This window comes from Bidens hawaiensis, unplaced genomic scaffold, assembly GCF_021521415.1.
Source record: "Bidens hawaiensis isolate Kalapana, Puna unplaced genomic scaffold, B.hawaiensis_p1.1 tig00012097_1, whole genome shotgun sequence".
In the NCBI taxonomy this organism is placed as follows: domain Eukaryota; kingdom Viridiplantae; phylum Streptophyta; class Magnoliopsida; order Asterales; family Asteraceae; genus Bidens; species Bidens hawaiensis.
The window spans coordinates 81958-154046 of NW_027491973.1; the positions used below are offsets into that span (position 1 = coordinate 81958).

Genomic DNA, 72089 nt, shown 5'->3' on the forward strand with positions numbered 1-72089 from the left:
AATTTTAAAAGGGTAAAAAAACCAAAACGTTTATTTAGCATTCCGATTTCATTAAAAAAGATTTCGGTTTTGCTAAATTATACATATATGTATATATATTATCAATAATCTTCAGTTATTTAGTATGCACATATGTACATTATCATGTATCTATTATGCATATGTGTATAAAAATAACATGTGTATATATATATACGTATATACATGCTTATAAGTATTATACATATATATGTATAATTTAGCAATATCATGAATTTTTTTAATGAAACTGGGATGCTAGATAAATGTTTTAGTTTTTTACTTTTTTTATTTTCTTATTTGTTTTGGTTTTATAATTTTTTTAAAGAGTTTTTTTGTGGTTATATATATATATATATATATATATATATATATATATATATAGGATGGTTCATGAGAGAAGTCGTTTTATTGTAAGAAGTTAATTATGACCATTGATTATGTTTATCTATGGCCTACATTCAAAATGGCAATCTTGTAATATTGATGTTCCTCTTTATAATATTTTTAGACTATGTGTAATGGTTTTAACTAATTGCTTAGTTATATTGACACCTAGGTGTCATGTAGACAAAAATGAATTCATTAAAATCTCTTTTAAATCAATTGTAGTGGTTTTAACAAATTGTATTTATTACTTTATCATTTTTATTAACTTATATATTTTATTATTTAATAATCATAATAATTTAAATAATAAAACCACAAAAAAAATAAAATACTAGATCATTTTAATAAGATGAAAGTTACAAGCACGTGGGATTAAAAAAAGTTATACTTGAAATAAGAAGGAAAAAAACGAAGGATAATTGAAATATAAAATCAAAAGATACCTGAAATAATAACAAACAAAAGGTACTATAATATTTTTTAAATGTTGTGAAATACCATATATTAGTTGACGAATTGTGGAAGTATCCTTCAATAGGACTAAATCCGAGCTTTTGTCTAGTGTATTCCCTTTATTGGAAATATGGAAACTCGTGCTCTAAACCACCGATAATTCGTAGACATAGTTGACGACTCATACGGAAATAATGTGGGAATGTAACATGATGATACAAAGGTCTTTCAATAAAGTAATATTTCATCAATCGCTTATGAGCCTCCACACAATCTCGTTCAAGTGGTGGTGGTCGTCATCTAAGCGGTTCCAGTCATGATGTTTGGCCGTTCTCAACTAAAAGTTTTACCCTCACTCGAACAACTTTGATTATCGCCGCCTCATTAACCTTCCAAAATGATAAATTGTTGGGTACTTATCCATTGTTTTTGTGAAATATGAGAGAGCTATAGAGTGAGTTATGAAAACATATGATTGAAAATATACATGAAGGCTTTTATATAGGCAAATTATTTTTTTAATGTATTAACTATTGGCTTTTGTGCTTAATAAATTTATATGCTATTCAAAAAGGAGAAAAAAAAATGAAAAAGGAAACAACTAGTGACAGCGCCCGCTAAGGCAATAACGGAAAAATGCTGTAGTCCTCCATTCACTATATTCGTAATGGTTTTAGCTAATATTTGTGAGCCATGTCATCAATTTAGTGCTTCAATAGAGAACCACTACGTCCAGTCTTAATGCCAAAGAGTATATTGGTATTTAATTATTTACAAGACTAGAAGGAAACTTACATATATTTAATTAGATCTTAAATTTGTGGCATAATTATCACTCAAAATCAAATATTCCTAATAAAGAAACAATAATTGGAAATGCGCCGTTACTTTTCAATTATGCTTCATTTGATTTTCGTCTTAACTGGGAAAAAAAAATTATTAGAGAGTAGAAAAAAAAGGTATGGTTAGTTACATATTATTATTTATATTTGTACAAATTATTGGGATTATTCATTCAAAATTTCAGTAACGTGTGTCTAGAAAAATACTATATCACAATGTGATTGAATAATCTGTTTCTTTTGATTTTATTACTTATTTAGTTATTGTATATATATTTGTGATTTCAAGTGTAGGACTTATTTTGACATTGTGTATGAATAATTTTTATCAGATAATTTAGTGTAGGTATATGATGTTGTTGTGTAGGATTTGAATTATAAAGAGCAGGATTGGATATTTAAACCTACACAGTTTGAAAAAAGCCTACACAATTAATAATTATATGTAGGGTTACTATTATGCATGTAGGCTACATGCCGTTCAGTAAAAAAAACATATATGTAGGCTATATACAAAAACCTAAATTGAATGAAAACTGATTATGGAATTCGAATAATTACCATGTCAATCAGCGACTAAAACAGGTTTAGTGAAGACATTATTTGATGATAAATTGTGGTGAATCAAGATGGAGTTCAATACAAACGATCAGAAAATATGTACGGGTCTTAATGTAGGAAGATTATTGTCTTCAAGGGCGCGAGGTTTTGAATTAAAGAATTGATTTTTGTTTTGAATTTGATTATTGATGTGGATAAGGATCTGGGATTTTGTTTCAAGCACGCGAACAGTACGATGGGCAAACTTTGATTTTAAGTTATGTTACATGTCCAAACTTCCACACTCAATGTAAGAGTACCGAGGGCATCCTTACTGCGTAGATACATGTCCAAACTTCCACACTCCGCATATTTATATACAATGATTTTCTCATTTTCCTCGTCGCAATAACCAAGAAGATGGATCAGGTTTGGATGCTTTTGACCGGAGAGCAAGTCAATCTCTGTCAAAAATTCCTTCAACCCTTGTCCATACTTCTCATATAACTGCTTTATTGCGGCTGTGGTAGGTTTTCCAGAGATGATGAATTCTCCTTTGTAGACCATCCCATATCCACCCTTACCTATACAATTAACTTGGAAGTTTTTGGTTGCTTCTTTAATATCTACCAACGGTATTTTCAGGTTTTCCCACTTTTTCAGGTGTGCCATCCAGCTTTTTGATGTATTATCGATCAGTTTGAATTTTGATTAACGAATTTAAAAAGCATCAGCCAATTAACTTCGTCGCCGTTAGATAGTCTGTATCTGTATATATATAATTATTCGATCGTAAGTAATTTTCTTAGTCTCAATCCATATGACATATATGTATCTACAGTCTACTTTTATTTTACTTTTTCTTGGTATAAGCTAGCTTTGCTATGTTAAAATATTGTATTGTGGTAGACCTAAGCCTAATTATATAGGTTGACCAAAGGTATTACTACAGAAACCACAAACTAAGAGAAGATTTCATAAATAATTAAAGTAAACGTCTAGCTGAAATATCCTTGAGAAGAAAACATAAATAATATTATGAATATGAAAGAATTAAATTAAATAATGAGTTGTTTTATTAATAATAAGCCCTGTTCTTCTCTCTTCAATGTTGGCTAGTTACCGAGAGGGGCCCGTATGACCCGGGACTACGTAACTAAATAAGTTATTTTGGTTTTAAGAGGTTTCACTTTACAGGATCAACCAAATTAGAGTTATGTATGAAAGTTACTTTAAAATAGTTTTTTATTTATATTTACGTACAAATTCACAATAAAATTATTTTTATTTTAAATTGTGTGTTTTATAATATCAGTCTTGGAAGTTGAAGTTGAAGTTGAAGTTGAATTGGTATCAGGGCTTGTTCAAGAACAAGATCAATAATAACAAACACACAATTCAAAAGTAAACCTTTATTATTATTTTTTTTATTATTATTGTTATTATTATAATCTATAAAATATATTAAAAAGAAAAACCCTTATACATATCCATGGAAATGAGGCATTTGAAACAATACTAAGAGCATTCTCATCCCATCCTCTATCTCTAGACCAAAAATTATACTAAAACTCACTTTATTTTCTCTCTCCATTTCAATTAAATAATACTTTTTTATACCTTTTATCATTATTTTTTCTCTTTCCTTCATTCACAACCACTTTCAAAATATATTAAAAAATTTTAGGGGATGAACAGTAACTTTTCAAATATACAGAAAAATCACTACTTTTTCTAAAATATAAAAACTCTTCACTCACAACACCCTGAATCACTCTCTAAATTATAAAAACACCCCTCACATTAAATGAGGGGTTGGATGAGAATGCTCTAACACACTATCCACACACCGCTAAATAATGTCTTTTGGATTGAAATACCCATTTTCATAAATGAGTATCGACTTTTACCCAAACTTTTGAAAATATTCCCTAAATACCCACCACAAACAGCTCAGGACGACTTATTTTTGAAAGTCAACGAGTATTTTACAAAATTAGGCGGGATGACTAATTTAGGCTGAGAAATTTGATGAGAAGGGTATTTTGTAGCACTAAATTGGGAACGACTAATTTAGGTAAAAATAGCCGGGACGACTAATTTAGGAAAAAATAGTCGGAACGGGCTTTTTATAATTTTTTTTGTACCTTTATGAATAATGTATTATTACATTTAATTTTACTCGTAATTAGTTTTTCCTTTATAACTTTTAAAATATAAAGTTTTGCGAATACACCATTGAGACGTGTTATTTTTTATCTATGTGCCGATAAAAATTTATTCAAAACCGAATGTCTCAAAAAACTTCGATATAGTTTTTTTTGAATAAAATTTATCATTTATACAACTCGTCTGACTGTAACTTTATCATTTTGATTATGTAATATAATGTAATTAGTAATTTCAATAATAAGAAATGTAAAGTTAACTATAAATTCTATTTTGTTATATTCATCCATCGTAACTTTTCATTTTTCATTATAATTATATATCATATACTAGATTTTATCCCTTGTATTACGGGAGTTGTTTCACATTATTCATTTTTAATATTTATATATGTATATTTGGATTTTAATTTTATTTATTGTAAAAAAGTTAATAGTTAATATACTTAAGGTTTGATGATAAAATGGTTTCATAAATAAATGATATGTTATATAATCCGGTTTAAAAGCTATCAGGGTTTGGTGATACCCATAACTCGTTTATTTTCTTTAATATAAATTTGTTTATTAATTATAAATAATACCTTTTTTTAAATAAAATAGGATATTAATTTTTAGTATATCCCTATTTTATAGGATTTTCATATCAAATATTTTACGAGATTAATTTTTATTAATATAATGAGATGTTATAACCCGTTTAAGAGCTATCTGGGTTTGGTGAGACCTTTACCCATGAATTTGGGTCAAATGCGTGAGAAACCTTCATTTACAAATAAAGCAATTTGATGGCTTGAGAGAATGGTTGTTTTACATTTTTCGTTTTTTAATATTTATTTTTTGGATTTTAATTTTCTTTATTGTAAGAAAGTTAATAATATACTTAGGGTTTGATGATGAAAGGGTTTCATAAATAAATGATATGTTATAACCCGTTTAAAAGCTATCTGTATTTGGTGACCCATGACCCGCTTATGTTTTTTACTATAAAATTGTTTATTAATTATAAATAATATATTTTTCTTTTTAAATTTGATATTTAATTTTAAGATATCCCTATTTTATAGGATTTTAATATCAAATAATTGGTAAGATTAATTTTTAATTTAATGAGATGTTATAACCTGTTTAAGATCTATCTGGTTTTGGTAAGACCTATACCCATTAATTTGGGTTAAATCAATGAGAGACCTCCATTTAAAAATTAAGCAATCTGGTGGCTTTCATAAAAGGGGGGGCGACCACATCGCGACACGTAGGATTTTAAGGGTTTCGTTTATATATATTATAGATATGCAATAATTTGTTATGAGAAATTTTTCTACATTACTAAATATATATTTGGTATTTTTGTATATATCTTTTTTGTAGCTATCGTTTGTTGTGTGTATACTAATTCATATGCCGGGACGACTAATTTAGGTAAAAATAGTCATAAATATTTTTCTTATTAACATTATTATATCATTTATTCAACCCGTATAATCCACGGGTTACTAACATAGTATAGTAGTAAAACAAACACCATGCAACTCTAATTTAGCAATAGATCGATGTTACTCCAAAGTTAAAATATAATAATAATATTCTAAGAAAATACGTTAATGCTAAAAACACAAATTAGTGAAAAGTTTACATGTTATACTAATATTATTATTATTAAGGTTAAATTAAATATCATGCATACATATTTTCAACCTATATCCTATTGATATAATAAAAACTAGCACTTCTAAAAGAAGCGAGCAAACTGAACCAAACCACCAGCCAAAACCGCTATAAGTTCGATATATGATAACAATTCAAAAGGGTCTATGCCTAGCAAAGATAAGAGAACCCACACCGCTAGAAACGCCATTAGCCACAAATGCAGGTGCCCCGAATTTCTGCACATTTACAATATATAGATCAAGCACCTCAATATTTGGTGTATAGCATTCGCCCCAAAGACTAGGAGTCTAGGACCATTTAAAACACACGCTATTGGCTCAAAGTTCACATGAAAAAGAAAATAAAGCTTAAAAAATGGGCTCGTAAAAACCTCATTTGTAAACGAGCCGAGTAGAGCCCGAGCCAGGCTCGGCTCATGGCTCGCTTGTTAACCGGCTCATTATTACTATAATATAAATAAGAAGTTTGGTGCCGCAAGTGGCCTATTACTTGGCAGCACCGCATTAGTCGATGAATTTTGTTTTTTAGTTCAGCTACCATAATAAACGTAATGGAAACTGGTCAAATGTTAATTTTTTTTTGTTTTAGTTATGGTAACATAACAAACTTGAAAGAAACCGACCGAGTTCAAGCAGACTCGCGGCCTTATTTAAAGACATATAAAAAACATATAAAAATAATTATAATAAAAATGAATAAAAATAACTTAATAATATATATTATTTTATACATAAAATTATAATAGAAAAAAACATATAAAAATAATTATAATTATATAAAAAAATTTGATAAATAATAAACGAGCCGAGCTTGAGCTTTGAAAATATAGCTCGAAATGAGCCGAGCTCGAGCTATGTGTAAGTTAAACGAGTCGAGCTCGGGCTCGTCTCGGCTCGGCTCGTTTGCACCTCTATTTTCAACTTCTAACCTTTACACACTTTTCTACATTCAACTTTGGTCGCAACTTATTTTTTCAACAGTACCGTAACACACCAAGCTAAAGCAACTGCAGAGTGAGAGTTTGAATCCTTTCCGGTTTCCGAAAAGATACCTAAAAAACACGCGCGGGCCCTCCAACTTGTCATAGCAAAAATGAAAAACAGAATTTTCCAATTTTGTAAATACAATTGATATTTGATAGTTATAAATATCCGATCCCGTCATGGTCCATAAAGCAACAAATTTCGGTTTTGGTTTTGGCTTTTATTATATATAGATCAAATACGGCCAAACGAATCTGGATCCATTAAAACCCTTCGCACTCGTTCTCTTCAATTCAATCCTGATAACACACACACACATTCGTTAAATAAATATCCCAGGCAGCTTCTTCCAATTCTATCAATTCTTCATTTCTTAACCCCCTTTTTTGACCGATTGAAGCCATTTGATTAGAAATTGAGGTATTATTATAATTATTAGATGGAGATCGATAAAGCCATACGAGATAGCGATGATCGGCGGCTCAAGACCAAGTATCACAACGCCATTTATGTTATTCAACGTGCTCTTGCTCTATACGAGTAACCTACAAGCCTCCCTCCCTAATTCATCTAATTATTATGTTATGTGTTAGTCTTGTGTTTAATTGCTTTATTTTACTAATTAATATCTTTTAAATGAGTTTTTCTTATAACATTTTGTGAATTTCATAGTTTCAGGACATGATTGATTGACTGATTGATAGTAGTTAGTTAGTTAGTTATAATATAGATGCCATTAAGTAATATATGATGCTTGTATTTTTTAGTTATAATTTGATCATCCCCGGTTTTACTACTATGTCCACTTTCACCACAAATGGAACTAGAAATGTAATTGTGGCTTCGTCTCATCGTGATCATTGATCCTGTATCTCTAATCGTTTCTTCATCAGTTATTCATAAATGGTTGAGATTGAGAATAAGTACACGCTTTAGTTACTTACAGCTTGCCTTTAAGCGTTACATGTAATGATTACGCTTTTCCTCCATGGTTCTGTAGAATTCCATACGATATTACGACTGAATTGTTACGTTACATTTGATAATTAGGCAAGTTCTATTGAATTTCCATTGTTAGGAGGATAATTAGGTAAACGTCATTTCCTATATTCTTATGCGATTAACATCAACGTTCATTAAAGTATTTATAAATTTATTACATTTCTATACATTAAGTTGAGGTATGAGACTCACGGTGATCGTCGATGCCATATTTCAAACTGTTTGTTCATCGTTTGCTGATAGATATTCATATACGGTTGCGGTTGAAAATTAGTACACTTTAGTTACTTACAACTTGCCTTTAAAATAAAATTAGAATTCCATATGATATCATTATCACCATTGAATTGTTAGGTTGCATTTGATAGTTAGGCAAATTTGAAGTTCCATTGCATTTCCAGTAATCATGTTGTTAGGAGGATAATTAGGTAAACGTCATTTCTTATATTACACGATTAACATTAACGTTCGTTAAAGTATTAAATTCTTTACGGTTTTTTTACATTAAGTTGAGATACGAATATACGATACTTATGGTTTTTTTTTATCAGTATTGAAGAGGTCGCGTTCAGCTTCAACGGAGGAAAGGATTCAACCGTAAGTAATTATGTTCGTAATGGTAGTTTGCTCTCTCGGTGAATTCTAATGATTAGTCTTTCTTGTAGGTTTTGTTGCACTTGCTTAGAGCAGGATACTTTTTGCATCAAGTGGAACATGGGCATTCGAACGGGGGCGTATCGGATGGTGAATTTGCATTTCCGATAAGGACAATATATTTTGAAACCCCTTCTGTGTTCCCTGAAATCAATTCATTCACTTACGAAACCGCTGCTAGGTAGGAGATTAATTTCTTTCTTATAATGTTTAGCTTATACTACTTTTGCTTGATTTAGCTTTTAATATTATACTAACGAAGAGAATTTAGATATAATTATTAACAATATTATGCCTTTGACGTTTCAGTTATGGTGTGAAGTTAGATATCATTCGGGAAGATTTTAAGTCTGGCTTGGAGGCTCTTTTAAAGGCAAAACCAACCAGAGCTATCTTTCTTGGTGTTCGAATCGGTGACCCCACTGCTGTAAGTGAATTCCCTATTAAAGGATTGTAGAACACCGAGATTCTAATTGTCAGTTATCGTGTGTTTTGTCTTTATCTATCAACAAATGAGTGGTCAAAATTGTCAATTTTTTTCAGGTTGGTCAAGAACAATTCTCTCCAAGCTCGGCCGGATGGCCACCTTTCATGAGAGTGAATCCAATATTGGATTGGTCATACAGGTATGCTTATATGCTTGCTCTTGAGTGACAGACATAAATTTTGACATTAATATTTTCTCTCTTTTGTATTTTATCCAACAGGGATGTGTGGGCTTTTCTTTTGACATGCAAGGTTCAGTACTGTGGTCTTTATGATCAAGGGTAATATTTATTCTGATTCACATTTCTTTCTTTCTTTATTTAGGGTAAATTAGGTATTTTATCAGTTTTGCAATCATTATAACTTTTCCCATCTTTACAGTTACACATCAATTGGAAGCATCAATGACACAGTTCCAAATGCATTACTATCGATTAAAGGTTCCGCAGTTGAAAAACAGAAATTCAGACCTGCATATATGCTTTCTGATGGTAGATTGGAGAGAGCAGGCAGATCAAGAAAGTTATCTTCAGTTGCCGACAGCAATGGCCTGAAATGTGTTGAACCTCATCAGGGCAGCATCCCCACAGCTTCTATTTTAGCAGTCGGTGATGAAATTCTGTAAGTTCTTTGTTCTGGTTTAAATAACTTGTTTAAAAGGCAGTGTTTCGGTCTATATTACATGATTTAATAATATAACACAAGTGAAATTGTACTTGCTTTGCTTTTACTTATGTTGTATTATTTGTTGCATAGCTCAGCTTTGGAACTATTGAGGATCAGTTGGGACCTTCATTGTGCAAAAAGCTTCATTCAATAGGTTGGTTGGTCTCGCAAATGTCTGCTGTACGTAGTGAGGTAATAAACAATGTGTTGCAATAAATATAAAAATGATCAAAATAAAACTACATGATAACATGCACGTGCTAATTGTTATCTACAGAATTTTATTTTCTATTTAAGAAATAAACTTGTTTTTGTTAATTAATCAATGCACGTGACATTTAAAACAAAGAAATTAAAATGTTTATTGACATTGCATTTGTCATCTGGTTATTTATTACAGGTGGATTCTGTTGCTGAAGAAGTCGAAAGGCGAAAGTCCATGAGTGATTTGGTTTGCCATCTTTGATTGTGATTTCAAGACATATTCTGTTTTCAGTGTACTTAGCTAAGAAGGAAACGGGTCAAACGGTTTAAAGGTCAACCAAAATGAATTATAAAATGCACACCCTCCTATATCACTTTTACTTAAAAGAATTAGATTTTTATGGAAATAGTTTATTTTGGCAATCATATCTAAAACATCAATTATTTACCAAACAAGTTAAAATTCCGTAACAAAAAGTGTTAGGTCAACCCAACCCGAATCAGGCCGTTTTGACCCGTAAAAGAAGGAACTACTGTGTACAAAGAGTTCCCTTGTGTACAATGAGTCAATAAGGATCCCTTTTTGTGCTATTCACTTGGGAATTGCCAATACAGGTGTTCATATATGGAGGGGTTGGCCCGTTACATTCAGATGTTACTGTTGCAGGAGTTGCCAAAGCATTTGGCGTTCGTTTGGTATATTTTATGTTTTGCTGCAATGTTTTCTTTGTTCGTTTTCTGTAAATATCACAAATCATGAGGGAATTAAGGTTTATATCCCTAAATTATCAATATATGCTCATAGCAATGTGTAATTACAGGCTCCAGATGAAGAATATGAAGAGTATCTCAGTCGCCTGTTTGGTGATAAGTGCACTGGCAACCGCAACGAGGTAACTGAATGCCAAACTTAGTAACATGCTAACACTACAGAAACTAATGACCAAAATAATCCTGGTTGATTATCAATTTTCAGATGGCCCAGCTGCCTGAAGGCATTACAGAACTGCTGGAACATGAGAAGCTTCCTGTTCCACTGGTATGTCATTTATGTTACTACAGTACAAAATAAAAATAAACATTGATGTACTATCATAAATGCAGTTTTAGTTTTGTTGATGAGTAGTTTCTATAATTGTCACTTTGTTTGATTGTGATTGTAGATCAAGTGTCATAATGTGATTGTGCTCAGTGCAACAAATGTTGATGAGTTAGACCGACAATGGGATGCTTTGATGGATTTAAGGTCTACTAATCTGCTAGCACCAACCGGACCATTTGTATCTAAGCATTTGACGACCTCACTCTCAGATGTATGTATTTGTCTATCTATGTTTATTTGTTTAACCACCTTCTATGAGCTGTCTTAAAGGTGTAATTCCTATTTTACCCTTTAAATTATTGACACTCATTAATTCATGTTGGTTTGACCTAAAAAGTCAAATCTTGCTTCCATTTTGGAATGTTTTCTGATCTCCAATCTTTTTATGTTTCAATTGCACTACAGTTGGAAGTTGCTCAGCCTCTATCCAAGATTTGTATTGAATTCCCTGATATCTACACTGGTATAAATACAATTTACTCAAGTTATATGACAGTTGACCTTTATCTTTAACTCCCGTAACTTTCTTTTCGTGATCTTTTTGTTGATAAAATCAAGGATGTTATCGAAAAACTAGAGTTGGACCTCTCATCATAACCCTCGAAGGGAAAGTAAGTGGTTGTTTGGTATTAAATAGTTTGAAAATATCTAACAGAATTATCTCAAAGTGCTTGCTGAACTGGTTTGCAGGATGAAGAGACAGTCAAAGCAGCCATGGAAGAACTTTCGAAGAAGTTACCATCTGGTGTCAAACAAATATCGATTTGAAGGTTCATAATCTGCTTCATGACTGAACTTTAATTCATGTGTTGAGATGATGAAGAAATTTTTTTCTATATTGAGTTGATAAGGAATTAGAAATTCCATAGGGGATAGTGGAATGGAAAAGGTTTTAGGGACCAATGACTTTTGTTATCAGGATGTATATATAGACACCAAATATATTGGCATCATTGAAGGGCAATTGGCAATTGGAGGGTATTATTACATTTACCTTTTGTTTTCAACTTCATATGTTTGTTATGGTTATGTGCAACTAGAGATGCTGCATCTTTGCTTCCCAGTTAGGACTACAAACTAGAATATAATTAAAAAACCTACGCGAGTTTCCTTAGTTGAAGGAGCAATTGTGAGGCTCAGTTATCATCTATTATGTTGCATCCTTCTGATCAAAGGATGTATATATGGTTTAAAATTACTCCAAAGATATAATCTTTTGATGGACTCTTATGATCACACCATTGAAATATTGAATAGAGAAAACATGCGAGTTGACAACTCTCAGAAAACGGCGTTGTATTCTTGAAGTTAGACTTGCAGATTGTTAGGACAATCCATAGAATCCGAGTCAGCGGATAAAAAACAGAAGCGTGTTTCGTCTCCCATAAATTCTAAAGCTTTTGTGTAGTTGTTGATTGTCACGTAGTTCTGCGTGATTGCGTTTATCTACCAATGACATTATAGACCAATCCTACAGGATCAGATATGTTAAAAGTGTTAATTTGCTTTCTCACCATGTTCCTTGCGAGTTGTGATGGTGATTTTGAATTAAGATGATTTCAAGCTCTAACCAGTGATAAGAATTGCAACTTTCTAAGAGCTAAATTCGCAATATTAGATCTTAAGTGAGTGTTTCGGATTGAAAATTCAATAGTCAAACACAAGTCCTACAATTTGAAGAACTGCAAACAAATTTGAGGAGAGTCATTTGGACATTAGAAAGTATGTTTTCCTCTTCACTGTTTTTATACTACTTGATTACTTAGGTACACACATGTCTAATTGACTTAGAAAGTGTTACAGCTAACAACCTAACTGCTCAACAACTTGTGATTGTATTAATGCATAGCAAGCACTTTTTGTATATTAAACATATTCTGTAATGTGCAACATCATCTAAAAGAAATTATTTCTTATACTAAATGACTTGTAAAATGCATACTACAGCTAGTAACAAACTGATAGCAAATTAATAACTCAAAAACTCAAGTACATAAAATTTTGTTCAAAGAGTACAAATATAACATATAGGCTTCTCCATCAAAATACCGAACAGTAAGAAATTCTAAATGTTTCCAACAATCAAATATAAAAAGAAAGACAAACAAACAAGCGCAACATTTGGACCCAGCAATCGAAAGCATGTAATGGTCCCTACGTATGGTTCTCAAGTGTTGTCCACCTAATGGAGCAAAAGAATTCTCGTGAAACTGTTACATTCAAGCTTTGGGCTTGAGAACCTTAACGGTCTCCCAGGTGAAGTCGGGATCATCACGTCCAAAATGACCATAAGCAGCGGTCTTCTGGTACCTGTAGTTGCCACCCCTCTTGAGGTCAAGATTGATAGCCATCATCCCTGGCCTGAAGTCAAAGTTCTCCTTGATAAGGGCAAGGATATCCTTATCCGGGATAGTTCCAGTCTTGTATGTGTCCACAAACACAGAGAGTGGCTCAGCCACACAAATAGCATAAGACACCTGGACAATGCACCTGCGTGCAAGTCCGGATGCGACGATGCTCTTGGCGGCTTGCCTGACAATGTAAGCACCACTCCTGTCCACTTTAGTTGGATCTTTCCCGGAGAAAGCACCACCACCGTGAGCTCCCCATCCACCGTAGGTGTCAATGATAATCTTCCTTCCGGTCAAACCAGCATCACCGTGTGGGCCACCGATCACAAACCGACCAGATGGGTTCAAGTGGAAGATGGTGTTCTCGTCAAGGTACTGAGCTGGGATCACAGGCTTGATCACGTGCTCCTTAAGATCAGCGGCAATTTGGTCGTTGGTCACGGTTTCATCATGCTGAGTGGAAATGAGAACGGTGTGAACCCTAATAGGGACCATGGCACCGTTGTCGTTACGGTACTCGACGGTCACTTGGGTCTTACCGTCCGGCCTGAGCCATGAGCAAGTGTTGTTCTTTCTAACTTCAGTGAGCTTGGCACCGAGCTTGGTTGCAAGGACGTGGGTCAAAGGCATAAGCTCGGGTGTCTCGTCAGTAGCATAACCAAACATGTGACCTTGGTCACCAGCACCGATCTCCTCCGGCTTCTTAGTGAGATGTCCATGAACACCTTGAGCAATGTCAGGGCTCTGTTGCTCGATGTTGACCAAGACCTTGCAGTGGTCAGCATCAAGTCCCACATCAGCTGATGTGAATCCGATTTCTCTGCAAGTGTCGCGGACTATCTTCTCATAGTCTACGGTAGCCTTGGTGGTGATCTCACCAAAGACCATGACCATGTTGGTCTTGGTGCAGGTTTCACATGCAACCTTGCTGTCTAGATCTTGTTCTAGGCAGGCGTCAAGGATGGCGTCCGAGACTTGGTCACAGAGCTTGTCTGGGTGTCCTTCATTGACTGACTCAGAGGTAAATAGAAAGGTCTCCATCTCTCAACTGAAACAATAAGAGAGTAAATTATAACAGCACACTTAATACTATATTACTATAAAATAAACTGATAAACACACCAACTATGTTACAACAAAATAATAACTTTCTTAAAAAACTGAACAAACATTGGTTTGCAGCTACTTGACTAAAGATTACATGCCGAAAGGCCCGAAAGATTCATATATGATTCAAATCAATCACATCTATATTGTGTTCTTGATGCACCTCAAATAAGTCTAAGAAACAACCGTCACAATACGATTCTCGTTCGATTTATTAAAGATGTGTTTAGTAATGGAAACAGAACATACTACGAATGTGAACGACAACGTTAAAGATACCGCGTGCACACTAAAACGATGGATTCGACAAATTTAAATCCACTAGCAATGAGAATCATATTCACAAATCTAAAAAAGCTTTGTTCCAAAGATTCAGGATAAGGAATATTTTGATTTTACATCTCAATCAAAGAAATATCATTCATATGCTTTACTTTCAATAAAAGTCAAATAATATAACAAACTATCAAAAGCTAGAAAATAAGCAGATCCACCAAGGCCAACTAACAATACTAAAATAATTATCCATACAGTTCTCATTAATGGATTAATCAACTAAAGGAACAACAAATATCTAGCTACTAGTCTACTAGCATAATAAACAATAATAATATAAATAAAATGATGGAACTTGGAAGCCAAACTACAGAGTCTGATAATTAACTACTACTTAACCTTAACTTTAACATAGATTTGGCTTTAACTTGCAAGAAACATAAAGAAACAAGGCATTAACATCAAGATCTATCATCTAGCAGCATAAAGTTTCAATTTTTCCCTTAAATATCTCGAAACCAATGCCGACCCACAACATATCGGACGGCATGACTCAGATCTAACAATAAATTAAGCAGATCGAAAGTAAAAATCAAGAGGTTAAAAGGTAATTAACAGATCTGGGGTGTGTAGAAGAAGAATTAGAAATGGAAATGATGGGTACCTTATTGATAATAATATTAGGGTCAGGATGAAAGATATGAAATCTTGAGATCCAGAAATTGATGTAGAGGGTGAGACGATTTGGTAACGAGTGAAGGGGTGTGTATTTATAGGGAGAAGAGGGGTGCGAGTTGGACTGTACAGCTACAGCTACAGCCAGAGGCCACCAACTCTTTCGATGTGGACCCCTCACCAACCCCTCTTATTGTGGGTCCTGTTCACCAAACCAATCCACCATATCTTAACTTCAATAGTTTAAGAGAGTATTATATAACCTTTACTTACACCGGTTACAGTTAAGTAGAGGTGCACAACAAACCTGTTTAAAACTCAAAAGTCAAAACCGGTTTATGATCGGTTTTAGTCCGGGTTTTAATCAGTTTCTTGACCAGATTATCATCGGTTTCGGTTTGGTTAACCGGTTTGGAACCGGTTTTGGTGGAGAAAATTTCAAACCGGTTCTGAACCTACGGTTTCAATCGGTTCCAAACCGGTTTCTACATAATCGGTTTCAAACCGGTACGGTTTCGGTTTGATTTTCAGGTCGGTTCAATTAACCGGTTTATTTGCCCACCCCTACTGTTAAGTACGTTAATGTGGTGGTGAGTCAAGGAGGTGAGACGGAGGGTTGTGATTATATGTGAAGGGACAAGGGAAAATATTAGTATTTAGATTTGTTTTGAAGCTTAATGGATAAGAGGTTTGTTGGCTGATTTATGGATGTGTTTTTGGTGAACCAAACATGCTTAATGTTGATTGCTTCATAGGTGGTGTTATAATGGAATTAGTAAGAGGCTATCAAACAGCTGCGAAGTTGTATTAGGGATTAAGGACTTAGGATGGGTATTACTAGATTTAAAGAATTTAACGGGTCGAGCTAGAATGGGCTTAAGGAAGGGGTTCATTAGTTAAACCTGTAAATGTTGTAAAACTCCCGAGTAGGCGGCCGAGTTCTCTTGATTACTTCCCGCCTAGATCGACTACTCCCCGCCTCGGCCGAGTACTCCGTAGGTATTTTCTGAGTAATCCCCGACTATTCCTGAGTAGTCGCGACTCCCCAGTCGACCGCCTAGGACCGCCTAACGACTTTTACAACCTTGCCTGTTGAAGAGGTAGGTCCCAGCAGAGCCCAGTTGGACCCGCAAGACACCTTGAAGAGGGACGTCTGCGCAGAAACCAACTGGATCCGCAGGACCAACCATGCTCAGAGACGTGACGTCCTTACGCGCAGTACGCAAGCTGTTCCCGCAGGAAATGCCTCCCAATGGTAAAGGACTCCGCCTGTTCCCGCAGCTTCGGATACAAGCCATCAGGGAAGGCCACCCGCGCAGCCAGGCTACACGCACAAGGCACTTAGCTCTCAATCACTCAGTGTCACCTGAAGGAATGAGCAAAGCCGGGGACAATCCCGCACAAAGGCGGGAGGGGGAATACTCCCGCCCATAAGCCAGTCCGTACGATACGGGAAGATCTTCTGTACTGTACCTGACGAGGTATGGGCAAAAGATCTGACTAAAGATACGACAGCTTATTGACAACAGTATGGCGAGCAGCATGCTCCTGTACTGTATGTCACTATTAGCCGCTGCCTACTCACCAACTCCTGTCATACCACGTGCATAGCCGGCAGTTGGTGGAAAAGGAATAGTACACAGCAGGCCTGGTCACTATCAGCCGCTGCCTACCCACCAACTACCAGCAGGGCACGTGCGTTGGCCACAGTTGGTAGAACAGGAGTACTATTCAGCAGGCCACACCTCCTTGGAAACCTACCTTCGGCTATAAATACCACAAATGGTATAACCATCATATATCATCACATTATCATCATATTATACCTGATATCTGCTCTAGCAATCTCTTAATATACATTTATATTTAAAGAGCAATCTAGTCTGATTCTCACGCCGGAGGGTGGTCACAAGGAGGAACCCCCCCCCCTTCTCAGTGACAAGCTCACGGTGTCTGTTTTGCAGGTTATCAGAAGAACCATCTTTACCGGGTCTAACCCCTCGTGGGAAACATCTATCTAACCCCCAGGTTACCCGTAATCTGCCCGGGGTCCGGTTAGTGTTTCTTCATTGGCGCCATCCGTGCATAAAGCTAGAACTTCATTTTTCTCCAGTTTTTTCAAACTACTAGAAAGATGGTTAAAGAAATTCCGGTAACCACAACCCCAGCTACTGGGGGGAATACCGGCTACACAGTCTTTACAAACACTACCCCGGTTACCCAAGCCGGGGCAAGTGAAGTAAATTTTACGAACACCACCCCAGTTACCCAAGCTGGGGCAAGTGCAGTAAATAATCGCTCACTGGGATTCACCGATACCCAGTTAGAGAAACGAACAAGACTCCCCCGCCAAACACTCGATGAAGTTAAGGCATGGGCGGAGGCACGTCAGAGGGAATTCCAAGCTGAGTTGGACGAACGTTTGCGTTCCGTCCAACAGGCTGACGAATTCGAAGAATACTTGGACGATGACTCGGAGGAATCCGACTCCGACGCGAACCCTCGCCATAGGGCAAAAGGGAAGCGTAAGGAAACGGACTCCCAACCGAGAAGGCATTTTGGAGAAGCCTTCAAACTAAAAAACACAGGTGGAAGTCCACGTGACTTCTCCAAAACATTCAGACCAAACGTTGCAAATGCGGGAACGTCCAAATTTGCAAGGGACATTGCGGAATCAATTGCCCCAAAAAGTGCCAAACAAATGTCCAGCATAGGCACATATGATGGTATATCTGACCCAGATGATCATTTGAACAGATTCATAGCGGGGGCAACCGTCAGTAGTTGGACGGAACCTACGTGGTGTTACATGTTCCAAATGACGCTGGTTGGGGCTGCTAGAGCGTGGTTCGATCGTCTACCGGTCAACCACATCTACGACTGGGCAGACTTCCAACAGAAGTTTAGCCAACACTTCAGCCAGCAAAGAAAGTATACCGAGGAGCAATGGACAATCCTCAAATGCATTCGAGAGGAAGATGAATCTTTGCTAGACTTCATCACTCGCTTCAACTCGAAGAAGCTAAGTCTGGGTAACATTAGCGAAGATCTTGTTCGCGCTGCTTTTATTCAGGGCGCGAACGACCCAGAGCTCATCCGCACCTTAACGGGTAAAGATGGCATGCCATCCACATGGGATGCCATCATGACAGCAGCTAAACGCTTTGCGGAAACGGAGAAGCAACTGGGTAGAGATCTCCCTCAGAGCACAAACCTCTACACCCAGAAAACAAGGGAAGACAACGTCCTTACCGCCCGATTAAACAAAAAGCGAAAGCTAGGCATTTGGCAGTCAAGGGTAAACTTTGACACCTCATCCGGCTTGCAACATCGGTTAGGCGGAAGGGATAACTACGGTCGAACCAGAACTCCAGATGGACGCCGCTCACAAAAAGCGTCACCGAGATATTCGCCACTGAGGAGCTCCCATGGCCAAAGCCTCCAATAATCCGACATCGTCACAATGCTGATCGGAGCAAATACTGTGACTTTCACAGGACAAAAGGCCACAACACCGAAGAATGCATAGACGTAAAGGACATGGTCGAAGCATTTGTCAGAGATGGGACGCTCGCGCACCTCGTGGCGCAATGAAGGCTGAGCAGGCTGATGCGTGTAGAACCCCAGCTGGGGAAAACACGAATAAAATTCCAGCTTCAATGTGGAGACTACATGCTGCGTAAAGAACGAGATCCCGAACCAGGTGCGTATCGGCTCGATGGCACTCCCATCCCAACAACATGGAAGGGAGCTCAATTACACAGTTTGCATGTAGATCAATTCCAAATTTGTAAAGAAAAGGCCAAGAGCCACTTCTAATGGAAATGATTCTCCTTAAAACATCGACGCTGATGATTTTACATTTATACTTTATGAACTATCAACACTGATGTCGGTTTTCACCGCATACATAAATGAGTCGTTGCATGGGGAAGGCGGCAAAACCCGCATAAACCCAAAAAACGACAAACCTTCACGCAGGTCAGTTGAAGGGGAAAAGTTCAGTCATCCCAATAAATGAAAGTGCCGGTCTATCCACATGAATCATAGAGGAAACTGAACACTAACCCATTAACAACCGCGCGTCGAACGGTTAATTTATTCAACACGGATATGCCGGTTTTCACCGCATAATTACGTGGAAAGTCGTTGCGTGGGGAAGGCGGCAAAACCCGCATAAACCCAAAAAACGGCAAACCTACACGCAGGTCAGTTGAAGGGGAAAAGTTCAGTCATCCTACTAAATGAAAGTGCCGGTCTATCCGCATGAATCATGAGAGGAAACTGAACACTAACCTATTGACAACCGCGCGTCGAACAGTTAACTTATTCAAAACAGAATTTCTAAAGGATGAGGAAAACCTACACGCAGGTTAGATATAGGTAAAGTTTAGCCATCCTACTAAGTGCAAGTGACGGTCCTACCAGCACAATCACGAAAGAGGAAGCAAAACTTCAACCTATTATCCACCACGTTCAAAGGTTAACTTATCCTAAACACTTAGAAATTTCAAAAAAGATGAGGAAAACCTCAACGCAGGTCAGATGTAGGTAAAGTTTAACCATCCTACTAAGTGCAAGTGACGGTCCTACCCGCACAATCACGAAAGAGGAAGCAAAACTTCAACCTATTATTTACCACGTTCAAAGGTTAACTTATTCTAAACACTTGGAAATTTGCTAATTTAAACTAAAGTATGCAAGTCATATAACGTTTATAAAGCAAGGAATCCAGAGAAAATAGCGGTCTTACCCGCACAAAGATTTATATTTCACAATGATTCATTACAAGAATGGCCGGGTAACTACCCGCCTACAAGAAAATAAATCTATACAAGCTAAATCTATCCTAGCAGTGGGAAGGGATCTTCAGGATCAGGCTTCAGGGCCACTTCCACTTGGACCAGCACCATCAGTAGAGCGTGGCAGTTCAAGGAAAGCTTTAAGGATAGCTAGCCCATCATCAGCAGCAGCAACTTCGTTTACCTTCTCCACCACCGGATGTGAGAAGGCGGCATATTGATTCACTGCTTGGTCGTATACAGCTTCAGTATCTACATCGAATAAAGGGAAGTTGGAAGGCGGGATGCCTTTCTCAACGAACCCTAGACCAAGCAGGAAGCCGGTCTTTTCCCCATCCTCGTGAGAAGCGTTGAGGGCTGCGCTCATAGCATCGTCATAAGACGTCTCAGTGAAGACTCGATGCACAACCTACAAAAGAAAATATACAAGTGTCAAAACCTTTTTCTATTTACAAAGAAAAGCGTGAAGACATGAAGCTAAACATACCTGAGACAACGCTTCTCGAAGAAGCCATTCCTTGGCAACCAGAGCTTCTTGGAGGGCAGCTTGAGCTTCGTTACGGGCGCGTTCGGCTTCATTCTTGTTGAGGTTGGCAAGCAACACATCTTTAGCCGCAGCCTCTTCGACGCTCTTTAGCTTACGCTCGGTATGGTCAAGCACCCCCCTCTGGTGTGACATCTGCCCAAATCCGACCCGACCCAGGTACCCGTTTTCGGATCCGTTTTAAGTTTTAAAATTTGATTATAATCTTTATATTTATTATATATATATATAATAGTGATAATTCCTTTCCGCCGTCCCGCCCCCTTTTCTCTCTTGTCGCCATCCCGCCCCTTTTCTCTCTTGTCGCCATCCCGCCCCTTTTTCTCTCTTGTTGCCGTCCCGCCCCTTTTTCTCTCTTGTCGCCGTCCCGCCCCTCTGCTTAACCCTTAAGCCTTGAACCCCCTTTTTCTCTTAACTCTTTGCTTGTCCTTTGGTTCTTCCCGCCTAAGGATGTCTGCGCAGCTCGACGCGCCAGACTCCTTACAAGGAAGCCTGCGTGAAGACCAGCTGTTCCTGCGATACGCGAGGCGAACTGTTCCCGCGGCGCGCAAAGGACTGTAGTTCTTCCCGCGGCGCGCTAAGGATTGTAGTCCTTCCCACGGCGTGCTAAGGATTGTAGTCCTTCCCGCGGCGCGCTAAGGATTGTAGTCCTTCCCGCGGCGCGCTAAGGATTGTAGTCCTTCCCGCGGCGCGCTAAGGATTGTAGTCCTTCCCGCGGCGCGCTAAGGATTGTTCTGTCTGCCTTCGCCCTCGCGCACTCAAGCCTTCTCGCGCTAGACACTTAGTCTTTTCTCCAGTTTAAGCCAGCCTGTTTGCTTTTGAAATATCTTATCTTCTGTGCTATACCTGCCAAGGTATGGGCACAGTAGGCCAGATCTGACATCTGTCCGAAAGGTCACTTTCGGCGCAGCTTGCTTACCAACCCTCTTGGTTGTTGGAAAAAGTAACTGGCATAATCTTTTAAAATCTTCTTTTCCATGTCTTGAACAGTACTTTGTCTGACCCCTCCCATGCTATGAACAGTAACCTGTCAGCCTTCCCCATCCCCTGCAGCTGCCACCATATCTTTTGCTTTTGATATCTTTTGCTTTGATTTGATAAGATCTTTTCCCCAATTCTAGGGATGTGTTCCCTAGGGTTTTCCTATAAATAAAACTAATTTCTTGGATAATTAAACACTTAAACACTCCCCAAAATCTTTCTCCCTTACTCTCGGCCGAAGATCCTCAGCGACGCCTCCAACTCCCCTCTTTGCAATCCGTCTTCTCTTCTTCTCTGCCCAGAAATCTCGGTAAATAAATAATATATAATTTTTCTTTTAATAATTTGTTTAAGAGACTTACATATATTCAAGACAAAAACCAATCGTTAAACCAATAACCTCTTATTTATAGGTTAACTTTCGCTTGTTTAAAAGTTGGTTCTTGCATTATCTTTCAACGCACCTTTTGCAAGTGAGTAATCTCGTACCTAATCCCTTTTTATTTTTAATGTTTTGGGATGTTCATGTGTTCGTACAACTTGAGTCTTAAACTTGTTTATGAAATTATGTGCGCAAAACCCATGTGTTATGGACGTTTACTAGTGTTGTATATTTGTATGTGTTGATCATTAACCGCTTTGATCGGCCTATTCCGAAGTTTTCATGGATCCATTAGATGAACACGGGAGACCTATCGTTACGATTTTCTTGGTTTGTTTGCACATACACGAATGATTATTTGTTTTTGCTCGATTTGGAGCACGTTATGAACTATGAGCTATGATCTATTTAGGCTTGATCACAATCTGTTTACACCACTATGTTGAACACCAGTTATACACATGTTGCGCGCAGTGCTTTGTTATTATCTATTTATATCTATTAAACTTGATTTCTCACCGACACGCAAGTGTTGACGTTTTATTTTAACACATGTTCAGGTTTGCTGTAGCTGCTTTTGGAAACTCGAGGACACGTAGGATGTTTTCTTTTACTTTGGACCTAGTTTAAAATATAACAAGACAAATTTATGTATTTGAATATTATGTGTTATGATATGTGATTTATGTTACTTTATGGTGTGTTATGCGCATGCGCAATGAAATGTATTTATTAAATATTGACACCCAAATAGTGTCACGAGTAATGAAACAATTCGTAGCGCCCCGATGTATAATCCGCCATCGGTCGGGGTGTTACATCCGGTCCAGGATTTCTTGAAGCTTCTTAGCGTCCTCCATCGCCAAGGCATCATGAGCCTGCTGGAGAGCCTCTAATTTGGCTTTAAGCTCTTCATTCTCCAGGCGTAGAGGCTCAGCAACAGCTTCAGCCTTGGTGGCCCTTTCAGTCGCGTTCCTTGCAGTTTCCTTAGCCAGCCGAAGCTGTTCATTAACAGCTTGGGCAGCCTTGGAGCGAGCCTCGAGACGGGCCTGAACCTCAACTTCAAGGGCCTTGAACGCCTTCTCCTGAAAGCCTCCTATTCTCCTCCCGGACAGCCCGCGCCTGAACTACTTCCTGAAGGCGAGCTGCTTTTAACTTGTCGTTTTCACGACAAAGCAGCTCGACGCGCGGCTGCATCCGGGCCAGGAGAACCCGAAGCTCATTGGTTAGCCTACCCTCTTGGTAGCTAGCCATGGCTTCCCCCAACGCACCACTAGGAGCAGCGTGACGAGCCCACTCCACGCACTCCACAGGAGTGCGAAGGGTTGTTCCTCGGCGAATGTTCCATCGTGGAACATACACTTCATTGGAATCCGACACTGCAAAAAACAAAGAGCAGTTAGGAAAAGATGATTGAAAAATATAAAATAGGCCAAAAGAACCCTACGCACCTGTAGGGTCAATAACAGGCCGATAGCCGCCGAACCCATCACCTGAACCCAAGGGAAATCCATCCAAGAGGTCAGGCAGATGGGAAGGTGGCAGAGTTTGGCGATACGCCCCATGCATACCTGAAGGATCGGCCGTCGTTGCCGATGACGGAGGAGGCATGGTAGCGGCCGCCGCGGTCGCCGCTGCGGAATCCGCAGCAATAGTAACCGTCGGCTCGGTGAAAGATGCTGTAAAAATAGCACTCACAGCCGGCGGTGACGTCATCAAAGCTGGAACAGTCGGCTAAAAGGAGTGAGCAACTGAACCAGTGGAAGCAGGCGCAGGCGCCTGGGTCGTCGCCTCAGGTAGGCTGACCAAGCCTACCGTCATTGGCGGAGAGGTACTCCTCTGCGCTCCACCCTGGAATGCGTCAACATCCACGCCTACGTAAAAAAGATAAGTGTTAATGATAAAGCTATGAAGTTAAAGATAAAGGAAGTTTGTACTTACGGGTTTTCTTGAGCCTAACGGTACGGAGAGGCGGGGACGAACCCGATGGAGCCGGCCTCTTTGCGCCGATCACCGTCGTCTTCTTGGGCTCTCCGGAGGTGACAATCGCAGCCTCCGGAGCGGTGGTCTTATCACCACCGGGATTCCCCGCCACCTCTTCGCTCTCGGTCTCCGAATCAGACCGAGGCACTGGATCGGCAGTGGAGGCCACCTTCTCCTTCCCCTTCCCGCCGGCAGCTTTCTTCTTCCGCACCAACGGAGGACCATCTGCGGATTCCTCATCAGAACATACGATTAGAGGAATTCCAGCAGAGGTTTCAACATTGAGGGGTCGAGGGTTGAATAGCGCCTTACCTGGCCGCCTGGCGCTCAGGATCTCGTGGCCTAGCGGGTAGACCTCCACGAGTGGAAATGAGAACGGTGTGAACCCTAATAGGGACCATGGCACCGTTGTCGTTACGGTACTCGACGGTCACTTGGGTCTTACCGTCCGGCCTGAGCCATGAGCAAGTGTTGTTCTTTCTAACTTCAGTGAGCTTGGCACCGAGCCTGGTTGCAAGGACGTGGGTCAAAGGCATAAGCTCGGGTGTCTCGTCAGTAGCATAACCAAACATGTGACCTTGGTCACCAGCACCGATCTCCTCTGGCTTCTTAGTGAGATGTCCATGAACACCTTGAGCAATGTCAGGGCTCTGTTGCTCGATGTTGACCAAGACCTTGCAGTGGTCAGCATCAAGTCCCACATCAGCTGATGTGAATCCGATTTCTCTGCAAGTGTCGCGGACTATCTTCTCATAGTCTACGGTAGCCTTGGTGGTGATCTCACCAAAGACCATGACCATGTTGGTCTTGGTGCAGGTTTCACATGCAACCTTGCTGTCGGGATCTTGTTCTAGGCAGGCGTCAAGGATGGCGTCCGAGACTTGGTCACAGAGCTTGTCTGGGTGTCCTTCATTGACTGACTCAGAGGTAAATAGAAAGGTCTCCATCTCTCAACTGAAACAATAAGAGAGTAAATTATAACAGCACACTTAATACTATATTACTATAAAATAAACTGATAAACACACCAACTATGTTACAACAAAATAATAACTTTCTTAAAAAACTGAACAAACATTGGTTTGCAGCTACTTGACTAAAGATTACATGCCGAAAGGCCCGAAAGATTCATATATGATTCAAATCAATCACATCTATATTGTGTTCTTGATGCACCTCAAATAAGTCTAAGAAACAACCGTCACAATACGATTCTCGTTCGATTTATTAAAGATGTGTTTAGTAATGGAAACAGAACATACTACGAATGTGAACGACAACGTTAAAGATACCGCGTGCACACTAAAACGATGGATTCGACAAATTTAAATCCACTAGCAATGAGAATCATATTCACAAATCTAAAAAAGCTTTGTTCCAAAGATTCAGGATAAGGAATATTTTGATTTTACATCTCAATCAAAGAAATATCATTCATATGCTTTACTTTTAATAAAAGTCAAATAATATAACAAACTATCAAAAGCTAGAAAATAAGCAGATCCACCAAGGCCAACTAACAATACTAAAATAATTATCCATACAGTTCTCATTAATGGATTAATCAACTAAAGGAACAACAAATATCTAGCTACTAGTCTACTAGCATAATAAACAATAATAATATAAATAAAATGATGGAACTTGGAAGCCAAACTACAGAGTCTGATAATTAACTACTACTTAACCTTAACTTTAACATAGATTTGGCTTTAACTTGCAAGAAACAAGGCATTAACATCAAGATCTATCATCTAGCAGCATAAAGTTTCAATTTTTCCCTTAAATATCTCGAAACCAATGCCGACCCACAACATATCGGACGGCATGACTCAGATCTAACAATAAATTAAGCAGATCGAAAGTAAAAATCAAGAGGTTAAAAGGTAATTAACAGATCTGGGGTGTGTAGAAGAAGAATTAGAAATGGAAATGATGGGTACCTTATTGATAATAATATTAGGGTCAGGATGAAAGATATGAAATCTTGAGATCCAGAAATTGATGTAGAGGGTGAGACGATTTGGTAACGAGTGAAGGGGTGTGTATTTATAGGGAGAAGAGGGGTGCGAGTTGGACTGTACAGCTACAGCTACAGCCAGAGGCCACCAACTCTTTCGATGTGGACCCCTCACCAACCCCTCTTATTGTGGGTCCTGTTCACCAAACCAATCCACCATATCTTAACTTCAATAGTTTAAGAGAGTATTATATAACCTTTACTTACACCGGTTACAGTTAAGTAGAGGTGCACAACAAACCTGTTTAAAACTCAAAAGTCAAAACCGGTTTATGATCGGTTTTAGTCCGGGTTTTAATCAGTTTCTTGACCAGATTATCATCGGTTTCGGTTTGGTTAACCGGTTTGGAACCGGTTTTGGTGGAGAAAATTTCAAACCGGTTCTGAACCTACGGTTTCAATCGGTTCCAAACCGGTTTCTACATAATCGGTTTCAAACCGGTACGGTTTCGGTTTGATTTTCAGGTCGGTTCAATTAACCGGTTTATTTGCCCACCCCTACTGTTAAGTACGTTAATGTGGTGGTGAGTCAAGGAGGTGAGACGGAGGGTTGTGATTATATGTGAAGGGACAAGGGAAAATATTAGTATTTAGATTTGTTTTGAAGCTTAATGGATAAGAGGTTTGTTGGCTGATTTATGGATGTGTTTTTGGTGAACCAAACATGCTTAATGTTGATTGCTTCATAGGTGGTGTTATAATGGAATTAGTAAGAGGCTATCAAACAGCTGCGAAGTTGTATTAGGGATTAAGGACTTAGGATGGGTATTACTAGATTTAAAGAATTTAACGGGTCGAGCTAGAATGGGCTTAAGGAAGGGGTTCATTAGTTAAACCTGTAAATGTTGTAAAACTCCCGAGTAGGCGGCCGAGTTCTCTTGATTACTTCCCGCCTAGATCGACTACTCCCCGCCTCGGCCGAGTACTCCGTAGGTATTTTCTGAGTAATCCCCGACTATTCCTGAGTAGTCGCGACTCCCCAGTCGACCGCCTAGGACCGCCTAACGACTTTTACAACCTTGCCTGTTGAAGAGGTAGGTCCCAGCAGAGCCCAGTTGGACCCGCAAGACTCACCTTGAAGAGGGACTTCTGCGCAGAAACCAACTGGATCCGCAGGACCAACCATGCTCAGAGACGTGACGTCCTTACGCGCAGTACGCAAGCTGTTCCCGCAGGAAATGCCTCCCAATGGTAAAGGACTCCGCCTGTTCCCGCAGCTTCGGATACAAGCCATCAGGGAAGGCCACCCGCGCAGCCAGGCTACACGCACAAGGCACTTAGCTCTCAATCACTCAGTGTCACCTGAAGGAATGAGCAAAGCCGGGGACAATCCCGCACAAAGGCGGGAGGGGGAATACTCCCGCCCATAAGCCAGTCCGTACGATACGGGAAGATCTTCTGTACTGTACCTGACGAGGTATGGGCAAAAGATCTGACTAAAGATACGACAGCTTATTGACAACAGTATGGCGAGCAGCATGCTCCTGTACTGTATGTCACTATTAGCCGCTGCCTACTCACCAACTCCTGTCATACCACGTGCATAGCCGGCAGTTGGTGGAAAAGGAATAGTACACAGCAGGCCTGGTAACTATCAGCCGCTGCCTACCCACCAACTACCAGCAGGGCACGTGCGTTGGCCACAGTTGGTAGAACAGGAGTACTATTCAGCAGGCCACACCTCCTTGGAAACCTACCTTCGGCTATAAATACCACAAATGGTATGACCATCATATATCATCACATTATCATCATATTATACCTGATATCTGCTCTAGCAATCTCTTAATATACATTTATATTTAAAGAGCAATCTAGTCTGATTCTCACGCCGGAGGGTGGTCACAAGGAGGAACCCCCCCCTTCTCAGTGACAAGCTCACGGTGTCTGTTTTGCAGCTTATCAGAAGAACCATCTTTACCGGGTCTAACCCCTCGTGGGAAACATCTATCTAACCCCCAGGTTACCCGTAATCTGCCCGGGGTCCGGTTAGTGTTTCTTCATTGGCGCCATCCGTGCATAAAGCTAGAACTTCATTTTTCTCCAGTTTTTTCAAACTACTAGAAAGATGGTTAAAGAAATTCCGGTAACCACAACCCCAGCTACTGGGGGGAATACCGGCTACACAGTCTTTACAAACACTACCCCGGTTACCCAAGCCGGGGCAAGTGAAGTAAATTTTACGAACACCACCCCAGTTACCCAAGCTGGGGCAAGTGCAGTAAATAATCGCTCACTGGGATTCACCGATACCCAGTTAGAGAAACGAACAAGACTCCCCCGCCAAACACTCGATGAAGTTAAGGCATGGGCGGAGGCACGTCAGAGGGAATTCCAAGCTGAGTTGGACGAACGTTTGCGTTCCGTCCAACAGGCTGACGAATTCGAAGAATACTTGGACGATGACTCGGAGGAATCCGACTCCGACGCGAACCCTCGCCATAGGGCAAAAGGGAAGCGTAAGGAAACGGACTCCCAACCGAGAAGGCATTTTGGAGAAGCCTTCAAACTAAAAAACACAGGTGGAAGTCCACGTGACTTCTCCAAAACATTCAGACCAAACGTTGCAAATGCGGGAACGTCCAAATTTGCAAGGGACATTGCGGAATCAATTGCCCCAAAAAGTGCCAAACAAATGTCCAGCATAGGCACATATGATGGTATATCTGACCCAGATGATCATTTGAACAGATTCATAGCGGGGGCAACCGTCAGTAGTTGGACGGAACCTACGTGGTGTTACATGTTCCAAATGACGCTGGTTGGGGCTGCTAGAGCGTGGTTCGATCGTCTACCGGTCAACCACATCTACGACTGGGCAGACTTCCAACAGAAGTTTAGCCAACACTTCAGCCAGCAAAGAAAGTATACCGAGGAGCAATGGACAATCCTCAAATGCATTCGAGAGGAAGATGAATCTTTGCTAGACTTCATCACTCGCTTCAACTCGAAGAAGCTAAGTCTGGGTAACATTAGCGAAGATCTTGTTCGCGCTGCTTTTATTCAGGGCGCGAACGACCCAGAGCTCATCCGCACCTTAACGGGTAAAGATGGCATGCCATCCACATGGGATGCCATCATGACAGCAGCTAAACGCTTTGCGGAAACGGAGAAGCAACTGGGTAGAGATCTCCCTCAGAGCACAAACCTCTACACCCAGAAAACAAGGGAAGACAACGTCCTTACCGCCCGATTAAACAAAAAGCGAAAGCTAGGCATTTGGCAGTCAAGGGTAAACTTTGACACCTCATCCGGCTTGCAACATCGGTTAGGCGGAAGGGATAACGTACGGTCGAACCAGAACTCCAGATGGACGCCGCTCACCAAAAGCGTCACCGAGATATTCGCCACTGAGGAGCTCCCATGGCCAAAGCCTCCAATAATCCGACATCGTCACAATGCTGATCGGAGCAAATACTGTGACTTTCACAGGACAAAAGGCCACAACACCGAAGAATGCATAGACGTAAAGGACATGGTCGAAGCATTTGTCAGAGATGGGACGCTCGCGCACCTCGTGGCGCAATGAAGGCTGAGCAGGCTGATGCGTGTAGAACCCCAGCTGGGGAAAACACGAATAAAATTCCAGCTTCAATGTGGAGACTACATGCTGCGTAAAGAACGAGATCCTGAACCAGGTGCGTATCGGCTCGATGGCACTCCCATCCCAACAACATGGAAGGGAGCTCAATTACACAGTTTGCATGTAGATCAATTCCAAATTTGTAAAGAAAAGGCCAAGAGCCACTTCTAATGGAAATGATTCTCCTTAAAACATCGACGCTGATGATTTTACATTTATACTTTATGAACTATCAACACTGATGTCGGTTTTCACCGCATACATAAATGAGTCGTTGCATGGGGAAGGCGGCAAAACCCGCATAAACCCAAAAAACGACAAACCTTCACGCAGGTCAGTTGAAGGGGAAAAGTTCAGTCATCCCAATAAATGAAAGTGCCGGTCTATCCACATGAATCATAGAGGAAACTGAACACTAACCCATTAACAACCGCGCGTCGAACGGTTAATTTATTCAACACGGATATGCCGGTTTTCACCGCATAATTACGTGGAAAGTCGTTGCGTGGGGAAGGCGGCAAAACCCGCATAAACCCAAAAAACGGCAAACCTACACGCAGGTCAGTTGAAGGGGAAAAGTTCAGTCATCCTACTAAATGAAAGTGCCGGTCTATCCGCATGAATCATGAGAGGAAACTGAACACTAACCTATTGACAACCGCGCGTCGAACAGTTAACTTATTCAAAACAGAATTTCTAAAGGATGAGGAAAACCTACACGCAGGTTAGATATAGGTAAAGTTTAGCCATCCTACTAAGTGCAAGTGACGGTCCTACCCGCACAATCACGAAAGAGGAAGCAAAACTTCAACCTATTATCCACCACGTTCAAAGGTTAACTTATCCTAAACACTTAGAAATTTCAAAAAAGATGAGGAAAACCTCCACGCAGGTCAGATGTAGGTAAAGTTTAACCATCCTACTAAGTGCAAGTGACGGTCCTACCCGCACAATCACGAAAGAGGAAGCAAAACTTCAACCTATTATTTACCACGTTCAAAGGTTAACTTATTCTAAACACTTGGAAAATTGCTAATTTAAACTAAAGTATGCAAGTCATATAACGTTTATAAAGCAAGGAATCCAGAGAAAATAGCGGTCTTACCCGCACAAAGATTTATATTTCACAATGATTCATTACAAGAATGGCCGGGTAACTACCCGCCTACAAGAAAATAAATCTATACAAGCTAAATCTATCCTAGCAGTGGGAAGAGATCTTCAGGATCAGGCTTCAGGGCCACTTCCACTTGGACCAGCACCATCAGTAGAGTGTGGCAGTTCAAGGAAAGCTTTAAGGATAGCTAGCCCATCATCAGCAGCAGCAACTTCGTTTACCTTCTCCACCACCGGATGTGAGAAGGCGGCATATTGATTCACTGCTTGGTCGTATACAGCTTCAGTATCTACATCGAATAAAGGGAAGTTGGAAGGCGGGATGCCTTTCTCAACGAACCCTAGACCAAGCAGGAAGCCGGCGTTTTGCCCATCCTCGTGAGAAGCGTTGAGGGCTGCGCTCATAGCATCGTCATAAGACGTCTCAGTGAAGACTCGATGCACAACCTACAAAAGAAAATATACAAGTGTCAAAACCTTTTTCTATTTACAAAGAAAAGCGTGAAGACATGAAGCTAAACATACCTGAGACAACGCTTCTCGAAGAAGCCATTCCTTGGCAACCAGAGCTTCTTGGAGGGCAGCTTGAGCTTCGTTACGGGCGCGTTCGGCTTCATTCTTGTTGAGGTTGGCAAGCAACACATCTTTAGCCGCAGCCTCTTCGACGCCCTTTAGCTTACGCTCGGTATGGTCAAGCACCCCCCTCTGGTGTGACATCTGCCCAAATCCGACCCGACCCAGGTACCCGTTTTCGGATCCGTTTTAAGTTTTAAAATTTGATTATAATCTTTATATTTATTATATATATATATAATAGTGATAATTCCTTTCCGCCGTCCCGCCCCCTTTTCTCTCTTGTCGCCATCCCGCCCCTTTTCTCTCTTGTCGCCATCCCGCCCCTTTTTCTCTCTTGTTGCCGTCCCGCCCCTTTTTCTCTCTTGTCGCCGTCCCGCCCCTCTGCTTAACCCTTAAGCCTTGAACCCCCTTTTTCTCTTAACTCTTTGCTTGTCCTTTGGTTCTTCCCGCCTAAGGATGTCTGCGCAGCTCGACGCGCCAGACTCCTTACAAGGAAGCCTGCGTGAAGACCAGCTGTTCCTGCGATACGCGAGGCGAACTGTTCCAGCGGCGCGCAAAGGACTGTAGTTCTTCCCGCGGCGCGCTAAGGATTGTAGTCCTTCCCGCGGCGCGCTAAGGATTGTAGTCCTTCCCGCGGCGCGCTAAGGATTGTAGTCCTTCCCGCGGCGCGCTAAGGATTGTAGTCCTTCCCGCGGCGCGCTAAGGATTGTAGTCCTTCCCGCGGCGCGCTAAGGATTGTAGTCCTTCCCGCGGCGCGCTAAGGATTGTTCTGTCTGCCTTCGCCCTCGCGCACTCAAGCCTTCTCGCGCTAGACACTTAGTCTTTTCTCCAGTTTAAGCCAGCCTGTTTGCTTTTGAAATATCTTATCTTCTGTGCTATACCTGCCAAGGTATGGGCACAGTAGGCCAGATCTGACATCTGTCCGAAAGGTCACTTTCGGCGCAGCTTGCTTACCAACCCTCTTGGTTGTTGGAAAAAGTAACTGGCATAATCTTTTAAAATCTTCTTTTCCATGTCTTGAACAGTACTTTGTCTGACCCCTCCCATGCTATGAACAGTAACCTGTCAGCCTTCCCCATCCCCTGCAGCTGCCACCATATCTTTTGCTTTTGATATCTTTTGCTTTGATTTGATAAGATCTTTTCCCCAATTCTAGGGATGTGTTCCCTAGGGTTTTCCTATAAATAAAACTAATTTCTTGGATAATTAAACACTTAAACACTCCCCAAAATCTTTCTCCCTTACTCTCGGCCGAAGATCCTCAGCGACGCCTCCAACTCCCCTCTTTGCAATCCGTCTTCTCTTCTTCTCTGCCCAGAAATCTCGGTAAATAAATAATATATAATTTTTCTTTTAATAATTTGTTTAAGAGACTTACATATATTCAAGACAAAAACCAATCGTTAAACCAATAACCTCTTATTTATAGGTTAACTTTCGCTTGTTTAAAAGTTGGTTCTTGCATTATCTTTCAACGCACCTTTTGCAAGTGAGTAATCTCGTACCTAATCCCTTTTTATTTTTAATGTTTTGGGATGTTCATGTGTTCGTACAACTTGAGTCTTAAACTTGTTTATGAAATTATGTGCGCAAAACCCATGTGTTATGGACGTTTACTAGTGTTGTATATTTGTATGTGTTGATCATTAACCGCTTTGATCGGCCTATTCTGAAGTTTTCATGGATCCATTAGATGAACACGGGAGACCTATCGTTACGATTTTCTTGGTTTGTTTGCACATACACGAATGATTATTTGTTTTTGCTCGATTTGGAGCACGTTATGAACTATGAGCTATGATCTATTTAGGCTTGATCACAATCTGTTTACACCACTATGTTGAACACCAGTTATACACATGTTGCGCGCAGTGCTTTGTTATTATCTATTTATATCTATTAAACTTGATTTCTCACCGACACGCAAGTGTTGACGTTTTATTTTAACACATGTTCAGGTTTGCTGTAGCTGCTTTTGGAAACTCGAGGACACGTAGGATGTTTTCTTTTACTTTGGACCTAGTTTAAAATATAACAAGACAAATTTATGTATTTGAATATTATGTGTTATGATATGTGATTTATGTTACTTTATGGTGTGTTATGCGCATGCGCAATGAAATGTATTTATTAAATATTGACACCCAAATAGTGTCACGAGTAATGAAACAATTCGTAGCGCCCCGATGTATAATCCGCCATCGGTCGGGGTGTTACATCTGGTCCAGGATTTCTTGAAGCTTCTTAGCGTCCTCTATCGCCAAGGCATCATGAGCCTGCTGGAGAGCCTCTAATTTGGCTTTAAGCTCTTCATTCTCCAGACGTAGAGGCTCAGCAACAGCTTCAGCCTTGGTGGCCCTTTCAGTCGCGTTCCTTGCAGTTTCCTTAGCCAGCCGAAGCTGTTCATTAACAGCTTGGGCAGCCTTGGAGCGAGCCTCGAGACGGGCCTGAACCTCAACTTCAAGGGCCTTGAACGCCTTCTCCTGAAAGCCTCCTATTCTCCTCCCGGACAGCCCGCGCCTGAACTACTTCCTGAAGGCGAGCTGCTTTTAACTTGTCGTTTTCACGACAAAGCAGCTCGACGCGCGGCTGCATCCGGGCCAGGAGAACCCGAAGCTCATTGGTTAGCCTACCCTCTTGGTAGCTAGCCATGGCTTCCCCCAACGCACCACTAGGAGCAGCGTGACGAGCCCACTCCACGCACTCCACAGGAGTGCGAAGGGTTGTTCCTCGGCGAATGTTCCATCGTGGAACATACACTTCATTGGAATCCGACACTGCAAAAAACAAAGAGCAGTTAGGAAAAGATGATTGAAAAATATAAAATAGGCCAAAAGAACCCTACGCACCTGTAGGGTCAATAACAGGCCGATAGCCGCCGAACCCATCACCTGAACCCAAGGGAAATCCATCCAAGAGGTCAGGCAGATGGGAAGGTGGCAGAGTTTGGCGATACGCCCCATGCATACCTGAAGGATCGGCCGTCGTTGCCGATGACGGAGGAGGCATGGTAGCGGCCGCCGCGGTCGCCGCTGCGGAATCCGCAGCAATAGTAACCGTCGGCTCGGTGAAAGATGCTGTAAAAATAGCACTCACAGCCGGCGGTGACGTCATCAAAGCTGGAACAGTCGGCTAAAAGGAGTGAGCAACTGAACCAGTGGAAGCAGGCGCAGGCGCCTGGGTCGTCGCCTCAGGTAGGCTGACCAAGCCTACCGTCATTGGCGGAGAGGTACTCCTCTGCGCTCCACCCTGGAATGCGTCAACATCCACGCCTACGTAAAAAAGATAAGTGTTAATGATAAAGCTATGAAGTTAAAGATAAAGGAAGTTTGTACTTACGGGTTTTCTTGAGCCTAACGGTACGGAGAGGCGGGGACGAACCCGATGGAGCCGGCCTCTTTGCGCCGATCACCGTCGTCTTCTTGGGCTCTCCGGAGGTGACAATCGCAGCCTCCGGAGCGGTGGTCTTATCACCACCGGGATTCCCCGCCACCTCTTCGCTCTCGGTCTCCGAATCAGACCGAGGCACTGGATCGGCAGTGGAGGCCACCTTCTCCTTCCCCTTCCCGCCGGCAGCTTTCTTCTTCCGCACCAACGGAGGACCATCTGCGGATTCCTCATCAGAACATACGATTAGAGGAATTACAGCAGAGGTTTCAACATTGAGGGGTCGAGGGTTGAATAGCGCCTTACCTGGCCGCCTGGCGCTCAGGATCTCGTGGCCTAGCGGGTAGACCTCCACGAGTGGAAATGAGAACGGTGTGAACCCTAATAGGGACCATGGCACCGTTGTCGTTACGGTACTCGACGGTCACTTGGGTCTTACCGTCCGGCCTGAGCCATGAGCAAGTGTTGTTCTTTCTAACTTCAGTGAGCTTGGCACCGAGCCTGGTTGCAAGGACGTGGGTCAAAGGCATAAGCTCGGGTGTCTCGTCAGTAGCATAACCAAACATGTGACCTTGGTCACCAGCACCGATCTCCTCCGGCTTCTTAGTGAGATGTCCATGAACACCTTGAGCAATGTCAGGGCTCTGTTGCTCGATGTTGACCAAGACCTTGCAGTGGTCAGCATCAAGTCCCACATCAGCTGATGTGAATCCGATTTCTCTGCAAGTGTCGCGGACTATCTTCTCATAGTCTACGGTAGCCTTGGTGGTGATCTCACCAAAGACCATGACCATGTTGGTCTTGGTGCAGGTTTCACATGCAACCTTGCTGTCGGGATCTTGTTCTAGGCAGGCGTCAAGGATGGCGTCCGAGACTTGGTCACAGAGCTTGTCTGGGTGTCCTTCATTGACTGACTCAGAGGTAAATAGAAAGGTCTCCATCTCTCAACTGAAACAATAAGAGAGTAAATTATAACAGCACACTTAATACTATATTACTATAAAATAAACTGATAAACACACCAACTATGTTACAACAAAATAATAACTTTCTTAAAAAACTGAACAAACATTGGTTTGCAGCTACTTGACTAAAGATTACATGCCGAAAGGCCCGAAAGATTCATATATGATTCAAATCAATCACATCTATATTGTGTTCTTGATGCACCTCAAATAAGTCTAAGAAACAACCGTCACAATACGATTCTCGTTCGATTTATTAAAGATGTGTTTAGTAATGGAAACAGAACATACTACGAATGTGAACGACAACGTTAAAGATACCGCGTGCACACTAAAACGATGGATTCGACAAATTTAAATCCACTAGCAATGAGAATCATATTCACAAATCTAAAAAAGCTTTGTTCCAAAGATTCAGGATAAGGAATATTTTGATTTTACATCTCAATCAAAGAAATATCATTCATATGCTTTACTTTCAATAAAAGTCAAATAATATAACAAACTATCAAAAGCTAGAAAATAAGCAGATCCACCAAGGCCAACTAACAATACTAAAATAATTATCCATACAGTTCTCATTAATGGATTAATCAACTAAAGGAACAACAAATATCTAGCTACTAGTCTACTAGCATAATAAACAATAATAATATAAATAAAATGATGGAACTTGGAAGCCAAACTACAGAGTCTGATAATTAACTACTACTTAACCTTAACTTTAACATAGATTTGGCTTTAACTTGCAAGAAACATAAAGAAACAAGGCATTAACATCAAGATCTATCATCTAGCAGCATAAAGTTTCAATTTTTCCCTTAAATATCTCGAAACCAATGCCGACCCACAACATATCGGACGGCATGACTCAGATCTAACAATAAATTAAGCAGATCGAAAGTAAAAATCAAGAGGTTAAAAGGTAATTAACAGATCTGGGGTGTGTAGAAGAAGAATTAGAAATGGAAATGATGGGTACCTTATTGATAATAATATTAGGGTCTGGATGAAAGATATGAAATCTTGAGATCCAGAAATTGATGTAGAGGGTGAGACGATTTGGTAACGAGTGAAGGGGTGTGTATTTATAGGGAGAAGAGGGGTGCGAGTTGGACTGTACAGCTACAGCTACAGCCAGAGGCCACCAACTCTTTCGATGTGGACCCCTCACCAACCCCTCTTATTGTGGGTCCTGTTCACCAAACCAATCCACCATATCTTAACTTCAATAGTTTAAGAGAGTATTATATAACCTTTACTTACACCGGTTACAGTTAAGTAGAGGTGCACAACAAACCTGTTTAAAACTCAAAAGTCAAAACCGGTTTATGATCGGTTTTAGTCCGGGTTTTAATCAGTTTCTTGACCAGATTATCATCGGTTTCGGTTTGGTTAACCGGTTTGGAACCGGTTTTGGTGGAGAAAATTTCAAACCGGTTCTGAACCTACGGTTTCAATCGGTTCCAAACCGGTTTCTACATAATCGGTTTCAAACCGGTACGGTTTCGGTTTGATTTTCAGGTCGGTTCAATTAACCGGTTTATTTGCCCACCCCTACTGTTAAGTACGTTAATGTGGTGGTGAGTCAAGGAGGTGAGACGGAGGGTTGTGATTATATGTGAAGGGACAAGGGAAAATATTAGTATTTAGATTTGTTTTGAAGCTTAATGGATAAGAGGTTTGTTGGCTGATTTATGGATGTGTTTTTGGTGAACCAAACATGCTTAATGTTGATTGCTTCATAGGTGGTGTTATAATGGAATTAGTAAGAGGCTATCAAACAGCTGCGAAGTTGTATTAGGGATTAAGGACTTAGGATGGGTATTACTAGATTTAAAGAATTTAACGGGTCGGGCTAGAATGGGCTTAAGGAAGGGGTTCATTAGTTAAACCTGTAAATGTTGTAAAACTCCCGAGTAGGCGGCCGAGTTCTCTTGATTACTTCCCGCCTAGATCGACTACTCCCCGCCTCGGCCGAGTACTCCGTAGGTATTTTCTGAGTAATCCCCGACTATTCCTGAGTAGTCGCGACTCCCCAGTCGACCGCCTAGGACCGCCTAACGACTTTTACAACCTTGCCTGTTGAAGAGGTAGGTCCCAGCAGAGCCCAGTTGGACCCGCAAGACTCACCTTGAAGAGGGACGTCTGCGCAGAAACCAACTGGATCCGCAGGACCAACCATGCTCAGAGACGTGACGTCCTTACGCGCAGTACGCAAGCTGTTCCCGCAGGAAATGCCTCCCAATGGTAAAGGACTCCGCCTGTTCCCGCAGCTTCGGATACAAGCCATCAGGGAAGGCCACCCGCGCAGCCAGGCTACACGCACAAGGCACTTAGCTCTCAATCACTCAGTGTCACCTGAAGGAATGAGCAAAGCCGGGGACAATCCCGCACAAAGGCGGGAGGGGGAATACTCCCGCCCATAAGCCAGTCCGTACGATACGGGAAGATCTTCTGTACTGTACCTGACGAGGTATGGGCAAAAGATCTGACTAAAGATACGACAGCTTATTGACAACAGTATGGCGAGCAGCATGCTCCTGTACTGTATGTCACTATTAGCCGCTGCCTACTCACCAACTCCTGTCATACCACGTGCATAGCCGGCAGTTGGTGGAAAAGGTATAGTACACAGCAGGCCTGGTAACTATCAGCCGCTGCCTACCCACCAACTACCAGCAGGGCACGTGCGTTGGCCACAGTTGGTAGAACAGGAGTACTATTCAGCAGGCCACACCTCCTTGGAAACCTACCTTCGGCTATAAATACCACAAATGGTATGACCATCATATATCATCACATTATCATCATATTATACCTGATATCTGCTCAAGCAATCTCTTAATATACATTTATATTTAAAGAGCAATCTAGTCTGATTCTCACGCCGGAGGGTGGTCACAAGGAGGAACCCCCCCCCCTTCTCAGTGACAAGCTCACGGTGTCTGTTTTGCAGGTTATCAGAAGAACCATCTTTACCGGGTCTAACCCCTCGTGGGAAACATCTATCTAACCCCCAGGTTACCCGTAATCTGCCCGGGGTCCGGTTAGTGTTTCTTCATTGGCGCCATCCGTGCATAAAGCTAGAACTTCATTTTTCTCCAGTTTTTTCAAACTACTAGAAAGATGGTTAAAGAAATTCCGGTAACCACAACCCCAGCTACTGGGGGGAATACCGGCTACACAGTCTTTACAAACACTACCCCGGTTACCCAAGCCGGGGCAAGTGAAGTAAATTTTACGAACACCACCCCAGTTACCCAAGCTGGGGCAAGTGCAGTAAATAATCGCTCACTGGGATTCACCGATACCCAGTTAGAGAAACGAACAAGACTCCCCCGCCAAACACTCGATGAAGTTAAGGCATGGGCGGAGGCACGTCAGAGGGAATTCCAAGCTGAGTTGGACGAACGTTTGCATTCCGTCCAACAGGCTGACGAATTCGAAGAATACTTGGACGATGACTCGGAGGAATCCGACTCCGACGCGAACCCTCGCCATAGGGCAAAAGGGAAGCGTAAGGAAACGGACTCCCAACCGAGAAGGCATTTTGGAGAAGCCTTCAAACTAAAAAACACAGGTGGAAGTCCACGTGACTTCTCCAAAACATTCAGACCAAACGTTGCAAATGCGGGAACGTCCAAATTTGCAAGGGACATTGCGGAAGCAATTGCCCCAAAAAGTGCCAAACAAATGTCCAGCATAGGCACATATGATGGTATATCTGACCCAGATGATCATTTGAACAGATTCATAGCGGGGGCAACCGTCAGTAGTTGGACGGAACCTACGTGGTGTTACATGTTCCAAATGACGCTGGTTGGGGCTGCTAGAGCGTGGTTCGATCGTCTACCGGTCAACCACATCTACGACTGGGCAGACTTCCAACAGAAGTTTAGCCAACACTTCAGCCAGCAAAGAAAGTATACCGAGGAGCAATGGACAATCCTCAAATGCATTCGAGAGGAAGATGAATCTTTGCTAGACTTCATCACTCGCTTCAACTCGAAGAAGCTAAGTCTGGGTAACATTAGCGAAGATCTTGTTCGCGCTGCTTTTATTCAGGGCGCGAACGACCCAGAGCTCATCCGCACCTTAACGGGTAAAGATGGCATGCCATCCACATGGGATGCCATCATGACAGCAGCTAAACGCTTTGCGGAAACGGAGAAGCAACTGGGTAGAGATCTCCCTCAGAGCACAAACCTCTACACCCAGAAAACAAGGGAAGACAACGTCCTTACCGCCCGATTAAACAAAAAGCGAAAGCTAGGCATTTGGCAGTCAAGGGTAAACTTTGACACCTCATCCGGCTTGCAACATCGGTTAGGCGGAAGGGATAACGTACGGTCGAACCAGAACTCCAGATGGACGCCGCTCACCAAAAGCGTCACCGAGATATTCGCCACTGAGGAGCTCCCATGGCCAAAGCCTCCAATAATCCGACATCGTCACAATGCTGATCGGAGCAAATACTGTGACTTTCACAGGACAAAAGGCCACAACACCGAAGAATGCATAGACGTAAAGGACATGGTCGAAGCATTTGTCAGAGATGGGACGCTCGCGCACCTCGTGGCGCAATGAAGGCTGAGCAGGCTGATGCGTGTAGAACCCCAGCTGGGGAAAACACGAATAAAATTCCAGCTTCAATGTGGAGACTACATGCTGCGTAAAGAACGAGATCCCGAACCAGGTGCGTATCGGCTCGATGGCACTCCTATCCCAACAACATGGAAGGGAGCTCAATTACACAGTTTGCATGTAGATCAATTCCAAATTTGTAAAGAAAAGGCCAAGAGCCACTTCTAATGGAAATGATTCTCCTTAAAACATCGACGCTGATGATTTTACATTTATACTTTATGAACTATCAACACTGATGTCGGTTTTCACCGCATACATAAATGAGTCGTTGCATGGGGAAGGCGGCAAAACCCGCATAAACCCAAAAAACGACAAACCTTCACGCAGGTCAGTTGAAGGGGAAAAGTTCAGTCATCCCAATAAATGAAAGTGCCGGTCTATCCGCATGAATCATAGAGGAAACTGAACACTAACCCATTAACAACCGCGCGTCGAACGGTTAATTTATTCAACACGGATATGCCGGTTTTCACCGCATAATTACGTGGAAAGTCGTTGCGTGGGGAAGGCGGCAAAACCCGCATAAACCCAAAAAACGGCAAACCTACACGCAGGTCAGTTGAAGGGGAAAAGTTCAGTCATCCTACTAAATGAAAGTGCCGGTCTATCCGCATGAATCATGAGAGGAAACTGAACACTAACCTATTGACAACCGCGCGTCGAACAGTTAACTTATTCAAAACAGAATTTCTAAAGGATGAGGAAAACCTACACGCAGGTTAGATATAGGTAAAGTTTAGCCATCCTACTAAGTGCAAGTGACGGTCCTACCCGCACAATCACGAAAGAGGAAGCAAAACTTCAACCTATTATCTACCACGTTCAAAGGTTAACTTATCCTAAACACTTAGAAATTTCAAAAAAGATGAGGAAAACCTCCACGCAGGTCAGATGTAGGTAAAGTTTAGCCATCCTACTAAGTGCAAGTGACGGTCCTACCCGCACAATCACGAAAGAGGAAGCAAAACTTCAACCTATTATTTACCACGTTCAAAGGTTAACTTATTCTAAACACTTGGAAAATTGCTAATTTAAACTAAAGTATGCAAGTCATATAACGTTTATAAAGCAAGGAATCCAGAGAAAATAGCGGTCTTACCCGCACAAAGATTTATATTTCACAATGATTCATTACAAGAATGGCCGGGTAACTACCCGCCTACAAGAAAATAAATCTATACAAGCTAAATCTATCCTAGCAGTGGGAAGGGATCTTCAGGATCAGGCTTCAGGGCCACTTCCACTTGGACCAGCACCATCAGTAGAGCGTGGCAGTTCAAGGAAAGCTTTAAGGATAGCTAGCCCATCATCAGCAGCAGCAACTTCGTTTACCTTCTCCACCACCGGATGTGAGAAGGCGGCATATTGATTCACTGCTTGGTCGTATACAGCTTCAGTATCTACATCGAATAAAGGGAAGTTGGAAGGCGGGATGCCTTTCTCAACGAACCCTAGACCAAGCAGGAAGCCGGCCTTTTCCCCATCCTCGTGAGAAGCGTTGAGGGCTGCGCTCATAGCATCGTCATAAGACGTCTCAGTGAAGACTCGATGCACAACCTACAAAATAAAATATACAAGTGTCAAAACCTTTTTCTATTTACAAAGAAAAGCGTGAAGACATGAAGCTAAACATACCTGAGACAACGCTTCTCGAAGAAGCCATTCCTTGGCAACCAGAGCTTCTTGGAGGGCAGCTTGAGCTTCGTTACGGGCGCGTTCGGCTTCATTCTTGTTGAGGTTGGCAAGCAACACATCTTTAGCCGCAGCCTCTTCGACGCCCTTTAGCTTACGCTCAGTATGGTCAAGCACCCCCCTCTGGTGTGACATCTGCCCAAATCCGACCCGACCCAGGTACCCGTTTTCGGATCCGTTTTAAGTTTTAAAATTTGATTATAATCTTTATATTTATTATATATATATATATAATAGTGATAATTCCTTTCCGCCGTCCCGCCCCCTTTTCTCTCTTGTCGCCATCCCGCCCCTTTTCTCTCTTGTCGCAATCCCGCCCCTTTTTCTCTCTTGTTGCCGTCCCGCCCCTTTTTCTCTCTTGTCGCCGTCCCGCCCCTCTGCTTAACCCTTAAGCCTTGAACCCCCTTTTTCTCTTAACTCTTTGCTTGTCCTTTGGTTCTTCCCGCCTAAGGATGTCTGCGCAGCTCGACGCGCCAGACTCCTTACAAGGAAGCCTGCGTGAAGACCAGCTGTTCCTGCGATACGCGAGGCGAACTGTTCCCGCGGCGCGCAAAGGACTGTAGTTCTTCCCGCGGCGCGCTAAGGATTGTAGTCCTTCCCGCGGCGCGCTAAGGATTGTAGTCCTTCCCGCGGCGCGCTAAGGATTGTAGTCCTTCCCGCGGCGCGCTAAGGATTGTTCTGTCTGCCTTCGCCCTCGCGCACTCAAGCCTTCTCGCGCTAGACACTTAGTCTTTTCTCCAGTTTAAGCCAACCTGTTTGCTTTTGAAATATCTTATCTTCTGTGCTATACCTGCCAAGGTATGGGCACAGTAGGCCAGATCTGACATCTGTCCGAAAGGTCACTTTCGGCGCAGCTTGCTTACCAACCCTCTTGGTTGTTGGAAAAAGTAACTGGCATAATCTTTTAAAATCTTCTTTTCCATGTCTTGAACAGTACTTTGTCTGACCCCTCCCATGCTATGAACAGTAACCTGTCAGCCTTCCCCATCCCCTGCAGCTGCCACCATATCTTTTGCTTTTGATATCTTTTGCTTTGATTTGATAAGATCTTTTCCCCAATTCTAGGGATGTGTTCCCTAGGGTTTTCCTATAAATAAAACTAATTTCTTGGATAATTAAACACTTAAACACTCCCCAAAATCTTTCTCCCTTACTCTCGGCCGAAGATCCTCAGCGACGCCTCCAACTCCCCTCTTTGCAATCCGTCTTCTCTTCTTCTCTGCCCAGAAATCTCGGTAAATAAATAATATATAATTTTTCTTTTAATAATTTGTTTAAGAGACTTACATATATTCAAGACAAAAACCAATCGTTAAACCAATAACCTCTTATTTATAGGTTAACTTTCGCTTGTTTAAAAGTTGGTTCTTGCATTATCTTTCAACGCACCTTTTGCAAGTGAGTAATCTCGTACCTAATCCCTTTTTATTTTTAATGTTTTGGGATGTTCATGTGTTCGTACAACTTGAGTCTTAAACTTGTTTATGAAATTATGTGCGCAAAACCCATGTGTTATGGACGTTTACTAGTGTTGTATATTTGTATGTGTTGATCATTAACCGCTTTGATCGGCCTATTCCGAAGTTTTCATGGATCCATTAGATGAACACGGGAGACCTATCGTTACGATTTTCTTGGTTTGTTTGCACATACACGAATGATTATTTGTTTTTGCTCGATTTGGAGCACGTTATGAACTATGAGCTATGATCTATTTAGGCTTGATCACAATCTGTTTACACCACTATGTTGAACACCAGTTATACACATGTTGCGCGCAGTGCTTTGTTATTATCTATTTATATCTATTAAACTTGATTTCTCACCGACACGCAAGTGTTGACGTTTTATTTTAACACATGTTCAGGTTTGCTGTAGCTGCTTTTGGAAACTCGAGGACACGTAGGATGTTTTCTTTTACTTTGGACCTAGTTTAAAATATAACAAGACAAATTTATGTATTTGAATATTATGTGTTATGATATGTGATTTATGTTACTTTATGGTGTGTTATGCGCATGCGCAATGAAATGTATTTATTAAATATTGACACCCAAATAGTGTCACGAGTAATGAAACAATTCGTAGCGCCCCGATGTATAATCCGCCATCGGTCGGGGTGTTACATCTGGTCCAGGATTTCTTGAAGCTTCTTAGCGTCCTCCATCGCCAAGGCATCATGAGCCTGCTGGAGAGCCTCTAATTTGGCTTTAAGCTCTTCATTCTCCAGGCGTAGAGGCTCAGCAACAGCTTCAGCCTTGGTGGCCCTTTCAGTCGCGTTCCTTGCAGTTTCCTTAGCCAGCCGAAGCTGTTCATTAACAGCTTGGGCAGCCTTGGAGCGAGCCTCGAGACGGGCCTGAACCTCAACTTCAAGGGCCTTGAACGCCTTCTCCTGAAAGCCTCCTATTCTCCTCCCGGACAGCCCGCGCCTGAACTACTTCCTGAAGGCGAGCTGCTTTTAACTTGTCGTTTTCACGACAAAGCAGCTCGACGCGCGGCTGCATCCGGGCCAGGAGAACCCGAAGCTCATTGGTTAGCCTACCCTCTTGGTAGCTAGCCATGGCTTCCCCCAACGCACCACTAGGAGCAGCGTGACGAGCCCACTCCACGCACTCCACAGGAGTGCGAAGGGTTGTTCCTCGGCGAATGTTCCATCGTGGAACATACACTTCATTGGAATCCGACACTGCAAAAAACAAAGAGCAGTTAGGAAAAGATGATTGAAAAATATAAAATAGGCCAAAAGAACCCTACGCACCTGTAGGGTCAATAACAGGCCGATAGCCGCCGAACCCATCACCTGAACCCAAGGGAAATCCATCCAAGAGGTCAGGCAGATGGGAAGGTGGCAGAGTTTGGCGATACGCCCCATGCATACCTGAAGGATCGGCCGTCGTTGCCGATGACGGAGGAGGCATGGTAATCCGCAGCAATAGTAACCGTCGGCTCGGTGAAAGATGCTGTAAAAATAGCACTCACAGCCGGCGGTGACGTCATCAAAGCTGGAACAGTCGGCTAAAAGGAGTGAGCAACTGAACCAGTGGAAGCAGGCGCAGGCGCCTGGGTCGTCGCCTCAGGTAGGCTGACCAAGCCTACCGTCATTGGCGGAGAGGTACTCCTCTGCGCTCCACCCTGGAATGCGTCAACATCCACGCCTACGTAAAAAAGATAAGTGTTAATGATAAAGCTATGAAGTTAAAGATAAAGGAAGTTTGTACTTACGGGTTTTCTTGAGCCTAACGGTACGGAGAGGCGGGGACGAACCCGATGGAGCCGGCCTCTTTGCGCCGATCACCGTCGTCTTCTTGGGCTCTCCGGAGGTGACAATCGCAGCATCCGGAGCGGTGGTCTTATCACCACCGGGATTCCCCGCCACCTCTTCGCTCTCGGTCTCCGAATCAGACCGAGGCACTGGATCGGCAGTGGAGGCCACCTTCTCCTTCCCCTTCCCGCCGGCAGCTTTCTTCTTCCGCACCAACGGAGGACCATCTGCGGATTCCTCATCAGAACATACGATTAGAGGAATTCCAGCAGAGGTTTCAACATTGAGGGGTCGAGGGTTGAATAGCGCCTTACCTGGCCGCCTGGCGCTCAGGATCTCGTGGCCTAGCGGGTAGACCTCCACGAGTGGAAATGAGAACGGTGTGAACCCTAATAGGGACCATGGCACCGTTGTCGTTACGGTACTCGACGGTCACTTGGGTCTTACCGTCCGGCCTGAGCCATGAGCAAGTGTTGTTCTTTCTAACTTCAGTGAGCTTGGCACCGAGCCTGGTTGCAAGGACGTGGGTCAAAGGCATAAGCTCGGGTGTCTCGTCAGTAGCATAACCAAACATGTGACCTTGGTCACCAGCACCGATCTCCTCCGGCTTCTTAGTGAGATGTCCATGAACACCTTGAGCAATGTCAGGGCTCTGTTGCTCGATGTTGACCAAGACCTTGCAGTGGTCAGCATCAAGTCCCACATCAGCTGATGTGAATCCGATTTCTCTGCAAGTGTCGCGGACTATCTTCTCATAGTCTACGGTAGCCTTGGTGGTGATCTCACCAAAGACCATGACCATGTTGGTCTTGGTGCAGGTTTCACATGCAACCTTGCTGTCTAGATCTTGTTCTAGGCAGGCGTCAAGGATGGCGTCCGAGACTTGGTCACAGAGCTTGTCTGGGTGTCCTTCATTGACTGACTCAGAGGTAAATAGAAAGGTCTCCATCTCTCAACTGAAACAATAAGAGAGTAAATTATAACAGCACACTTAATACTATATTACTATAAAATAAACTGATAAACACACCAACTATGTTACAACAAAATAATAACTTTCTTAAAAAACTGAACAAACATTGGTTTGCAGCTACTTGACTAAAGATTACATGCCGAAAGGCCCGAAAGATTCATATATGATTCAAATCAATCACATCTATATTGTGTTCTTGATGCACCTCAAATAAGTCTAAGAAACAACCGTCACAATACGATTCTCGTTCGATTTATTAAAGATGTGTTTAGTAATGGAAACAGAACATACTACGAATGTGAACGACAACGTTAAAGATACCGCGTGCACACTAAAACGATGGATTCGACAAATTTAAATCCACTAGCAATGAGAATCATATTCACAAATCTAAAAAAGCTTTGTTCCAAAGATTCAGGATAAGGAATATTTTGATTTTACATCTCAATCAAAGAAATATCATTCATATGCTTTACTTTCAATAAAAGTCAAATAATATAACAAACTATCAAAAGCTAGAAAATAAGCAGATCCACCAAGGCCAACTAACAATACTAAAATAATTATCCATACAGTTCTCATTAATGGATTAATCAACTAAAGGAACAACAAATATCTAGCTACTAGTCTACTAGCATAATAAACAATAATAATATAAATAAAATGATGGAACTTGGAAGCCAAACTACAGAGTCTGATAATTAACTACTACTTAACCTTAACTTTAACATAGATTTGGCTTTAACTTGCAAGAAACATAAAGAAACAAGGCATTAACATCAAGATCTATCATCTAGCAGCATAAAGTTTCAATTTTTCCCTTAAATATCTCGAAACCAATGCCGACCCACAACATATCGGACGGCATGACTCAGATCTAACAATAAATTAAGCAGATCGAAAGTAAAAATCAAGAGGTTAAAAGGTAATTAACAGATCTGGGGTGTGTAGAAGAAGAATTAGAAATGGAAATGATGGGTACCTTATTGATAATAATATTAGGGTCTGGATGAAAGATATGAAATCTTGAGATCCAGAAATTGATGTAGAGGGTGAGACGATTTGGTAACGAGTGAAGGGGTGTGTATTTATAGGGAGAAGAGGGGTGCGAGTTGGACTGTACAGCTACAGCTACAGCCAGAGGCCACCAACTCTTTCGATGTGGACCCCTCACCAACCCCTCTTATTGTGGGTCCTGTTCACCAAACCAATCCACCATATCTTAACTTCAATAGTTTAATAGAGTATTATATAACCTTTACTTACACCGGTTACAGTTAAGTAGAGGTGCACAACAAACCTGTTTAAAACTCAAAAGTCAAAACCGGTTTATGATCGGTTTTAGTCCGGGTTTTAATCAGTTTCTTGACCAGATTATCATCGGTTTCGGTTTGGTTAACCGGTTTGGAACCGGTTTTGGTGGAGAAAATTTCAAACCGGTTCTGAACCTACGGTTTCAATCGGTTCCAAACCGGTTTCTACATAATCGGTTTCAAACCGGTACGGTTTCGGTTTGATTTTCAGGTCGATTCAATTAACCGGTTTATTTGCCCACCCCTACTGTTAAGTACGTTAATGTGGTGGTGAGTCAAGGAGGTGAGACGGAGGGTTGTGATTATATGTGAAGGGACAAGGGAAAATATTAGTATTTAGATTTGTTTTGAAGCTTAATGGATAAGAGGTTTGTTGGCTGATTTATGGATGTGTTTTTGGTGAACCAAACATGCTTAATGTTGATTGCTTCATAGGTGGTGTTATAATGGAATTAGTAAGAGGCTATCAAACAGCTGCGAAGTTGTATTAGGGATTAAGGACTTAGGATGGGTATTACTAGATTTAAAGAATTTAACGGGTCGGGCTAGAATGGGCTTAAGGAAGGGGTTCATTAGTTAAACCTGTAAATGTTGTAAAACTCCCGAGTAGGCGGCCGAGTTCTCTTGATTACTTCCCGCCTAGATCGACTACTCCCCGCCTCGGCCGAGTACTCCGTAGGTATTTTCTGAGTAATCCCCGACTATTCCTGAGTAGTCGCGACTCCCCAGTCGACCGCCTAGGACCGCCTAACGACTTTTACAACCTTGCCTGTTGAAGAGGTAGGTCCCAGCAGAGCCCAGTTGGACCCGCAAGACTCACCTTGAAGAGGGACGTCTGCGCAGAAACCAACTGGATCCGCAGGACCAACCATGCTCAGAGACGTGACGTCCTTACGCGCAGTACGCAAGCTGTTCCCGCAGGAAATGCCTCCCAATGGTAAAGGACTCCGCCTGTTCCCGCAGCTTCGGATACAAGCCATCAGGGAAGGCCACCCGCGCAGCCAGGCTACACGCACAAGGCACTTAGCTCTCAATCACTCAGTGTGACCTGAAGGAATGAGCAAAGCCGGGGACAATCCCGCACAAAGGCGGGAGGGGGAATACTCCCGCCCATAAGCCAGTCCGTACGATACGGGAAGATCTTCTGTACTGTACCTGACGAGGTATGGGCAAAAGATCTGACTAAAGATACGACAGCTTATTGACAACAGTATGGCGAGCAGCATGCTCCTGTACTGTATGTCACTATTAGCCGCTGCCTACTCACCAACTCCTGTCATACCACGTGCATAGCCGGCAGTTGGTGGAAAAGGAATAGTACACAGCAGGCCTGGTCACTATCAGCCGCTGCCTACCCACCAACTACCAGCAGGGCACGTGCGTTGGCCACAGTTGGTAGAACAGGAGTACTATTCAGCAGGCCACACCTCCTTGGAAACCTACCTTCGGCTATAAATACCACAAATGGTATGACCATCATATATCATCACATTATCATCATATTATACCTGATATCTGCTCTAGCAATCTCTTAATATACATTTATATTTAAGAGCAATCTAGTCTGATTCTCACGCTGGAGGGTGGTCACAAGGAGGAACCCCCCCCCCCTTCTCAGTGACAAGCTCACGGTGTCTGTTTTGCAGGTTATCAGAAGAACCATCTTTACCGGGTCTAACCCCTCGTGGGAAACATCTATCTAACCCCCAGGTTACCCGTAATCTGCCCGGGGTCCGGTTAGTGTTTCTTCACCTGTAATGTAAAGGCACGCCAACTGCTAGAACGAGAGTTCAAAGTCATTGAATTTCATAGAATGAAATATTGATTCTTTAACTCCACTACAAAACCTCCACTTGATCTCCACAGAGTCTCTGCGAATACTAGATATCGGCTAAACAATGACATCTTTCGGATCAGATGTATTTTGTTTCCAACTAGAGTGTTCGGTGGGAAGTTAAGGAGAGATAACTGAGGTGCTGCCCCCGTTTGAAGGTGTTGGCAATAGTTAGGCTTTTTGTGATTTTTGATAAGTCTTTCTCGACGCATGTTCCTTGAGAAAAAGCGAATCATTTTCTTGTGAAAATTATGTAGTAGATTTAACGGATGTGTTTGCTCTAATGTAAGTTGTAACTCGAAACTTCTATTAGTTGATGCAATACTTGAGAATTGAGCTTTGTATTAAGTTCAGTATAAGAAATTTAGGGGGTGTTTGAGTGAGCTTTTAAAAATGCTTTTTTGCTTATTTGCTTTCTTAAAAGCAAAAACAACTTTTGAAAAGCTCCGATTTGAAGCTTTTGAATGAGTTTTGCCAAACACATTTTGCTTTTCAACAAGCAGACAAGCAAATAAGCAAGTTTTAAAAGCTCACCTAAACACCCCCTTAATGGCAAACGGAAAAGTCTATGCATGGCTGATCACTTTGTTTAGTTTATTTTTTTGGGAGGGTTTGAATTAAGAGTTCTAAGTGCTTAACAATTATATGTTGATCTTTGCTCATAATTAATTGTTGATTCAAAAACAATAATTGAGTTAAACCAAAACCACAAACTAGGTTGAGAACGCTTAAAAAGTCATAACTCACAAAATCATAGCTGAAATCAATATTAAGTTCAAAACAACTATATTTTTAAAATCAAGTCGTTCTGACTCAAACCTGTTTTGACATGAATCAAAATTACTTTTTCTAATCAACCTATTTGATCCAAACCCGTAACCTACCCAACCCAACCCGTTTCCAAAACCTACATGAGCGGCACTTTCTTGTTGCGTTTGTTAGGTCGGAAAACATTTAATGCTAAAGATGTTAAGAGTCGTTCCAACTGGCAAGTAGTCATTTGTTGGTGGACTTGAGCTAGAATGATTACTTTTAGGAGTAAATGACATTGACAATTTATGTAAAACAACGGGAACATAAATACATACATAATAACTCATATATGATATAGATGATTGTAATAACAATAAACCAAACAAAAGTATTTTAACAAATTAATTTAATTAAAATACTTAATAGCTCGTACATAATTTAGATAATTTTAAAATAACAGCCGTTAAAATACTAACTTAATAACTCACATATAATTTAGATAACTTTAACGGCCGGCTATGTACTTTTTTATTTGTTAAATGTATTGGGTTATGGACTATTGAGTTTAAATCATTCAATGTGTCTTGTTTAATCAAACTCAAAGTGTGATTAACTTTATAAATGAGCCTAAAAATATGATTCTTAAATAGTATGTATATATATATGTATATATTACATATAAAAATTTGCTTGAAAAAACCTCGGGACCAATGGAAGATTGGGCTTTCAGCGGTCTCCTTCTTTAAACATCCTATGGGCCGGCCTTGATGCCAAGTACACCAAATGATCTTTACTGTTAAGAAATTAAAGGGCTGTTTGGTAGCCTTTTAATGATTCATAACTAGGGGTGAGCAAGATAAGGGTCGGACCCTTGAAACCCGGTTACCCGACTTGTAAAACCCTTAATTAGACCCGAATAGATAATATGGGTCAGGTAAAGGGTATTTAAATTTCACCTTAAAGGGTAAAAGGATTTCAAGGGTCCGACCCTTATTCAAACTTTTGACCCGTTTACATCATATTCGCAAATAATCTGAAATTTATGAGAGGTTTGTATTTCATATATGATTCATCAGAAATTTCCCAACTACTAAGAAAAATACAAATAAATGGTCATACTACTGATTAGAAACATATATGTGGGAATTCACTTAAATGTTCTCTACATGTAATTTGTGAACACCTAAATGTTATCTACATGTAATATGTGAATGTGAATATTATTTGCATCAGTTCAAATGGTTGATAAACTTTCGAAGTTAGACTTTACTATATTATTAAATGAAAGTATAATTGTTCTAGGATTCATATATTAAAGTCATATATGAGATATGCAACTAGTAAAGGCATAAAAAGAGATGTTATTACTACATTAAAAGGGTAAAGAGTTGGACCCTTGAAACCCCTTATTTATACCCGACCCTTTTATTGTTTAGGGGGTAGGGTCTCGGGTCCACATATTTTCCTAAAACGGCAAAGTGTCTGGATAGGGTATTAGGTAAAAGGGTCGGGTCTTACCCTTTAAACAGTCCTATCATAACCTCTTAATATTAAGAGGTAGCCTTAAGTCTGAATGGTTAAAAACTATTCAGACTTAAAACTACCTCTTAACCATTAAGAGATAACTTCTTAATAGCTATTAAAAGACTATCAAGTAGCCCCTAAGCGACCCTATTTTTTTATCTTAAAACCCTTCATGGGTTTTTCTTTATTCTTATGTGGGACGAACCAACTTTATAATTCTTTTCTCTTTAAACACAAATACACATATGTTATAATGATCATCGTACTCAGTATATCCCACCAATAGCAATGCTATGGTAGGGTCTGAGGAGGGTAAGATGTAGACAGTCTTACCTCTATCCCATAGGGATAGAGAGGCTGCTTCCTGTGAGACCCCCGGCTCGATAGTAGTTTTGCATCAAGCCTTGGACATAAGGCACATAGCACTCAATCATTGGGACACCGGCTGATCGGTGCATGTGCCCTTGTCTTTCGGCTATCAACGCCACCACATGATGCCTGATTAACCTTCCGCCACTTTTAACGTTATTTTCACGAGATTAGTAAAATAACGTCAAAATTAGTGCAATTTTACTTTTGCCCACCCGAGGGTTCACACATATATACATTATATGCGCGCACCGCAAGCAGGGCGTAACACATATGTTATAATATTACCACTAAAATTATAACAAGACTATCAATGTATTAAACAATTTGAAGATGACAGAAAAACAAAAACATGAGAGAGATATATATTCAGTAACTTTCGATTGTTGCTGCTTCCTTTGTTGCATAAGGTTCATATATATACAACCACTTTTACTATTTAGGAAACATATGCATTAAATTTGTGTTGAAAATGTTCATCCATTCACATGGATGTTTCTTTTCTTACACGTTTATAACACTCCCCCTTGGATGAAACATTTTCAAACTTCGCTGCCTCATTAAAAACCTTGCTAAAGGAAAACCCAATGGGAAAAAACTTTAGCTAAGGGAAAAAGAGTGCAGTATATAGCTCCCCCTCAAATTGCAGGTCGTTACATTGTTCGTACATGGCGCATGCCAATATCATGAACATGTTTCCTGAATGTTGCTGTGGGAAGTGCTTTTGTGAAAAGATCAGCTGAGTTGTTGCTGGACTGGACATATCTCATTTCAATCTGATTGTCTTTAATAAGGTCTCGAGTATACTCAAAGTATCTTGGTGGTATATGCTTTGTTCTGTCACTTTTGATATATCCTTCCTTCATTTGCGAGACACAAGCTGCATTATCTTCATATATAGGAGTTGGAATTCGATCTTTCTCTAGTCCACAAGAAATCAATATGTGTCGTGACATAGATCTTAACCATACACATTCTCTTGAAGCTTCATGCAATGCAATGACTTCAGCATGATTTGAAGATGTTGCAATGAGTGTTTGTTTATGAGAACGCCATGAACTCGCAGTTCCTCCATTCTTAAATACATATCCAGTTTGAGATTTTGCTTTATGGGGATCAGATAAATAACCTGCATCTGCATAACCAACTAACCCTTCTTTTGAATCGTTAGGATAAAATAAACCTAAATCAACAGTTCCTTTTAAATACCGAAAAATATGTTTAATGCCATTCCAATGTCTTTTAGTAGGGGATGAACTGAATCTTGCCAATAAATTAACTGCAAAAGAAATGTCAGGTCTTGTACAGTTAGTAAGATACATAAGTGCTCCAATTGCACTGAGGTATGGTACTTCGGGACCAAGAATCTCTTCATTATCTTCGCAAGGACGAAATGGATCATTGTCAACATTGAGTGATCTAACAACCATCGGTGTGCTTAAAGGATTTGCTTTGTCCATATTGAAACGTTTTAAGAGTTTCTCAGTATAAGTTGACTGATGCACAAGTATCCCATTATGCATATGCTCAATTTGTAAACCAAGACAATATTTGGTTTTTCCAAGATCTTTCATTTCGAATTCTTTCTTTAAAAGAGCAATTGCTTCATTAATTTCTTTTTGTGTCCCAATTAAATTTAGATCGTCATCATACACAGCTATGATCACATATCCTGATGTTGTCTTCTTGATGAAGACACATGGACAAATAAGATTATTTGTGTATCCTTTGCTTATCAAATAATCACTCAAACGATTGTACCACATCCTTCCAGATTGTTTCAGTCCATACAAGGATCTTTGTAATTTGATGGAATACATTTCCTTAGGCTTTGAGCTTATTGCATCGGGGAGTTTAAATCGTTCGGGAATTTTCATATAGATGTCACTATCTAGTGATCCATACAAGTAAGCTGTGACAACATCCATAAGGCGCATCTCTAAATTTTTAGAGACTGCTAAGCTGATTAAATATCTAAACGTAATAGCATCCATGACAGGAGAATACGTTTCTTCATAGTCAATTCCTGGCCTCTGAGAAAAACCTTGAGCTACAAGTCTTGCTTTATATCTTGTAACTTCATTTTTCTCATTTCGTTTTCTCACAAAAACCCATTTATATCCTACAGGTTTCATTGACTTTGGTGTAATGACAATAGGTCCAAAAACCTTTCGATTGTTTAGTGAGTTTAATTCAGCTTGCATAGCATCTTTCCATTTGTTCCAATCTTGTCGATTTTTACAATCATCTACAGATTTTGGTTCAGGGTCATCATTTTCTTCCATGATATCGCTTGCCACAGAATAAGAAAATATATCATCAATATTTTCCATTTCATCTCGATCCCACATTATATGTGATTTACCATAGTTTATTGACAATTCTTTATTGGAATCATTTATTTCTTCCTGAGGAAATGTTATATCATTTATTCTTTCCTGAGGGAAGGTTTTGTCAATCATTCCTTCCTTAGGGTCAGTATCCTTTTCAGAACCCTTTCTTTTTCGAGGATTTTTATCCTTTGAACCGATTGGCCTTCCACATTTTAAACGTTTTTGAGATTCATGAGGTGCATTATTATGGTTTTGCTTGCTTGGAATCTCAACTCGAGCTGGAGCATTAGCAGTTGGTATATGAGATTTAGTGACCCTGTTTATATTAGTAAATGCATCAGGTAACTGATTTGCAATTTCTTGTAGATGTATTATTTTTTGAACCTCTGTCTCACTTTGTTTTGATCTTGGGTCTAGGTGTAACAATGATGGCACACACCATGATATATCTCTTTCTTGCTTTTTCATTTCTCCCCCTAATGTCGGGAACATTGTCTCGTTAAAATGACAATCAGCAAAACGTGCTGTAAATACATCACCTGTTAAAGGTTCAAGGTATCTTATGATGGAAGATGTTTCATATCCAACATATATTCCCAACCTTCTTTGGGGACCCATTTTTGTGCGCTGTGGTGGTGCAATAGGAACATACACAGCACAACCAAAAATTCTAAGATGAGAGATATTTGGCTCATTTTCATAAACAAGTTGTGTGGGAGAGTATTTATGATTTGCACTTGGTCTCACGCGGATTAATGATCCAGCATGCATAATTGCATGGCCCCAAATAGAAACAGGGAGTTTTGTCCTCATTATTAATGGTCTAGCTATTAGCTGTAGGCGTTTGATCAACGACTCGGCTAAGCCATTTTGTGTGTGTACATGAGCAACAGGGTGTTCTACAACAATCCCCACAGACATGCAATAATCATCAAAAGCATGTGATGTAAATTCTCCCGCATTATCAAGCCTTACTCTTTTAATGGTATAATCCGGAAAATGTGCACGTAATTTGATAATTTGAGCAAGAAATTTTGCAAAAGCAACATTACGAGTCGATAATAAAGAGATATTAGACCATCTGCTAGATGCGTCTATTAAGACCATGAAGTATCTAAATGGTCCACATGGTGGATGAATTGGTCCGCATATGCCACCTTGAATTCTTTCAAGAAACATTGGTGTTTCTTTATCGACTTTGAATGGCGAAGGCCTTGTAATTAATTTTCCAAGAGAACGAGATGTACATTGAGGCATTTTATCTATTTTATGGATCTTTTGACCTTTCAGTGGATGCCCATGTGTATTTTCAATGATCCTTTTCATCATTGTGGATCCTGGATGGCCTAATCTGTCATGCCATAAGTTTATGATACTAGAATCGCAACAATTTTCTTTGACTGTCATATGTGCTTGAGGCACATTTATATATGTATTATGCAAACCAGAATGGAGCATTGACAATTTTTCCAATATTTGATCTTTGCTTATGATATGCAAATATTTTTCATTACTAACAGTCCTTGACTGAGTATCATATCCATTATGATATATGTTTCTGAAACTCAACAAATTTCTTGTTGATTTTGGGGAAAATAAAGCATTTTCTATTTTGAGCTTTGTACCATTTGGTAATGCTAAATTAGCTTTTCCCACTCATTCTATCAAGTTTGTAGAACCTGATATTGTATTGATGATCCCTTTTGTTGGTTTCAGTTTATAAAAATATTTTTTAGATCTAAGTATAGTATGTGTGGCTCCACTATCCGCTATACATATATCTTCTTCATTTGTTTGATCTTGTGCTCCGGTGATTTTCATTTTAAATCTTGAAAAATATTAAGAAAGAAAAAATAAGTGTATAACGAAGACATATGATATTTTAATAAGAACTTTATTTAATTGAAACACAAGTAGTACATGAAAGAGGAACTACATAATTAAAGATAATGAGAACACACTTAATAACTGCATCTAATTATAGTAGTCAAGCAACTTTGTTTCAAAGTTCTACCTCAAAGTCTTCAACGCTCAGCTCAGCATTGATATTATTAAAGTTATCAACATGGTTCACTTCTTTCTCTTTTCCTTTTAGAGAGGCTTGGTACAGTTCACACAGATGTGGAGCTGTGCGACAAGCCTTTGCCCAGTGGTTTGTACTTCCACATCTAAAACATGAAGTGCCATTGTTTTCAGACCTACCAGCTTCATTCCATTTATTTTGGTGGTTGGAATTGGTATTGTGTGGGACATGATAATTATTGGTTCTCTGGTTACGACCACGACCACGGCCACGACCACGACCGTAAGAGTTATTGTTCCATTTGAATGGATGCTTACGATCATTAAAATGCCTTTTGTCAAAATGACCACGTCCACGTCCTCGGCCTCGTCCTCGACTTTGTTCCCATTTATGATCAGAATTTTTATGAGAACTTTTGTGAGCAACATGTGCTTCTGGTATGGCTAATGAACCCGTGGGACGAGATTGATGATTTTTCATCAATAATTCATTATTTTTTTCTGCTACAAGGAGTAATGCATTTAGATCAGAGTATCTCTTAAAATTCTGCAAACGATAATGTGTTTGCAAGTTTATATTTGATGCATGAAACGTGGAGAAAGTTTTCTCTAACTTTTCTTCCTCTGTTACGGGATACCCACAAAATTCTAGCTTTGAACAAATTCGGTATAAAGCAGAGGTGTAATCATTTACCCTCTTAAAATCTTGGAACCTAAGACTGTTCCATTCATCTCTAGAAGTAGGAAGTAAAACTTCCTTTAGATGACCGAATCTGCTTTTCAAATCTTCCCATATCATATATGGGTTATCATAATTAAAATACTCATGCTGTAGTAATTCATCAATATGTTTATGGATGAAAACATCAGCTCTTGCTTTATCCTGGTCAGAGCAATCATTGTATTCTTTGATTGCGTCTAACACATCCATAGATTTTAAATGTCTTTTGACATTTGCTGTCCAAGACATATAATTTTCTCCAGAAATGTTGAGTGCAGGGAATTCGAGTTTTGCTATATTTGACATTTTGTTGCTAAACATAATAGAGCAAATAATAAGATAAATATTAGAATCCATATATATCAATCAACATTGAGATACAATACATTGGTAGAGCTATAAACATATAAAAGAAAAAGAAAATGCCGAAATCTTCAGATAGGAGATTAAAAATTAGAATGAGAAGTAGTATAAGCATTATAGTGACCAACATTAAAACCGGGTGAATCATTTTGAGAATTTTATCTTGGATAAATTTAATAAGAAGAATGTTTGTTGTAAATGAAATGGGGTTAATGATTGGTTATTTATAGTGAAAATTTATAACCATTTTATAACGGTTATATTACCGTTTATAACGGTAACATTACCGTTTGTGTGTGTGTGTATATATAATATATAATATTAATTATTTAAAGTAAGATAATAAATAAGATATTAAATACAGTTTATTTTATAAAATATATAATTAGTATGCACAATAATAAGAATAGAATTGTTAGTGTAAATAAATCTAACTTCTAAATGAGATATTAGTGTGCATATATAAATAAAAGTTAGAATAGTTATCAAATTTTAATAACAATGTTTATACACATTATTGCTATTACTCAGTATATTAGTTAGTATATGTATATGCATAGATATATATCTAATGTACATAATTAAAGAAGTGTTTATGATGCTTATGTAGGTACCTTTGTGTCTATTACCTTTCTTGGTTAGGATTTAAGCGGCTCGTGCTGATAACGTGTTATAATATTACCACTAAAATTATAACAAGACTATCAATGTATTAAACAATTTGAAGATGACAAAAAAACAAAAACATGAGAGAGATATATATTCAGTAACTTTCGATTGTTGCTGCTTCCTTTGTTACATAAGGTTCATATATATACAACTACTTTTACTATTTAGGAAACATATGCATTAAATTTGTGTTGAAAATGTTCATCCATTCACATGGATGTTTCTTTTCTTACACGTTTATAACAACATAATATTATTTTCGAAAATATTTACCCAAGATTGCTATAGAACACCATCCTTGACATTTTAAATTTCAATCATGTACTCTCTTTGACTTTCTAAAATAACCCGTTCGCGGACCTTTTTTTTAATAAGTCACTAGGTTAGATCCCGTGTTTCATATGGGTGGAAATTATAATAAAAATTAAAATTATTACATGTAATACGTAAATTCAGTTATTTCATATAATAATTTTTATTTATGACTTCTATTTTATATTCATTTAAATCAAATTATAACTTAAAGTTTTAAAATTAAATTACATGTATATAAAAAAAATTAAAATTTGTCCTGATTTTCACCATTTAATAATTTTCCAATTACCATTGTATTGATTTATTTAGTCAAACTTTTGTTATTGATTTAAATGAATATAAAATAAAATTAATGAAAACTTTTATATTGAATTATTAAAGGTTAAATATTAGTTAATCTAAATTTATATGAATAGCTTAATATAATTTTAGAATGGTAATTAAATGAAAAATAATGGATAGAAGATTTTATGCATTTAATGAATTGTTATACATTTTAATGAATGTTAATTACGTGGAAAATGTATTTAAGGGAATTGCTTATGTGGAATCCAATGTGGACACTCTATAATGGTGCCATATGGAATAACCATCTTGCTTTAATAGTATAGTTAGATTAGATAGATTAAGGGGCTGTTTGGCAATTGCTGAATCATTAAGTGCCGAATCATAAAGAGGTCTGAATGGTTAAGAGGGTCTGATCCAGTAAGATCTGAACAAGTTTAAGTCTGTTTGGTTGGACATCTGAATAACTGTATAAAATGACTATCTTACCCTCTGAACTATTTTATGCTGAATGAAATGTATTTGTTTGTTTAGAACTCCGAAAATATAGTGAACGAACTGGCCATCGCTTTCTCCATCTTGCATATCAAAAAAGATAGTGCTCTCATCGTAGTCCATAAATAAATAATCATTAATGCTGCATGTCCTTATAAAATTATGGACAACGAAACAAGCAATCACTGTATCTCTTTTCAAATGCTAATTGAAGTTCATGTGCAATGTGTTGTGTTGTTACCACTGCATGCTTTCAAATCTAAAATTTAATTGCTACGCACATAAAGAATAAAATACAACTCAAAGGAACTAATAGCTACATAGTACATAAATATAAAGAATAAAGGGAGTTTGACATTGTATGGTATTAATAAATAGTTCATATTTGCTACTACTTCATCTACTTTTATTTTTGTACATCATATGCAAGCTAAAGCTTTACTAAATTGTAAGTATATAGAAGCAAGAACTAAAAGCTTCAAATGCAATCCATGTTGATCTCCTAGCAATCATTATAGTTGATCTCCCAAGTGGAATAATTCGTAAGGTCTCATGAATGTCATTTTCTGCTTCCAAATCAAGGTTGTTGATAACCTCATCAAGCAACATAATTGAACCATCAAATCAAGGCTGTTGATCCTCTCTGTAAAAAAATAAAATTATGTATGCACACCTTAGTATTGTATCTTTCTTCAAGAGAGCTTATGAACGTTGTATTATATATCATCAAAAACGAAAAAAAGGTTGTTAGAATTGCAATTGCTTACCAATTTTAATAAAAGAATACAGATCAGTACTTAGTCCTTTTCACCTTGTTCTTACCAATATGAATTCAAGTACCCAAAATTTTGAAAATTTTGAAACTGACCGATAGCAAGTAAACGACAAAAACCGACCGTGAAACCAAACCAATGGCCGGTTTGGGCGGTTTCACGGTTGGAATCGAAACCGGTTAGAAGATCTTTTCAAAGCTGAAACCAGATCATTCACTTATGGGTCAGTCCGGGATTCAAGTGGGTTTTGGAACTGGTTTAAACGGGTTCCCATGAAACCGGGCTGCATGAAAAATGTGACTTTTTGAAGATCAAACGTGTTACAAGGTAAGTAAATGTATCTGTTTCACCAATGCACCAAATAAAAACTCTTATGTATTCGCTAATTTTCACATTATTCATCATCATTGTTTAACGAATTAGTTTTTTTGCTAATATGAATGCAGCTCATATAGTGCAACAATACTAGTTACAAGCCCTCTGCAAGGAAAGCTGGCTGTTAAGGCAAGTTGTCTGTTAAAGCAGATATGATTTTTAAAAAATTCAATAACTTTCATACTCCAATTCAACTTTTGTATATATACCATTTATGTAATCAAACTCATTTTACTCTTGCCTGTTCATGCAGTTGGGATTGATTTACATAAGAAAGTCATACTAATGAAGCCCTAATTTCTAGAACTGAGCCCTAATCTCCTAACAATCATGACCAGTCCTATCAATCTATAGCCCACGTTATAAAATATAAACAAACAAAAACCTTAGCAGATGGGAGAACAAAGAACGAACTAATCGATTCATCAATTTGAGAAATAAAATTCGCATTGGAGAAAAAATGTACCTGGGCGGCCGGTTGATTGGGAAGCACTGTCGATTAGGAGGTAACGGTGGCTGTTAAAGGTAGGTAGGGATTGCTGATGAGAAGGTTAGGGTTAGTTTGGTCTCATTTAACCTTTAAAATAAACCAAACAATCTTATCTGACTGAAAACATCTGAATGGTCCCGTTAAGTGCTAACCAAACAGCCCCTAACTCTACGTGGTTTCCCGTTACTGGTTAACTTAGGTGCTGTTTGTTTTTCCTCAGAAGGACTTCTCCACCTCTTTTGTCTGCACTGAGAAGAGGGCGCGCAGACGTTGGGCTCTGCAGTGTGTTTGTTTTTTCGAAGACGTTTCATTAAAAAACGTCTGCGCGCCCTCTTCTCCCAGAAGTGTTGGTATTATCACTTCTTTAACCTCTTCTACACATTTTAGCTTATAACCGATCATCATCCTCCTCCTAACCCTATTCAACTCCTTCATCCTCACCAAGCCGCCGGTCGCTCCACACCTCCTCCGCTCCAAGCCGGCTAACTCCACTCCTCCTCCTCTCCACTGCCGCCGCCGCTCCATTCACCACGCTGCCGCCGCTGCTCCGGCATCTTCTTGAAGGTATGCTTTCTTTCTATTCTTTTCATTTTAGGGTTTCTTTTTATTCTTTTCATTAGGTGAAACTGAAAATGATTTGTTAAGTGATTGTATTGTAGTTAGGTTCTAATTTGTGCTAAATCTTGTTAATCGCATGCTACAGTGTGTTTGTGTTTGTGTATGTATATGTATGTCTGCTTCCGTCGATAACTTGACCCGTCGTGTCGGTACACGGCCGCTGCTACTACTGCTGCTAAAGGTAGTCATTGAGGGATTATTTAGCCTAGTTCTAAACTCAATACCCAAATGCAGCATATTAGAACGAGCAGGGGAGCATAAAATCGGAATTTGTGAGCGTAAACTTGAGAACATAATACAACTTTATGTGTTATTTTTATTTTTTGACTCGGTATCTATAAACTGGTCAAAAAATTTTATAAGTAATAAATGTGTTATTTATGATTACAAATTTACAACATATGGATTGCCTTAACAGTAATCTGTTTTTTTTAAATAAAACAAAACCCGTTGACCCGTTTACAATAAAACACAACCCAAATTGATCAGCTTATTTTAGCAGTCTGCAGATGTTAAAAAACAAACAGTCTTCTTGTTGCAGACTGCAGAGTTTTGGTCCACCTCTTCTGCTACAGATGTTGGCAGATGTGGTTTCGCAGTCTTCTGACATTTTACCTCTGAAAAACAAACAGCACCTTACATTATTCTTTTGACTTGATGCATTTAGTTAAATAGTTAATCTACCTTCCCAAACAACAAGAATTAATACCAAAAAGTATGTTTTATGCTTTCGTTGTTTTCTTTCTCCTTTCCTCTTTTTTTGTTTGTACGCTTTTCCAGCCTCGGTGCTTGCCGCGTTAATATATGACTGTTTTTGCTGTCCAAAATTTTAAAATAAAAATTAAAAATAGTTTTTTTCAACTCTCGTTTACTCATCATCGTTAATCTTTTTGGAGCAACCAACCTAAATTAATTGACACAATAATATGTATACACTTATTATGTTTTGAGAATTTATAATCGGGTCCCTACGGCTACACACGTATGTTTCCAGAATAGAGATGTCCACATTCAATACTTTCAATTAATATGCCGCCCAATGCTTGACAATGACGTGAATCACGTGTTTTAGTGTGTTAAACTTGTCGTTTTGAGAGATCAAATGGATTCATATTGTTCCCATCACCAAAGGAAAAACTAGAGGAGTGTGATGTCTGTGGTCACAATCGAAATTGGAGCTTTATCACTTATTTCTTGTCTTTTGCTCCCATTGAGAAGATGCTTTTAGTTAATTGGTTTCCTACTTTTAATTATTGGTGGTGACTTAGAGACTTAGAATAGAGCGCGTATTAGATTGAGTAGATATTTTTAGAATCCTACCGTCGACGTGTCTTTATCTTTTCTCATTAGTTTGCAAGTAACTTGTTCAGCTAGCGAGTTTTATGCAACATGTGTGATATCAGATATAACAATTCGGATGAAATGTATTTATATAAAAGATTAGGAAAGAGAAAATGATCACAATATTGTAAACTCAAGTCACCCTTATTAGTTTAAGTAGGTTTGTTATTCAACAGTTCGATTGTTCCAAACTAGGGCTGTCACTTTTACCCGAAACACGAAACCCAACATGAAAAACCCATACCCGAACTAGCCCGACCTGAAGAACCCGAACTCAAGAAAAGACTAACCTGGACCAAATTAATTCAGGTTGGTTCTCGGGTTTGATTTATAAGTTTTGGGTCAACCCGAAAAACTTTTAGTTTTGAAATTACATATTTTTTAAGTATAATGGGCTAAGTCTTAGCCACTAAAGTTACCAGGATCTATGTTTTTATTTTTAGGCATAATGGGCTAACTATTATGCATCGATTGTTTATTATTAATTTATGTTTTCCACTTATTACTAATAGCAACCGTAATCGAACAACCAAATCGTGCCCGATTGAATACGATTATGGTTTGATTTAGTTTACTCTCCTTTTGAATTGTTTTATCAAGTTATATTGGTTTATTATTTGATTATTTGCATTATAACCAAAGAAGAATATGTTGTTTTAATTTAAGGATTGTAGTTTTTTAATTTTTTTCGAGGATACTCGAAACCCGATTAACCCAGCCCAAAAAATCCCGAACCCGAATTACTTGAACCCGAAAAATCCGTGAGAGATTTGGGTTGGGTTTTGTGTCAATTAAAAACTTTGAAACCCGAATAACCCAACCTGAAAAACCCGAAACCCGAAGAACACCCCTAGTTCAAACCAGCTGCGGGCTACCCGAATACCAGTAGTTTTTTTAATAAGAAGAAAATGGTAGACGATAATAAAGTAAAAGGACTGATATTGGAAAATGTTAGAAGTTAAACGAGAACATGTGAAATAGTGGGTGGGATGTTTATATGCACATGGAAGATCATGAGACAGCATTCAGTTGCACATTTAAATCCCTGTTTGGTTGCCCATGTGATTTCATTTGTTTTATGCTTCACATCAGATCTATTGCCCAAAATTAAAATTTACGTTTTCCATTTTTGAACAACCAATAAATCCAGATCATCCGGGTACATCCATTGGTAAAAGACCACTCGTGTCCGTGGTTGTAGACAACGCTGGTGACCGGTCTGCTACCAATTTTAGGAAAAACCTATAGCTTGGAGGTCTACTGTGGCAAAACCCTGGCTCGTACATGACATTTTGTTACAAACGAGACTTGAAACCACGATTTGCCATATGGAAAAGATCACAGACAACACTAGTGACTGGCCCGCCACCAATTCAAAGGGAAATATGTAACCTGAAGATCCACTGTGGCAAAACTCTGACTGACGCATGACATTCTGTCACAAACGAATCTCGACCCCATGATCTCCTTTAAGAAAACTATAAAAGTCATGGGGCTACAATTGGACTATATATATTAACTTTATCAGATTAAAATAGTTTATAGTAAGAAAATTGGAGAACATTTTTACGAATCATAATTGTCATTCATCAAAGGGCTTTTAGCCTATCGATATAAATGAGTTAGACAAGACTTTTCCTTTTAAATAGGCGATAGATTCAAATCTCATTGTTGTAAAAAAAAATAGGTGTAAACCAGAAGTAGAGTAGACTAGTAGAGAGTATATGAATTGTTCTTCCACGAAAAACGTAACTGTGATTAAAAAGAAAAAAAAAATATGTATCATATTCAATCATAATTGTAGCGTAATCTATACTATCTAATAAATAGATACAATGTTTTGTCACTCCCACAATAATCCTCACAATTTAAAACCAACTAAATCTCTAAAATCCTTCCTTACCATTTATTTGTTAATTAATAACTATTAAATACTCATTTGAATGATGAAAAATAATGGAATAAATATGTATATTGTTTTAAATACTATTTTATAACGATTGTCTCTTAACATGTATGATAATTAATTAATTAATTTATTTTTTGTATGCGTTTAATAATGAAATATATTTTTTTTCATCAATTACCTGTGAAATACACGGGTCTCAAGTTAGTGTTCAATATAATGATATGTGATCATAATTAAAAATAGCAAACTAAATTATAATCATATTTATAACCTGAAAAATATGGTAATAAGTTACCAACCCTCAAAACTAATATTAAACATGTAACGTAAGGTTCGGAGTTGTTCATATAAAATTATTCCCTATTAAATTGAAATCACGTACGGTATTAGAAATTTAGAATGATACAATGTTAGAATTCCATATGTAGTTTACGTAAATATATACGTTTTTCTTATTTCGTCGGTGTTTTTGGAATGTAATGTTCAACTGTTAAAGACACTCTTGACCTGAACTATAGGTAGTCATAATAGTGTTTACTCATAATATATGTTGTAACATTTAATACAAAACATCGAAACATAAAAAAAAATGTTTTGCTATTTTTTAATATTTTTTTACTAATTTTTTTATATGTTTTCAGGAGAGAGAAAAGGTTATATTATATTTACATTTTTTATTCATTTTAATTATGGACCATAAGATTTAAACTTTAATTAAAAACATGTTGTTGAGAATGGGTTTCTAAAGTTTTCACAACTCAAGTGGGTTTCTCAATATATATATCCTACTTGAATTGTAAAAACTCTATAAACTCATTCTCAACCACATATTTTTAATTAAAGTTTAAATCTTGTGGTTCACAATTAAAGTTAATAGAAAATGTAAATACTAAAATAACTTTTTCTCTGTCCTGAAAACATATATAAAAATTAGTTAAAAAATTTTAAAAAATAGCAAAACAAATTTTTTTTTAGTTTTCGATGTTTTGTATTAAATGTTACAACATATATAATGTGTGCAACAAAAAAAATAATGTTACATAGGGTTTTCACAACTCAAGTGGGTTTTTATTTTATACTTTCCATATATATATATATAGGATTAGGTTCATTTCAAAAGTGTTTTTTATTGCGAGAAGCGCGAAAAGAGATTCTAACCAATCACATAATTTCTTTTTTATATTTTGATTATTTATATGCAAGGGTATATTAGTGAAACATAAAGTATTTTATTTTGTAACTCATACTCATTAATGGTTTAATAATTAATAATAAGTTACTAGCAAATGGTAAGTTACAAACTATTATTATTATTATTTTTTATTGCATATAAAATTTGAACCATTGTAATCTATTTGATCTAAAATCATTTTATTCTGTAAATGACTAATTAATGTTATTATTATTATTTTATAAGTAATGTAGATGTAGCAAGGTAATATGTTGTAAGCGCACTTTAAAATATTGTGTAGTTATAATTAGTGTAGTGTAGTGTAGAAATATCTAATGTAGTGTATGCATACTTTTAATGTTGTGTAGTCATAATTAATGTAGCGTTGACATATCTAATACAGTGTAGACAAAACTAATTTTGTGTAGGTAAACTAATATCCTACACATCATAAAACATATCCTACATATTAAGTAACACATCTTACACGTCATACAGCATATCCTACACATAAACCTGTTTACATCTTATTTACAGTTTATCAACAAACAAATCTCCATCTTTTTTATTTTATTTTTAATTTCAAAATTTTTATATAAATTATACAAACACACTTCAAAATACCACCTACACAATATATAAATGAACCAACACACGATAAAAAAATTACACATACACAATTCAAAGTATCATCTACACATTACATATATGAACATACACATTACTTAAATGAGCCTACACGTGATAAAAGATACACATACATAATTCAAAAAAACCACATATACAGTACATATATGAACATACAAAGTACATAAATGAGCCTACACACGATAAAAATTAGAACTAAACTATTCAAAATACCACCTACATGGTACATATATGAACTTACATATTACATAAATGAACCTACACGATAAAAATTACACTTACACAATTCAGAATACCACAAATACAATAAATGTAAGAACCTACATAGTGCATAAATGAACCTACACATGAAAAAAAATACACATACACTAACAAAATAAATAATGTAACTTTTAACATAATCATTTTTAAATTATGAATTTAATTAGTAAATTAATTAACTGTGAACTAATTAATTCATAAATAATGTAACTTTAACATATTGTTGGTCAACGTTTTTTTTATGAACATTGAAGAATGTGTTAGCTTGTATAAACTAGAAAGCGTATGGTGAAACCCATAAATTTATTTGGTAATAAAAAGTTTTGGTAATATAGAATTTATGAATGTAATAATGAAATGTAAGTTATAAATGTGGCTTTTACAAAGCAAAATACCAACATAACCTTTTTGTTTGAAACTCCACTTATTTCCATTAAAATGTTGAAACTCATAATTACACTATTACTATTTTGATTGTAAACCATGAATCAATCATCATCAATGGTCATGATTAACTTCTCGCACTTCTCCCTATAAAATCACTTCTCGCAAGATCCATCCCCTGTATATATATATATATATATATATATATATATATATATATATATATATATATATATATATATATATATATATATATATTCCTTTTGCATTCCATAGCTAGCATCACAAATATTAATATTGAAATATGGGCTTTGATATTTCATGAGTACTGTTACTTAATTATATAGTAATGAAAAATAACTTTTGAATCCGTGTATTACACGAGATTTGTCAAATAACCGAAATTTAGGTATTTAGTCATACGTAATTTAGGGATTTTATTTTGAATTTATAGATTAATTTTAATATAATCACACACAATTCAAAATGTTACATATTTAAATTTTACATTTTCTTAATATTGAAATAATGTTTTAAGATGACATAAAATCAATTATTGGTACTAAAACATATTAAAGATGTTTTATATGATTAATACGAATGTAAGTTAAGTATTGTTTTACAAATTGTAAGATTCTAAATATTGTATTTATTCAACGAAATTTGAAGTACACACATGACTAAATATCTATTATAAACATAATCACTAATTATTATACGACAATGGTTCGTAAATAATTGTTTAACTAATTTAATAACTCACTGTTTTATTTTAAACTTATTATAGATATTCAATGGTTTATATGTTTTTTTTAGAAATTATGGTCAATTTTCTATATCTAATAGTAAAATTAGATGCTATGGGTTAGTAAAAGTTATTATTATTTAAATTACATTAAATACTTTTTTTTCATATTAGTTACAACTAATGGGTCATATCAATTAAACCCATGATCCATAAATAATATGGATTAAGGAGTGTGAAGATTAGAAAATATGAGGAAAATTAAAGTTAAGATTCAATATGGTTAGGACACATCATTATTATTGTTTTTGTTTATTAATATATGTAGATAGATAGGTAGATTAATGTCTTTGGTTATCCTATATTTGATCTCGCTTATCAAAGACTTTTTATTAATATCATTTACAATAATTTCTAACATTGTGTTTACAATTTCAGGAACTTTTAGAAATTTACAATATTGGTCTAACCTAAATTAGGAAGTATTTTGTTTGTATATATTTTTGTGGCCAGATTTCCAAGAAGACCACACTTTCACGTGTATATGGCGAGACAAAATAGCATCATCAATGGAGTTGCAGAATAAAAATAGCACACTTTGTTTTCAACCTGACAGATATATATGGATGGATTTGGATTGCAACACCAGTTTCAGCCCAATAACTGCGGCGAAAGGCCCAATCGTTAGGCCCTTGAATATTGCTGTAACAATATTACATTATCCCCATGAACGTAAGCCCACAGCCTACTCATATGGTTAATGGGCCAAAACTTTCAGACGACTATAATAAGCCCACAAATCGCTATAACCATATTTCACCTATATCTATGTAGCCGTTAAAAAAACGGTTAACCGATTTGTGGGCTTGCATCTATGGGAGCGGTTAATAACCAAAACCGGTTCTGGTTTGGGAAACCGGTCTTTTTATGCACCACTAGTGACAAACATTGCTCATAGTTAGGAAAACAACAGAAAAACCGTACAAACCACAGTTCCTTAGAGAAATTGTGCCTGTACCCGGTACCGGTTCCACTTCTACCCAGTCAAAACCTGGACACCGATAAAAACCTGGCCAAACCGGTCAAAAACCCTACCATACCCAAAACTGATCCTACCCGACTGGTTCTTGACTTTGCTGACAAAACCCGGAAACGGTTTTGTGCCTGAACCGGTTTTAAAAAATCCCGACGGCCCGACCTATTCGCAAAATATCAATTGTTTAAGGCAAATGCAGAAAGTTATTTTGTAAATTATATTTAAAAAAGAAAGAAAGAAATTAAGAAACACAACAATATTTTAATATGCTTTAATTCAAAACTTGGTATAAAAAAATCAATAATTTATGGTGTACACCTGTTTCTCTGAAGGGACTCACTAGCATGAGCCAAAGTATTGGATGTGATAGATAGAAGGATCGGACCTACATGCAGAAATTGGGTTGCATACTTGCATGTGTGTATGTGATAAGACAAAACAACATCATGAGGTGAGCATAATACAATGGTCATCAACCCAAAATCGGTGGATCTACAAAACCACCTAAAATGATTAATCATAATTTGCTTGTTAGTTGTGCATTAGCAATATTAAGGGACACTTAAATTTTTAAAACATGGGGCTCAAACCAAATAGTTTGATTCATTAGATAAAACCCGCCAAGGGCTCGGAGAGATCTCTGTTACTTTGCGTATGATCTTTTATTTGGAGTTTTTTTGGATTAGAAATATTGTGAGATTGAAGAACTTGGATGTCCAAGACATAAGCGTAAAGATTATGATCATTCGTGTGTACAAAAATATATTGTATCTCGAATTACATGTTAGATATGGACCTATGGTAGTTCGTTAGCAGCCCCACTCTTTCCAAAGGATTTTTGGAAGTAATCACTTGTGTGATCGGAATCTTAAGTGGTCTCCTAATGATTGTCCTTATTGTGGTCCTCATAGTGGTCCTTTAAGACATGATTTATTGTTTGATCTTTTTGATGTCATTACAAATAATGATGGTATATGTTTTCCATGAGAAAGGATGAGTGATTGGATCGCGTTTTTGGTGAATTTATCTTGTTATGTAGTTATATATAGTATTGGACTGCGAAGTAACTATGTCGTTTTGATAAGGTGAACGAAGGAGGTGATAATTCTAATCACGTGGAAGGTGACTTGGTCATTTACTAAAAAAAGGTTTTCTATGTGTATGAGTACGGTTGTTAGGGTAATCAGTGACGGATTCAGAAAATTTAGCTAGTGGGTGTCCAGAAAAAGTTCAACCTAAAACTCGTCAATTTGGGTCTGGTAAACTAAAACGGGTCGGGTAAAAAATTTACATTAAACAAACTACGTATAGATATGTAAACAATAAATTTCATTAAAGATAAACAAAATACATATTACAATTGTCCTCTACGTGATTTCATCTTTTTTAAAACGTCAATTACAGCTTCATTCGTAATACTTAAATGGTCAATTACGGCTACATTCGTAGCACCTAAAGGTCTATTAAGCCAATACTTTCTTCGTATCTCGTATCTTGTCTCTTTGGTTAGGGTGATAATCTAAAATATGTTTCTATCGACAAGACCCCACGGAAGATTATCTAGATCAACTAAATTGGTCCGGCAGATGGTGTTTTTCGTTTCAGAGACAGAAATTTTTTCATAGTTGTCATAGCTAAAAGCTCTTATTGTACAAAAAAAATGGATTACAAAGTTAAATAGTGTAGAATTCTAAAAAACAATAATAATAAAAGGTACACTCATTGAATGAATAAATTAGAAAGCTAGAAACCAAATAATCATTCACCACATGACAACAAAGATCACATGTCTGTTGAATTTGAAGAAAAGGGCGTTATTTTTGTAAATAGAAGATCGAAACGGGTTACTGGACATGCGGAATTCAAATACAAAAGAAATAAATTAACAAGTGATGAACCATGAAACATGAATGTTTGTTTTATGTTAGAATAAAATCAAGAATTCAAAATCACAATTTACAAATAAACCAGACCCAAATAAACCATATTACTTAATCTGTTCTTCTCTCACTCATTCCAAATTTCCAATTAAAGTGGTTAGAACAATTAAGTAATGTGGACTTAATTGTTATTATTTATAACAAAAGTAAAATTGGGCTTAAAAAGTTTGGGGCATTAAAAAGTTATGAGTGGGTCACCAAAATTTTTTTGGATGGGGCACTTGGGTCTTTAGACCTCACATGTTACAATTTTATAAAGGAAACTACAGATTTCAGTGGGTGTCAGCGTTCCCCCTGGCTGAACACTGGATCCGCCCCTGAGGGTAATCACAGTGAGTTTGGGACGAGAGATCAAGATGATTGGTCACGTAGGCAAACGCAAGAATGGGGTCAGATGGCCATGAAATTCATCATGATTCGGATAAAATATCGTGAAAGGAAATAGGAGAAACCAAGATGGTCGGGAACACTTTGCCTTCAGTAATATCGTCCAAAATATTCCAACTTATGCATCTGCTAATAAATCAATAAAATCGCACTTGTGTAACAAACTATCTCTACTCACTCAAATTAGTGCACTCACATGTCACATACATATACAACAAATCAGTGAATCACCTTCGCATCACATATACCGAAATTCTCATATCACACTAGAGGAAATATTCTCACATGAAACAATATACGACAATATCAAAGAGGAAATTAATTGGGTTATATCGAGTCTAAGCATATTCAAGTCGAATACACGAGAACATGTAATTAAACAGATTGTGTTTGGATTGACATAGTGATCAAGTCGCTAGTTTACTATTTTTAATTTGTTTGAATTTTTTAAAATAAAAAATTATTGGTTAATTAAGTCTAACCAAAACCGAATACGTATTTGTTCTTGTAG

The 72089-nt window shown here is 38.9% G+C and overlaps 5 protein-coding genes across 6 annotated transcripts; 1 reads left to right on the forward strand and 4 right to left on the reverse strand.

Moving 5' to 3' along the window:
- Positions 1–7475: 7475 nt before the first annotated feature.
- On the forward strand, positions 7476–12347 carry LOC143539952 (uncharacterized). 2 transcript variants are annotated; one of them, XM_077033135.1, is made up of 16 exons: positions 7476–7605; positions 8619–8664; positions 8733–8902; positions 9031–9148; positions 9265–9347; positions 9429–9488; positions 9589–9828; positions 9969–10065; positions 10274–10324; positions 10693–10773; positions 10899–10970; positions 11054–11116; positions 11241–11390; positions 11585–11642; positions 11738–11790; positions 11870–12347. In XM_077033135.1, exons 1-16 carry the CDS (start codon positions 7505–7507, stop codon positions 11945–11947), a joined length of 1521 nt encoding a protein of 506 aa, XP_076889250.1. In that variant the 5' UTR covers positions 7476–7504; the 3' UTR covers positions 11948–12347. The 2 variants fall into 2 exon arrangements, with proteins under 2 accessions (XP_076889250.1, XP_076889249.1); XM_077033134.1 differs by having other exon boundaries at positions 11738–12347.
- Positions 12348–13152: 805 nt separating this feature from the next.
- Positions 13153–14602, reverse strand: LOC143539977 (S-adenosylmethionine synthase 3-like). The gene has a single exon (XM_077033152.1). The coding sequence runs from the start codon at positions 14569–14571 to the stop codon at positions 13399–13401; it is 1173 nt and encodes a 390-aa protein (XP_076889267.1). The 5' UTR covers positions 14572–14602; the 3' UTR covers positions 13153–13398.
- Positions 14603–24588: 9986 nt separating this feature from the next.
- LOC143539939 (S-adenosylmethionine synthase 2-like) lies at positions 24589–25271 on the reverse strand. Its single transcript, XM_077033123.1, has one exon. It carries the CDS (start codon positions 25225–25227, stop codon positions 24589–24591), a length of 639 nt encoding a protein of 212 aa, XP_076889238.1. The 5' UTR covers positions 25228–25271.
- A 9993-nt stretch (positions 25272–35264) lies between these two features.
- On the reverse strand, positions 35265–37039 carry LOC143539940 (S-adenosylmethionine synthase 2-like). Its single transcript, XM_077033124.1, has 2 exons — positions 36910–37039; positions 35265–35903 (listed from the first exon to the last, which is right to left on the reverse strand). The coding sequence occupies exon 2, from the start codon at positions 35901–35903 to the stop codon at positions 35265–35267; it is 639 nt and encodes a 212-aa protein (XP_076889239.1). The 5' UTR covers positions 36910–37039.
- Positions 37040–45841: 8802 nt separating this feature from the next.
- Positions 45842–47616, reverse strand: LOC143539941 (S-adenosylmethionine synthase 2-like). Its single transcript, XM_077033125.1, has 2 exons — positions 47487–47616; positions 45842–46480 (listed from the first exon to the last, which is right to left on the reverse strand). Exon 2 carries the CDS (start codon positions 46478–46480, stop codon positions 45842–45844), a length of 639 nt encoding a protein of 212 aa, XP_076889240.1. The 5' UTR covers positions 47487–47616.
- Between the last annotated feature and the right edge of the window lie 24473 nt (positions 47617–72089).

Coding starts and splice junctions, on each gene's coding strand:
- LOC143539939 (XM_077033123.1), bottom strand. CDS start 25,227: ATGGAGACCTTTCTATTTACCTCTGAGTCAGTCAATGAAGGACACCCA.
- LOC143539940 (XM_077033124.1), bottom strand. CDS start 35,903: ATGGAGACCTTTCTATTTACCTCTGAGTCAGTCAATGAAGGACACCCA.
- LOC143539977 (XM_077033152.1), bottom strand. CDS start 14,571: ATGGAGACCTTTCTATTTACCTCTGAGTCAGTCAATGAAGGACACCCA.
- LOC143539941 (XM_077033125.1), bottom strand. CDS start 46,480: ATGGAGACCTTTCTATTTACCTCTGAGTCAGTCAATGAAGGACACCCA.
- LOC143539952 (XM_077033134.1), top strand. CDS start 7,505: ATGGAGATCGATAAAGCCATACGAGATAGCGATGATCGGCGGCTCAAG. Junction 9,348..9,428: donor ATATTGGATTGGTCATACAG/GTATGCTTATAT, acceptor TTTATCCAACAG/GGATGTGTGGGCTTTTCTTT. Junction 11,117..11,240: donor AGAAGCTTCCTGTTCCACTG/GTATGTCATTTA, acceptor TTGTGATTGTAG/ATCAAGTGTCATAATGTGAT.